General features: G+C 38.8%; 2 long non-coding RNA genes across 4 annotated transcripts; one reads left to right on the plus strand and one right to left on the minus strand.

Moving 5' to 3' along the window:
• Positions 1–26,716: 26,716 nt before the first annotated feature.
• On the minus strand, positions 26,717–35,256 carry LOC144291772 (uncharacterized). Of its 2 annotated transcripts, none has more exons than XR_013359241.1 (3): positions 35,095–35,256; positions 27,588–27,673; positions 26,717–27,158 (listed from the first exon to the last, which is right to left on the minus strand). It is a non-coding gene; the product is annotated as an uncharacterized LOC144291772 (long non-coding RNA). The 2 variants fall into 2 exon arrangements; XR_013359242.1 differs by having other exon boundaries at positions 35,091–35,256.
• A 4,401-nt stretch (positions 35,257–39,657) lies between these two features.
• LOC144291771 (uncharacterized) lies at positions 39,658–60,386 on the plus strand. Of its 2 annotated transcripts, XR_013359240.1 has the most exons (5): positions 39,658–39,761; positions 40,181–40,308; positions 43,732–43,841; positions 54,877–54,983; positions 60,175–60,386. It is a non-coding gene; the product is annotated as an uncharacterized LOC144291771 (long non-coding RNA). The 2 variants fall into 2 exon arrangements; XR_013359239.1 differs by lacking the exon at positions 54,877–54,983.
• Positions 60,387–72,089: the final 11,703 nt, after the last annotated feature.

The raw sequence follows: 72,089 nt of genomic DNA on the forward strand, positions 1-72,089 counted from the left end.
CTCCACTCTGAAGCTTTCTCTCAACCTACTGGCTTGGTTGGATGCCTCTCTTTGGACCTCCCTGGGGATGCTGCTATTAGGGAGCTTACTATTCCTTAGTCTTTTTGTGGAACTCTAAGACTCTTAAAGGCATCTTTATATGTCTAGGCCCTAGTAGTCTAGAAGCTAATAAGGTAGACGCTCAGTAAATGATTGTTTAATGAATGAATTAATAAATGAATGAGGGAAAACTCCCAAATATGTATCCCAGTTATTTCTATGTGTTCCTGAAGCAGAGCCAACCAGGTACCAAATGTCTGAATGTTTTATCAGACTTTCAAACTCAATGTATCCAGTATTAAATTTATCTTCTCCAAAAAACTGACTTAATTCTGGGTCTTTGTGAAAAACACCATCATCAATCTCACTGGATAGGAAAAAAAAATCAGAGTCTTCATAGACTTCTTCTCCCCCCACCCCATCCACTTACTTGAATCAGGTACTAAGACTCACCTACCTATCCTTCTATGTATATTTCAAAATCATACATTCTTGTATTCTCAGTGCTATTGCTTTAGCCTAAAAATACATCATCTCACACCTCAATAGTTTTAATAACCTCCTAACAGGTCACTCAGCAGCCATTATCTTCCCTTCCAATTCATTTTCTGTACTTCCTTGGCAATGCTCATTTTAGAACTCAAATCTGATTCATTTATTTAATAAATATTTATTGAATACCTACTAAATTCTAGATGCTATTTGAGCCATTAAGGTTATAGTATGAAAAAAATAACCAGACACACCCTTTACCTTCATGGATTTACACCCTACTGAGATATGATTATACTGCTTCTCTAATTATGACCTTTCACCAGTTCCCAATAGTCTTTGTAGTAAAATAAAGGAATCTTAGAGTTCTGTTGCCATCCAGCTTGGTATTTTCAACCTGTGCGTGCATTTGAGTTGCCTGAGTTCTTGTTAGAATCTTGTTAGGAGATTCTAATTCTGTAAGTCTGGGGTGTAGTCCCCAAAGCTGCATTTAAACAAAATGTTATTTTAATTTTGATGCTATTTAATTCCAATATCATTAACATACAGTGTTATATTACTGTCAGATGTATAATATAGTGATTCAGCAATTCTACACATTACTCACTGCTCATCATGGTAGGTGTACTCTTTAATCTTCACCTATTTAACCATCCCTTCATCCACCTCCCTTCTGATAACCACCAGTTTGTTCTCTGTATTTAAGAGTTTTGTTTTTTGTTTGTCTCCTTTCTTTCTTCATTTTTTTTTGTTTCTTAAATTCCACCTATGAGTGAAATCATGTGGTATTTCTCTTTCTCTGACTTACTTCACTTAGCCTTATACTCCCTAGATCTGTCCATGTTGTTGGAAATGGTAAGATGTGAGCATTTTTATGACTGAATGATATTCCACTGTGTTTGTGTACATATATATATATACACACACACGCACATATATATACACACACGCGCACACCCAATGGAATTCAGTCATAAAAATGTTCTTTATCCATTCATCTATCAAGGGACACTTGCATTGCCTCCATAACTTGGCTATTATAAATAATGCTGCAGTAAACATAGGGGTGCATATATCTTTCTGGATTAGTTCTTTCATATTCTTTGGGTAAATACCCAGGAGTGGAATTATTACCACAGATTACCACTATTACTATGGATCATATGGTAATTCTATTTTCAATTTTTAAGGCACCTTCATACTATTTTCCACAAGGGCTTCTCTGGATTGCATTCCCACCAATCTCCTAAGAGATTCTGATTCTGTAGGTCTAGGGTGGAATCCCCAAAACTGCATTCTTAGACTCCCAAGTGATTTGAATATAGGAAGTTCATGGGCTACACTTTGAGAAACACTTATTATTTGTCTACCCATCTAGCCCCACCTTCTGTCATTTCTCCCTATTCATTTTATAGCAGTATAAACTATTTTTTGGGGTGCCTTGGTGGTTCAGTCAGTTAAGTCTCTGCCTTTTTTGCTCAGGTCATGATTCCAGGATCCAGCCCTGCATCTTGGGCTCCCTGCTCAGTGGGTCGCCTGCTTCTCCTGCTTCTCTCTCTCCCTTTGCTCCTGCCCCCTACTCATGCTCTCTCATTCTGCCTCTCTCTTTCTCAAATAAGTAAATAAAATCTTTAAAAAATGGTTCATTTTAGGTACCACCTGATATTTCATACCTCCTTTCACTTGGCTATGCTGGTTATATTATTCAATCTAATTAACACCAGCTGCTGTGATAACAACAAAATCATGCCGACTTAATAGAATAATTTATTTCTCTTTTACTCAAAGTCCAATGTAGCTATTTCTGAAGAGATACCTTTTCTAGGTGGCCCTCTTTTAAGTGGATACTCAGACTCCTTCAAGTGTATCTAGGCTCCTCCTGAGATGCTGTCAATATGTGGCCTCCAAGGTATCTATATAAAGGGAAAAGAATATGGGAAAGGAAGATAAACTGAATACTTAACCACCACAGAGGGGAGGGATGCTCATAATTTCTGCTGATATTCCATTGGCTAGATACAGTCAGATGGACCCACTTAAATGCAAGAGGGGCTTTGGGAAATGCAGTTCTACATTCCTAGCTAAACTCTACTTACAAACTTTTGGTCATTAGTAAAAGGCTCCTGCTACCCTCTATACACCTGGTCACTAAATATCCATATGTCTCTATATTCCCACATACAACACACATTTGCTTTCTTCCCTACAAGGGCTTATCAGAAATCCTGTCTAATCACTGTATCCAGCTCACAGCCCACGATTTCTGAGTGGTGTATAGTCCTTCCTGTCAGGTTCGGATGAGACCTCTTTTGCCCCAGAAACCTGTGAACTGAAAGGATAAGTTGTCTTTCTTGCTCCTACCCCACACATCTAATATGCAGTGGTGGAACAGGCACAGGCTAACAGCACCGACTCTCATTTGGGAAAAGGAAGCATATAAGGCATAGCACAGCTAAGTACCCTTAGCACTTCTGGAATCACAAGTATTTTTGAAGGCCCTCCTATTCTAATGGTCGGGGATTTTCTTGTTTAGGTCCTGGTATCATTCTTTGGGGGCAGCTGTCTTATTCATTGTTCTCCTTGCTCCCGGATCTGCCCCATGTTTTTCTTTCTTTTGCATGTCTTCCTTGGCCACACCTGAAGGAGGTGTTGGGGGCATAGCCTCCTTGGGGACTGTATAGCTTTTACACCCTTCTTCCTGCTCTAAATTAGAGGACCCCAAATTTATTGTACCACCGGAATAGTCTAAGACTTTTGTTTAGCAGTGATACTTGTTTCTTTAAAAATTGGGCATCGTTGATTTCTTTGCTTCTAGTCAATTCGAGGTGCCTATAAGCATGCTCAAGGATTACTAGATATAACAGTTGATACAGATTTATTTCATTTTTTTCCTCTTCTCCATGCCCCTATTTCAGCTGACAATGACACCTTAAATTATACATGGGACAGATATAACCTTAATATAATCTTTATAGTAGTCATTTTAATCAAAAGAGGTTTTAAATATTTGTGATTCTGAACTGTTTTTATTTTTTAAATTCCCATTCCTTAGTGTTTGGTGTCTTGAAGCCTCAGCTTTTCAACCATGCAAAGCCTTACATATTTACTCTCTATCCTCTCTCATTTCTGCTTGCAAGTCAGCCAGTTCTTTCCAAACCAGCATGTTATTACTAACACTGCTTTTTAGCTTCTTTTCTTAGAGCTGTAGGCTGAGTGGGCCTGTCTGCCTCCATACTCACCATATGAAAAATTTTGACAGGTGTTTTGCTTCTATATAACATGAACTGCCATCTTTCTAACCTCTGATAACAGTTTTCTTGCCACTTGAGAGCCAAGCCAATGTCACATTGCTCTTTTTCATTCTTCAATAAATATACAACCCCAATTGCTTCAGCACCCACCAGCCGGTAGGTACCAATGGCATCCCATTAATGGTATTATCTCTAATGTCACTAGATTATGTTCAGAGTCTTGCATAAAGACCCTGAAAGATCTTACTTAAATATATGGGAATCATAATGGGTTTCCAGACAGGTTGCCTTGAATTAGACTGATTCTTCTCTTCTGCAAATATTTTCTGGGCACTGCATATAGGTTTAACTTCTGTTATTTCCTGCTAGGTACCTCCTGGGCATTTCCATGTTCATTGGGCATCTGCCATCTCCTGCTGAGCAACTCAGTTTCTCCTAGTGTTCTTCTAACTTGTCTTCCCATAATTAACTAAATTTCCTAGTGCCAAAGAAGAGCTCTACTTTGTACTGATTTGTCTCCTATATTTGATAGACTCTTTGTTCCCATTCCTAATGCCCATGTACCATATTTCAAAATTTCCTTATGTACTTTTGCTCCTCCATCTTATTTCGATAAAACTCCCTATTCATAGAACTCAGACCATGCTATCAAGCCCGTCCTTGGTCCAGATAGTACCTGTTACATACTGGCTTTCTCATCTCTATCTCTAGGCATGGTCACAAAACCTTCTCCTTCCAGCTCCTCTTCTCCTGGATAAATCAACTTGTTCAACTGATCCCTGAGGATCCTCGGGGTCATACCCTTAGTCATTTTTAAATCTATGATTAGAGTCTCCTATGACCCCTCCTACAGATATATTATGTCAGAGAAGTGTTTAAATGTTCTCTTTTCCTAGATTGTACTTCTTACTTTGTTTAGCCAGAGAACTCCTGGTTAGTCATTAAAACCTCATTATTTAAGTTCAAGGATGACCTTAGTGAACTATCCCGACCATCTCTACTCATTACCAGAGAGTCTTACTCCTTGCTCTGTGCTAACACAGTTTATAGCTTATTAAACCAATGGGTAAATATTAGCTTGCCTGTCTGTTTCCTCTGTTATAGTGAGATCCTTAAGTATGTTCTGTGTCTGCCATGTAGAATGTATTTGGTCAATGTTAGTTGAATTTAATTTCCCTAAATTCCATTTCTTAAGCACATGTTATGTTCACAGGTGGTAAGGCCCTTTTTGATCTGTTCTCCTTCTGTCATATACATGTGGATTAACCGGCTGTCTCCAGCCAGCTTGTGTGGAGGGTTGGAAAGTGAATGAGGCCCTATGTGATTCTGAGAATAAAGTAGTACATAAAGATGTGCCCCTCACACTGCTTTTTACCCAAGTAGTTGGCCACCCTTGATGTGTCAGGTATTTATCTGCTCCTGGTATTTCAGAAGTACTGAGATGATGAACTTACAGAGCTGCATGTAGCAAGGAACATTTTGTCTTACAACATTGCTCGAGTTGTGACATAGAACTCCTTGACCTAATTCATGAGAAAACATGATACAATTTTGATCTGAAACCTGCTATAGAAAGTAAAGGTCCTTTGAAACATATCTCGAACAATGCAGATAACCAACTTAATTTTTCTCCTTCACTACTTGTTATTTATGAAGCAGGGGCTAAGAGAAGAGAGATGTTTTCAGATGAAAGGTGAAATATTCTATTGTGGAGTATGTTTTATGAGGAGAAGAAAGAGATATATAATTTCTGACTCTGGGTTTGCATAGACTCTAGATATCTTTTCAGTTACCATCTCGGCACATTATTTAAGGCTCTGTTCTCGGGATCTTGAAGACCTGTTTTATTTTTTGATATAAAGTCATATCATTTCCAGGGTAAATGCTCCCCTAACAATCACCAAGCCAAGAGCCGTTTTTTATCCTTCCATCTTCAAGGTTAAGGGGTTCCATTTACTCAGAATGTATTTAATGAATGTATCTTATCACAAAATATGCTTTTAATGATATTTGGCTTATAAAATTCTATTTTCCACTGATTTCTTTAACATTGGTGCCCTTCTATGCTGTGGTTTGGACTCTGGAGTAAGAACCTTGAGTAGAATGGGAGATTTAAAAACACATCTAAGGCCCTGCATGGGAGAAACATTTTCAGGGAACTCTCTCAATAAACTTGGTTCTAGCCCAGAATGGTCAGGGCCTCTGACTCCAAGCTCTGTCCCCAAACCCCACCATTTCATGGATGAGGTGGTTGCTATAGGAATGGGGCATATGCAAGGCTGTTCAGGCATTTGAGAAGTTCCATGGTTGAGGACAGTCCCTTTCTTGCTGCCTCTCTCTCTAAATGAGGTGAGTCCTGAACTCACCTCATTTGGGCTAGATGACTCGTTGCTGAGGAGGGAGTTGTCCTATACATTGGAGGATGTTTAGCAGCATTCCTGACCTCTACCTACAAGATGACACCAAGCACCACTTTTTTCTCAGTTGTGACAACCAAAAATATCTTCAAACATTTCCACATGTCCAAAATATTTTCCAAAAATACACCCAGTTGAAAATCAATGCTATACGCCAACATGGAGACAAAAATCGCATAGCTCTGAGCCTGTATTTCATTCAGAACATTCTAGAATATGACCTTGGTATCTTGACCTGTTCTCCTAGATCTCAGTCTTGGTCTCTCTGGACAATATACCTTAAACCCAAATGATGACCCTCATGCAACATGAAGCTATTGCTTTCTGATTCCATCACTTGGACTCCTATTTATAGGATTTTTTTCCCCCTGTAGATGGAGGCCTATTTGTGAACTATGCATAGAGCAGGAAGGTATGGGGGCATTTGAGAAGAATTAATATGAGAATTTTCAGCAGGCCTGATTTTGGATTATCTTTCTGACATGTAATAGTTGTGTTACTTTGAACAACTTACTTAATCTCTGTAGTCCTGTTTTCTCATTGGTAAATCATAATTTTTAAAAAATAACCCTTACCACATCCCAATAAGACCTTTTGAGGAGAGTTAATGTATGTACAGTGATTTCCATATCACAGATTCTCAATGAATAAGCAGCAATGATGAGTATGGTCACATCATTGAGTCAGTAGATTTGGCGTAGTACATAAGACTGATATGAACACAGACAGACCTGAGACATGAACCAGAGAAGAGAGGATTATAGCTGTATTGCTGCTCCAGTTTATCATAAATTTGTTTTAGGGCCAGCTTCTTATCAGCAATATGTACAAGGGGAAGAATCCAAAGAAATGCAGGCCTAGGCCATGCTTTCTGGGAGCATCAGAAATCAAGTGTTCATGCTGGAGCCAACAGGACAGGTATTATGTACCTGAGGTCTCAAAAAAAGTGGGATTTGAGCTATATCTTTGAGCTTTTTGGTTAAGCATGAAAGAGTAGAGAAAGACAGTCAAGGTTCTGAGAAAGAAGGTCTTAGGTATCTTTCGGGAAGGCCGAAGAAGCAAGCCATTCTACTTGCCTGCACAGGAGGAAAAGCAGCACAGGAAGTCTAGGTTCTACTGCTGTGAGGGCGGGGCTCATAGTGAACTATATAGTTCAAGGTGCACTTTAAGGGAGTCTGCGTGGGGGCATGAGACTCAGTGATGGTCAGTTAGAGAGAGACAGTGAGGGACCGACAGGACCCAGAAGGTGTCAAGCCCAATAGAGGCATGATGACAGAGAGGTGTCTACCCATATACAATCTCTGTTTAAATTACAGAGGTTTAAAAATGCAGTTTTATCTGATGACTAAATATTAATACGGTACTAGCAGTTTGAATTGCTAAAACATTGCTGAATTTTTCGACTACTTGCCCTTTTCTCATTTCATCTTAGCCAATATTTTCTTCTATGATATTCATTTACTTTTTAATCTCAATGCAGGCTTATTGAGAATATACCATCTTCAGACCTTTTCATTTTATAGTGTAGAAAATGCAACCCCATTTCTTTCATAATATATTTTTAAAGAGCAATAATGAATCTCTTGGAATTTTTAACTAGCTATTTAATGGTAGACTTACCTTGAGCTCTAAACTCTTCTAGACAATCAATAATTGTTCTATAAAAATGCAGGAATATTCGTTATTGCTGATACTAACTCTCATTCTCCCAGCTGCATGATCCAATTTGTTTAAAGCATTACTCGTCTTACACATGAGGCTGGGAATAAATAGGACAAGAAAGTGCTAAATTAATGATCACCTCATTTCAAGACAGGCAGACTCTTCTATTTTCCTGAATGTGTTTTTAAGATTGAATAAAAATCACTGATTCCTGTGTGACTGGTAGGAGCTGAGACACGAAGAGAGATTTTGGAAGCTCACAGGAGAGCTTGCCTTGCAGAGCTAGCAGATGCTGTGTGTGTGTGTGTGAGAGAGAGAGAGAGAGAGACAGAGACAGAGACAGAGAGACAGACAGGCAGGCAGCCACCAATGGAAGAAGAGGAGGGGCTAGGGGCTAGAGGTCAAATTTGGATCAGAAACAAGCCTTGCCATTGACAAAAAGGAAGAGGTCCTTCCTCAGTCTGATAAAATCAAGGTAGTGTTTTGGTTACTGGAATCAACCTCAGGATGTCAGATTTTCAAGAAGCTATTCAAGAGGTATTTTGAGTATTTATTATGTGCCAGGTACTATTCTAAGTGCTAAGGATATGACAATCAACAAAACAGACAAGGTTCTGTCCTCTTAAAGCTTACGTTCAAATGGAGAACAGGTTTTGTACACCAATAAACACATATATGAGGTTATTCTAGAGGTTGATAAGTGCCATGAAGAAAACAAAATAGGGTAATGTGATAGAGTGGACAGGCCTTGGGTTCTCAGGGTGATGAATGAAGGAAAATCTCCTTATGTTTCTGGCAGGGAAAGGGGAAAAAAAAGGCATTTTGGAATATATCCAGAATTTTCCGTTCTCCTTAACAAAAGTATGCTCTCAAAGAAAATTTCTTTATCAGAGTCTAATGGAAATGGTTTTACCAGAGCCTAACTAACATGGGAGAAGGCAAATATGCATCACCAGCCTCCTCCAGCCTTTCTGTCTTACCTCTCAGGGAAAAGCTGAGAAGCACTAGTGAAGGTCACGTCGCAGGGCCACAGGCCTACTAAAAGACTGAGATCTGTCATGGGATTATAGAATGCTCCCCTTCTCCCCACACCTTACCCCCACATCACCAGCACTCCTGTATTGTAATAGGGGAAAACAATTGGAAGAATGCAAAGCTCAGACTCTATTTAAGAAAGTCTCTCTAGAGAAACCCAAAGAGGAAACAGAGACAAGGATACTGCAGAAAATTTTAGCCTTTTATTCCTACAGCTACAGCAAACTTAAGTACAGCCCCACTCTTAGCCAAATAAATGGAAAATCTCACACTGAAGGCCTGTTCACCACAGTTCCATTTACTTAGTAATCATGCCTGGTTTTCAACAAAAAGTTCCAAGGCATGTGTGATATTGTGATATAATAAGAAATATATATTTGGTTTTTATTCCTAGTTCTTAGCACAGAGCTCCTAAAAGCTTTTTAATCCCTGGAGTGATGAGTGCTTTTTACATGAGATTACTGGTGACTGGGGCCTCTAGATAATTTCAGGATGGGGGCTGATCATCAGAAAAATCAAGGCATGATTACAGATTTGGAATTTTTAGCCCCACCCTCCAGCTTCTGGGAAGGGGAAAGGGGCTGGAGATTGTGTTAATCACCAATGGCTAGTGATTAATTGATTTAATTTAAATGATTTAATTAATCATGACTATGTAGTAGGATCTTTATAATTGTTCTAAACAACAGGATACAGAGAGCTTCTGAGTTGATGGACACATTGAAGTGCTGCAGGGTGACAAGCCCAGAGGGGGTATGAAAATCTGTGTGCCCCTTCCCCCATACCTTGACCTATGCATCTCCTCCATTTGGCTGTTCCTTTATAATAAACCAGTACTTGTAAATACTTTCTTGACTTCTGTGAACCATTCTAGCAGCTAATGCTATCTGAGGAGGGAGTTGTGGGAGCCCCTCATTTATAGCTGGTCAACCAGAAGTATGGGAGGCTTAGGACTTGTGAGTGGCATCTGGAGTTGGTGAGGAAGGGGAGGCAGCTGGGTGGCAGTTCTGTGATACTGGGCTCTTAACTTGCAGGGTATGCACTAATTCCAGGTAGTTATAATTGAACTGCACTATAGGACACCCAGTTGGTGTTTGGAGAGTTAGAAAATTGGTTGATGTAGGGGAAGAAGGACCCACACATTTGGTATCAGATGTGTTGTGAGAGAAAATGGCTCATAGCATGATAGAAGGTAATGGGGCTCCAGTAGATGAAGGTCCCTGAGCTGAAGTCTACAAGATGAAAGAGCCATTCACAATCAGAGGAAGACTAAACCAGGCACCAACGAGCAAAGGCAAGGCACCAAGGTGGGATTGAGCTTTGCTCAAAAGGAAATAGAAAGGGTGGCTGGTGGGAATGAGCAAAGTGGAATTGGTATGAAACGAGGACATGACGGTGGCCATGTCCCGTATGATCTTGTAGATTGTGGTTAGAAGTTTGGATTTTACTCAACTTTAACCTAAGTATCACCTACTCTTCCCTTCCTATAAATGCACCAACATGGCTTCTCAGGAAAGACATGGCATAGGCCCTGACCCAGCAGGACCAGACTCTGTCCTCTTTCCCTCTCCTATCCCACAATAGGCAGGCTCCTTTAGAACAAATATATTCTCCCTGTGGGAAGGGCTGCCCAGTAAAACCCTGCTGAATCCCATTATAGGCAGCCCTTGGCAGCAAACTTCTACTGGCCTTACTTACCTGGAAGCCTGCTGTACCATCAGCCTCCTATGTCCCTGTCTGTGGCCTGATGAACAAGCACTTGCCCGTTCTGTCCTGGATGTACATTTGGCTCCCAGGTGTAGGAGTCTCTCACCATGGTCTTCCTCCTGCCACCTAAAGAAAACCCCAGCATGGCCCCTTAATCCTCATTATTTTGTTTTGATCCATTTCTTAATAAGGTAGATCCAGATCTACAATGGAGGCTCTGGTCCTGTTCTGAGCTTTGTCCTTTACCCATAACTACCTTCTGTGGCCCACTGGGACAGGAGGAAGAATCATTTCTTCAGTCCTGCACCACCTGGACTGACTTTCAACCACCTATATGTGTTCCCCTATCAGTGTTGAAGGCCCTCCTAGCTTGTCCTTCCACCTCCAAACCCTGGCTCCCCTGTAGTCAGGTAAAACTTACCTCTGGAGCTTACCTTCAGGTGTGGCTGTGACTGATGGCAGAGAGACAAATAGATAAACAGATCAAATAAAATAATCATCAGGCTGCTGTCACTTCTGGATTCTTTATTTTATTGATTGATTTCCATAGAATAGGGCTGTTCTTTAATATAGTGCATTTATCTGAATATCCCAGCTGACAGAGATAATCCTGGGCCCCATAAACCAAGAGGAGGCACATTTATGCTCATAAGTATAGCAGATATTTAGCCATTTGTCCTGGTTTACATTTGTTCTTTATGAGCTATTTTTTTCCTTTTGTGGTAAGTTAAAGATCACTCTCAGATATTTATCAGGATCTCCCCCATCCTCTTTAGCTGTTATTATTAGTAATAGTGGGGTCATAGCCACCACCATTCACTGAGCTTCTTTTACATGCCAGGATTAAAACATGACACCCTTCATACTCACTTCAACATACTATACACACACACGTGCATGTGCATACACACACTCCTTATGGCAAGGCTGTAATGCAGAGACTTTCATTCCCATTTTCAGAGTAGGGAACTGATATTTCTAGATGTTAGGCAGTTTGCTCAAAATTGCCTCAGGAAAATAGCAGATTTCAAATCTTGGCCTTTTAGAGTAAAAAATTGATGTTCTCTTATGTGTTCTCAGCCTAAAGCTCCTGAGACTATCCCCAGAGGTTTACACAGTGGTGGGAATTTTCAGAGTTTTATAGTACCTACGGTTTCAACATTTAGGTCAAAAATACTTTTGGGTTTTTGTGTTTACATCATAGAAAAATGAATAATTTTGCTGCAAATAGACATATGGTGGGTTTAACTAGCTGGATAAGAATGTATCATGTCATATTCCTGCTCTATGCCACCTATCATGTTGTATTATATTTTCTATATTGGAGTCTGAATCTTCTGCTAGTCTGGGAACTTTTCTAGGACATTCCTCATGACTCACCCATCCCTAGTGAGTAAGATGGTTGGTGCAGAGTCAGCTTTCTGTTAAATGAAAGACTCATCTACCATCTTATTCAGTGGCACTTCCTCTGCTGCACATCAGCCCTGGATCCACCCCCTGCTCAGTCCCCACCCTCCCAGGACTCATTCTTTCATCTTCATAGAGAATTTTAGACCACTGTTGTTATAAGCCAGCTGGCATCATTTGATTTCTTTAAAGTTTTATGCTAATAATATTGATTTTTATTTTTTAATGAGTAATCACATGCATAGTATAGGGTTCAAAAGTTTCCAAAGGGTGTATGGTTATCAAATAAATCTACTGCTGTTTCTCACCTATCTTCATGTTTCTCATGTGTCCTTGTAGAGTATATGTATGCATCTATAAGCATGCAGAGGCACCGAGGTGGCTCAGTTGTTTAAGTATCTGTCTTCCACCTAGGTCATGATCCTAGGGTCCTGGGATCAAGTCCTGCATGGGGCTCCATGCTCTGTGGGGAGTCTGTTTCTCCCTCTCCCGCTCCCTCTGCTTGCTCTCTTTCTCTCTATGCCAAATAAATACATGCAATCTTTTTTAAAAAAAAAATGACAGGCATACAGTTTAAGTGACCCCTTCAGACAATTGCATGTGCGGTATGCTATCATTTATGTTAAAAATCTTTCATTTAGACTATTTCTAATGCCAAAGTACCTGATACATTTACTAAAAATAACTTGGTATTATTTGATACAATGCCATAAAACTAATCATATAATCTCTACTTTGGCTGGACCAAATACAAACTCTTAAGCAATGGAATTGGTAAATGACTTTCTGGTGATCGCAATGGACCATTGCAGATTCCAAATGTGCCTTCATGGAGTAAACCCAAACTAGACTACTCAGTGATGTTGCCCAGAAAAAGAAATTCAAGTGGTCTCAGGCAGCCCCTGATCTCTGGTTACTAGTTTTGGCTTTCCTAATGTCTTTGCTATCTGAAGAGCTACTGAACCAAATTGCAAGACACAGAAAAGCAGTGGCAGAGTGGTCAATTCCTTTAAGCAAGTGTCAGCCTTGCTGCAAAGTTTAACTTTCATAAATGGGAAAATAATAAAGAAAAACAGGAAGAGAGAAGTTTTATTTAGGATGTTCAATTGAAAGCTTATTTACTTATTTATTTAAAAGAAATTCATGTTTCTAATGTTTTACCTTGGCCTGAAATTATGCCATAAAGTATGAAAGTGTTTCTGAGGTCATTTGTTCTTATATGATTATTGGTGTAAAACATTTTGTTTTTGTAATTCTGGGGACCAGGTTCATTAGGAGAATAAAATAAAAGGAAACTCAGACTAAAGAAAAAAAGATAAAAGATTCTTTTTTTTTTTCCTTTTTGTCAGGCTTTCTGACTTCATAAAGAATTTCTCTAAACACTCTCCTCAAACTGTCTCTAAGTATGAGCCTGCTTTTGGTGATAGAGCAAAGCCATGCTAGCCTCTGATCCCTTTTCTGGCAGGAACTATCTTCTAAAAACAAAATCTTCAATTTGTTGTTCCATATCTAGCCACTATTGAATAATGGCATAAAATTAAACATTGGTGGGATATGTTATTCAAACAGCATGTTTACTGAAAGGAAGTGGGAAATAAACATAAAAGATAGAAGTATTTCAACTATGTAGTGCCCAAATCTGTCCCTGCCCATAGTTTCCATTCAATAACTAATGCATAGTTTAATTACTTTTATTTATTTATTTTTTGGTGAATAGGGATAATACGTGATTCCACTTCTATAATTTTTTGGATCTCTGAGTTCACCAATAAACATAAAACAGTGTAAGTGCTAGACCCTTGGTTATTGAGGAGTTTAGAAGTACATTGAAATATCAATTTGTAATTCTTTAATTCTATAGATTATATAGTTATAATAATCATGATAATGCTATTATTATTTACTGCCCACGTGTGTGTGTGTGTATATATATATATATATATATATATTCATTATATTGTATACTATTATAGTACTTCTGTAACTCTATAAACTTGTAGAGGAAAATAAGGGGATTAAATAAGGTAGTGAAATGCATGAAGCAGAACTAAGCATGCTCTTAAAGTTCACACATGAGAGAGAACCACAGGGACCATAGTAAATAGGGAAGACTCTTAAAGAGGTGATATAGCCAGAACAGGTCCATGGACCCATATGGGGGTTCCTCAGGACCAGCCAAAAGGATCCTTGGTTTCACACAGGATAGATATCAAATGTGAGCCCAGAAGAAGTGAGAACAGAGTTTACTAAAGATATAAACAGAGGGAAGATACGTAGAGAGCATCCAGGAGACTTGGAGAGGAAAAGAAGAATGAGTTTCATCATTGCTTGTGGGCTGGGTTTTTTTTCTTTTTCTTTTTCTTTTTCTTTTTCTTTTTCTTTTTCTTTCTTGCCTTTTTTTTTTTTTTTTTTTTTTGAGGATCATGGTCTGGTGTACATGTCTTCTCAGGCATCCAGGAACTGGTTAGAACAAGGACAAAGGTACAGGTGTCCTCCATAAGTCACTAATTCTTTGGAGCCAGGGTCCCTTGGCATAAAGATGTCTAGCACCGGTGGTCTGGAATTTACACATGATGGCTTTGTTTGGTCATTCTTGCCTGGTCCTTCCTTAGATGTTATCTCTTGTGCTGGAAGGCTCTAAAGAAATCCATAATTCCTTGTCCCTTACAAGGAGGACATAGGTGATGAGGCATATGTAAGATGGGGGTGCAGTTTCTCACAAGAATAGAAGCAGGAAAAGGAGCAAAAAGTAGATTTTTATGGAGTCCCTTCACCTTTCCTATCTCAGAGGTAGGACTTGAGCTTAATTTCTGCTGGACAGAGACTGGCACCCTGCGCTCTAGCAGACCAGTTTGTATCTGATCAACTGTCCTACCAATACCGCTAGAAAAGTTGGGTTTAGAAATTGTTGTTTAAAAGCATAGAAAGCTTTTAAAGCAGCAGACTTGAGGGTCCTGGAGAAAAGGAAAGTTCAGAGATGCACAGGTAACAATTAGCACTGCCTTATGCCCCAGGATTTTTGAAAATGCTAAAGTAGTAGCTGAAGGTAGTTTTGATATTCTTACGGGGTTGAAGGAACAATGGAATTAAGCATCCATCAAGGGAGAAAAACCCTCGAAGCCCTTGAGACTTTTAGCTGGAAACCCCAGAGGGCTACATTCTAGAAGTAAGAACAAACTAGATATAGACTGTCACACCAACTGAAACTCCATTTAAATCACCTCAATCTCAGATTAGGTGATCTGCTCCTCTCTAATTGTCTGCCACAAGCAAAAGCAAAAACCTCTCTGGAGGAATATAACATAGTCAGAGCTTCAAGGTAATGATGGGAATAGGAACAAAAACCAGGCATGCAAAAATACAAGAATTAACCAAAAAAAAAAAAAAATCAAAAGGATAAAAGTCATATATATCCAGTTAGCAAATTCAAGTAACTGTTATTACTGTGTTTAAGAAATTAACAAAATGGAGAATTCTGGCAGAGAAGTAAACATTATAAAATAGGATCAAGTGGAGATTATAAAGTTGAAAAATATAGCAACTGAATTTAAGAACTTATTATATGGGCTTAACAGCAGATGAGGCACAATTTAAGAGTAAAAAAAAGAGACAAACATAAGAAAAAATAATACACAAAAGAGCGTATAAGATATATGGCAAGTAGTGAAAATGTCTAAAATTCATGCCATTGGAGTCCAAAAGGAGAGATAGGATAGGTGAGAAACAGTATCGGAAGAGCCATCGCTAAGATTTTTCAAAACATACAAAACTTCAAGCCAAAAGATCTAAGAATTTCTCCAAATACCAAGTAGGATAAATATAAGATACACATGTTTAAGCATATCATTGTAAGACCATTGAAAACTAAAACACAAAAGGCCTTAAAAGCAGTCAATAGAAAAAAAAATATTACCTTTAAAGAAATAAGAATGTCATATAGTAACAATGGGAGCCAAAAGACTATGATTGACAGCTTTAACATGCTGGAGGGGGGGTGGAAATCACTGCTTACTTAGAAATCTATACCCAGTGAAAATATTCTCAAGGAAAAAAAAGGCAAAGAAAAGATAATTTCAGACTAGCCAAAGCAGAATTTATTACCAGTAGAACCACACTGAAAGAAATAATAAAGGCACTTCTCCAAGTAGAAGGAAAATGATCCCAGGTAGAAGCATGAAAATACAGAAAGAAATAACAATAGAAAGAATAAATATGTGGGTAAATCTAAATGAATATACCCTGTGTAAAACAAATATAATAAAATATCATTGAATTTAAAGAATGTTCAAAACATGGCAGCAGTAGATCAAAAAGAGGATGGAGTTAAAATATCCTAAAGTCTTTGAATTTTCTGAGATGAATTAATTTATATTAGACTTTAGTAAGTTAATGATGAATCTTGTAATCTCTAGGGTAACCACTTAGAAAATAGTGAATACAGGAGAAACTTATTATACATTGAGTTCACCTAGAAGTAGTTCCTGTGACAAGGGTTTAAATAAATGAAAATGGTTTATTGGGAGATGATCCCCAATGAAAGTAGGGTAGACAAGGAGCCAGACAGGGATGGGAAAGGGAGCAGTAAATCACAGATTATCAGGAAACTTACCTGTGGGAGGAGCTGGAGCTTTCTTTATATTGGAAAACACTGGGAACCAGGATGAAATAAGAATCTTAGAGTTATCTCATCCAAGGGGCGATCCCATAATTACTTTTCCCAGGTTTGGTATTTCCTTGGCACTTCTGGCCTTCTTAGTGTGTAGGCAGAGACGACTCTCATGGCCAGAGACACCCTTCGAGTGTAGAATCACAAGCGTAGGCAGTTGGCAGTTGGGCTACAGTGCCAGGAAGTGAACTCCAGAGGATGTGGATGAAGTACTAGCAGATGCTACAATACTCAGAAAAGGGTATACATGTCTGTACCAATGACACATGGAAGAACATAAATAGTAGCATTATTGTAATGGCCTCAAACTAGAAACAACCCAAATTTCCCAACAGTAGAATAAATAAATGTTAATATATTCATACAATGCCATATTATACAGCAATGAAAGCAAACTGCAGCAATAAAAGCAAGAACATGGCTGGGTCTCACACATATAATGGTGAGAAAAGAAACCAGATGCTGCAGAATGCATACTGAAGATTCCATTTATATAAAATTTAAAAATCTGCAAAAATAATCTTTGGCATTAGAGTAATAGATGACTTTAGGGACGAAAGAATTTTTAAATGGGTGGGGGATAAAAGAGGGACTTTCTAGGACGTTGATGATGTTCTGTTTCTTGATCTCAGGGTGAGGGTTACACAACCTTGATCTCTTTGTGCTAATTCACAAACTGTACATATTTATGATATGTATACTTTTCTATGTGCACATGAAACTCCAACTTAAAGAGTTTATTAAAATGAAAAAGAAATTAGCTGGGCGAAGAAGCAAGGGCAATGCAACTGCCCATACCTGTGACTCTATACTTGAAGGGTCTCTTTGGCCACAAGAGAAATGGAGAGAAACAGTCAATCACAGGAAGATAAGAATAAGCAAGATGAGTGGGTGATCGTGAAGAGGTTTATCTATGGGAACTGGAAAATCTGTGTTAGATACCACTGGGAATATCAGGCTCACTTAGTGAGTTAAGACAAATTGAGAGAGAGTAAGGAATTTGTCCTTGGCATCACAGGCTATATAAATTCATTGTTGCATGTGACACTCCAGGCTCTGTTCCAATCCCTCTCACTCTTCACAAATAACCCCATACTTGAGAGAGTAGAGGTCACTTCTACTTTGCTAAGTTGGTAAAATGCATAACACAGGTAGAAACTTAAAGGATAGGGATGAAATTAAAACTAGCAATGCTGTAGAACCTAAGTTTACTTAAAACAGAACGTGGACAATATTGTACATCTCCTCTGATGGTTGTGAAAATATTCTTTTGGAAATTTCAACCTTTTCTTTTGAAGGCACCAAATTAGACACCAGGAACACAGTGGTGGTTCAGCTATGTAAACCTGTCGGACCCATATCATGAGTGATGGAATTTACTCTCTGTGGCCGCTATAAGAGAGAGTGAGTAGAGAGACCAGTTTAAAGTAACTTAGTCTAATTTAGGGAGGAAAGTGTTTTGAATACATATATGAACAGATTTAATGATATCGTATGATTGGTGGCTAAGGCAGTGTCTATTTAAGGAAGTGCCCTGATGGTGACAGACGGAACTTTCTTAAGAAGGGAGTATGTTCTGGTCCATCTGCCACTTTGTCTTTTTTTCCCTTTAACACAAAAGACAAGTGAAAGTTAAAATGGAAACTTCTGGAAGGGGCAAGAGATGAGTATTCTAATTATTAAAGATTCCTTTCAAGCTTTCAGATAGCACATGGAGTTGAAACTGCCTCTCTTCAAATCCCATTAAGAGCAGAACAGCTATGCCTGAGATTGTCAAGATGGGGTTTCATGCCAAGCCTTTTCTGTCAGCTCCAACCTGAGGAGAGGAGAAAGTGAAGTTCTTTTCTGCTTAGAATGCAATCCATCTTGGGAAATTAACTTCCTTATTGTTAAGGTGATAGAATGGATGCCCCTGTAGCAATGAACATTTGCCTGTGAGGCTTTGTCAACTGAAGGTCTAAAGGTAGCCTTTTTTTCTTTAGATGAAAGAGGGGGCAGATGATACAATCATGTAAACATTCTAGACTTGGAAAAATGAGAGATTTCTCCAGGTTCCAAAGGATATGGAGAGGGTAGTACAGTGGACAAATTATTTTTTCACAAGAGTAGAAATCTATATGAATTTAATGGTGATTGCTTGTTTATTGACTATTCGTGTTGCAACAGCAGCTATTCGCCTCCTTGTGAACAAAACAGTCCTTTCAAATTGTGATCATTTCAGTTAAGACTGTCAGCAAAAGAGACTAGACTTTAACTGTCACAGCTTGCTCCATGTTTTAGAGTATTGCTTTAAAATCTAAGGCCAGGTCTGCATAGTGTTTGTTTTTGCAAGAGCTAGTGTCTACAGGTGGTCACAGTCAGAAACTGGATGGGAGAGGGCCATGGACCCCCCATTGCTGGACATCCTGGGTTCCCTTGCCCTCCTGGCTGGATTCCACATTCAACCCTCAAGACTTCTGACGATTTCTGTGCTGACATGCAGAGCAGACAAGCTCTGTCAGAGAGCACAATACAAACACATGTGCAGCACTGGGAAGCTGCCTGCTAAGTGTGACAAAGGAGCCCTCAGCACAGCAATGGCATATGGAAAGTAAGCATGAAATTATCCCATGCTTGGGCTTAAGAATTGTGCAGGCTTTTTCTATTGAGCTCAAAGTGCTGGGTAGTTACAAGCTCCATTTTGCTCCAGCTGTGAAAAAGCTGGCTAAGTTGTCTTTGTCTGATAGAACATTACTAATGTTGAACAAAGTTTTCCATCTTCCTTCTCACTCTTCTATGTTGCTTTGGCCCTGAAGTGGTAGCTTGCTTTCTGGATTCACAGGCAAAATGAGTGTATAGTTTATGTGTATGTGCATACACACACACGCACGCACATACTTAACATACACACATACATACACACATACAAATAAATGAACAAACTAAAAAATCTTCCTGTTGAAAACTTCTCTTCGTTGATGAATTGCTTAGCTCTCCTTAAGAGACAGAGAGGCCTGCCATGTAAGCCCTTGTTCCAGGAAGAAACCCTAATTCAAGGAAATGTACTTTCATCTTCAGAGAACTTTGAGAAACTTCTGTGCTTTAAAGAAATTCTGCTGAGAACCCTCTGCCCAGATGCCAATCCCCACTGGATGTGAGAATCCACAGCCACATTCTACCTTCAGGGACCGTGGAGGGCACGCACATTGAGTAACTGCTCTGGGAAGTTGAAGGAAATAAGGGTGAATGGGGAGACTAAGTAGAGGTGGAGTGGGTGGAGGAGGGAAAGTGATATGAACAAGAGTCTACTGTTCTTTAATCCTAATTTGCAAGTTACCAGTAGGATCAAAATGCAACATTCCTGTCATCTATTTAATATTTAAATCAAGAATTGGGCCTAGTTGGCAGACATGGCAGTTGATAGTTCCATCTAAATAGATAATGGGTGGGACAGTTTTCACCTGGTATGCTTTGACAGCAGCAACTAACATACAGATATAAAGAAGTGAGTCAACTCATGTTTCCTCCTTCTGGCAGGTTGTCTTCCAAGTGTTCAAAGTGATGGGAGTCAGGACCTCGTGAAGAACAGCTTGTCCTATGGAAGCTTTTTTACTTAAATCACTCATTAACTCTGGAGGGTGAAAAGCACAGTGTCATGGAAAACTTTGGACTGACATTTCAGGGGTAGGACTTGAAGGCAGTTTAAACACGGTGTGTGGGTACCTGTTCCCTGGATGATGCTCAGAGCCATTGATGACTGTGGGAGGTTCCTCTTTTGTGGCTTCACTTTTGAAATAGACAAGACATGATAGAGGGAAATGAGTTCTTCTTTCTCAGCCTCATTCGAGCACTTTTTGTATTGTAGTTATAGAACTCAGATAAGCCGATAAAAGCTAGATCAGCACTTCCAGATTTTTGGTTTGCATAGTTTTATAATTCAACTACAAATACTTATGGGAAGAAATGAAACACACAATACCTAGTGTGTTTCTAGTAGAAGAAGATAGTTTTCCTTTTGAATGATTTCTTTAAAGAAAAAAAGAGAGTCGTGTTGGTCCCTAGTGTCCTCTGGGCCTTTCCAAGGATAGCGTCAATGATGATGAAATGATGAGCCTTTCTCTTTCTAAAAGTTTTAGGAAGAACATTCTTTCTTAAATCTAAAATGTTAGTATAAATAACTTCAAGTTTCACTCTTTGAAGACATTATTTTTTCTTTCCCAATTTGTGGCCCAGATGAGATGAAAACCCAAAAAAACATTCAACACATTGAAATTTAAAAATTGTGCTCAGATTTCTCTTATCCAGTCATTTATATCTCCAGTTACCTAACACTGATTTAGCATTTTACTTTGCTAGACATGGAGGACCAGCACAGGTAAGGCAAATCCTTACCCTTAAGGAAAACAGATAATCATAACACACAGTGATTCAAACAATACTAAAAGTAGTAACTGAGTAACATGGTGTTATGGAGAACATTCTTAGATTAGAGTGGTAGGTAAATTGGTCTCTGAGAAAAACTTTTGTGGAAAGGATCCCTGAGTTAAATTTTAAAGACTAGAACTTAGCCACATAGAGTGATGTCAGGCATTCCAGGTAGGGAGAACAATCCAATCAAAGGCAGGGAGGGGAAAAAAAAAAAAAAAGGCAGGGAGGAATTGTACACAGGCTAGTAGTGCTAGGGAGGCAGGCATAGGAGAGGAGTGAGTCTGAAGGTCCTGGAGGACCTTGTTAGCTAGACTAGAGGCCAGGCTACTATTGGGAAGCTATTACCAACAGCCATGTTAAAATTGATAACATTTGAGCTAGGGTAGCGTTAGATTGTAAGAAAAAGAAAAGACAAGTAAGAAAAATAGGAATTTAAAACCTATTCAAGAGATAAACCCAGCAGAATTTGACAGGGGATGAAGAGATGAGAAAAGTCCAGAATGCACACCCCCCCCCCACCCCCGCAACCAGGTTTCCAGCCTGTCTATCTGTCTATCTGGCTGGATGTTGGTTTGTGTGTAGGTGATAAGATGACAATGTATGCAGTTTGACAGAGGCTGGAGTTGAGGTGCTGACGGTATCCAAGTCAGCACGTCCCATGGAGAGTTGAATTGAGTCTGAGGCTTAGGAGAGAAGGTCTGGTCTGGAGATAAACTATTGGAAATCATCAACATCTAAATGACGTTAAAACCACGAGTGTAAACAGATTGGATTATCCAAGGGAGAGACAAGAGTGAGAACAGTGTACTGAATACAGAACCATGAGGAAGACCTTCTTTTAAGGATAAGATGGAAGGAAACAATCCATGGAGATGAGACAGAAAGCATGCTCAAAGAAGTATTAAAGAAGCAAAGTAAGCACATTGTCATGGAAGCTAAGAGTAGATCACAAACAATGAAGGAGCTACAGAGAGGTTTAAGATAAAATGTAAAACACATCTAGTGGATTTAATCCGTTTACTATTCAAAGTCTCAACATCCCCTTTTCCTGACACCAGCTTATCTTTACCCAAAACATTACTAAGAGAGAAACAGAAACAGCAAGCAGATGTGTTAACTCTTGTTTTGTCTGCTTCATGCTCTGTGGCTCGCCCCAAAGACCAAGTTCCCTGCAAGGCTGCAGCTGTAGCAGGTACATAAGCCCATATCTTTGCATGGTTCCCTACCACACTAGCGTTTGCTCTGCCCTAAGCAGGCGGTCTAGCAATTCCAGGTATCCAGAGGCAAAATACACCATACCTAAAGGTTCCAAGTAAGTTTATTTCATGGATACGTAAAGATTATTCACACTCAGCTCTAATGATTCAAGGTCATTGCTATCATACACACAGAGATGCTGTGGCATGCAATGAGATCTAAGTCTACGTCAGACTGTTCCATATGCCCCTGTCATTTTTAAATAGTTAAGCTTGCTTTCTTGTTTTAAGTTGTAGTTTTAAGCTGTCTTGATCTGACTCTAATAGCTTCTAACCTGCTTCTGACTTAAGGCCTCACATATGTGATGGGCATGAAAGACATGACAGAAATATCCTTTTGAAATGGCCACTGCCTCAGTCCTGGAAGATCTAGCTACCTTATTTTTGGAATGACCTGCCAGGATAAGGATAAGGAAGACCTGAAAAAAGGCATGTAGTTTCCTAAGTGAGAGACGATGTGCTCATATACGCACTGTTTGGGTTCTCATCCTATATTCATTCATTTGGGGCATGTACTATTAATTGTTTGCCACGTGCTTATCCTGAGTTGCCACTTCTCCACATGGTTTCCGTCGCAGAGATGGCAACGCATCCTGCACTGGTCACTGTGCTCCAATTCAGTCTCAGAATCCTGTCCACACAGAACTCCTTGTAGCCCCTGGGAATTGCTAAAAGCTCTTTGCTGGTTGTGGCCTACTGTATTCTAGTGCTGAGTCAGGAGCTACAGATATTATGAAAAAATCAAGCACATTTATTTCCCAGGTTGTTATAATTAAATTGAAGGGACAAAATCTTTCTGAGTAATTGAAAGGCTATATTCAACTCTGCTCACTGCGGGGGAAGGAGAACCAGAGTCACTATATTTGATTCTTTAATATTCAAGTATTGGCTAGAGGGTTGGAGTAGATGTCATTGAAGGGCTTTTGAAACTTTGGGAGCTACTGCTGTATCAGGGACCTGGGAGTACCACAGCACTGGCTATCAATATTAATATGTAAAAGAATCATGTGAATAACTCATTTAAAGTACAGATTTCCTGGATCCTACCTGAAGATGCTCCTTCTATAAGTATAGACTTAAGCCCAGGAATTGAGATTTTCTTAAAAAACCTGTTGATTCTGGGGTGCCTGGGTGGCCCAGTCAGTTAAGCTTCTGCCTCAGGCCAGGTCATGATCCCTGGGGTCTGCGATTTGAGCCACAGGTTAGGGTCTGCACTCAGTGGGGAGTCTGCTTCTCCCTCTTCCCCTCCCCCTTGCTCGTGGTCTCTCTCTCTCTCTCTTTCTCAAATAAATAAATAAATAAAATTTGAAAAAATAAAAAAAAAACTAACCAAACCCTGTTGATTCTGCTATAGATAGTGTAAGGGCCCCACTTTGAGAAACATGCTATTAGAGTAGTGGTCTCCAAAGTAGGGTTCGTACACTCCTGCTATAGGCGAGAATCGTTTATGGTCTGAGAACAAAATTTTAGAACTTATGTTTATAAAGAAAGTTCTTAAACTTTGCTGCTGATTGGCATTGGCATTTTCATTGAACCTGTCTGACAATCAGCTGATCAGGTCCTGGATAAAATGTGCAGAATGAGCTGAGTAGGAGTGAAGTTAAGTTTTGCTTATTGTGATATAGTAAGATTTATAATGCCTTGGCAAGTGGATTTAAGGGTCAGTGATCTTGCTTGATTAACATACCCCTTTCAATATGGGTGAATGCCTTAAAACAGATTTCTACAAAGAACCTGTGAGTTGATAATAATGCTAAAAAGCATCCACAAGGTAGCAAAAGAAAAGGGCCATGCTGGCAATTGTTCTGCTCTTTCAAAGCTCCTGTTTAGCGACATCAAGAGTAAGAGACAGTGACAATCTAACTGGATATGACTACCAAGAAGACTGTTTGAATATGGGTTTACAGACACTATCGTTAATAATAAGCTTCTTCCCAAATGCCCATCATGTCTTGAGGGATTAATTTATGCCATCCGGACCAGGAGAGCAGAAAAGCGATTAGGGAAAACATCAGAAGAATTAGAAGCCTATGGTGCAGAGGGTAGGTTCCAGATACTACAGCCAGACTCCTGGTTTGAAGTCACGTTCTGGTGCTTACCAGCTGTATGACCATGGATGACTTCGTTTCCCCATTTGTAAAATGGAGAATAATAATAATACTACCTTGGGGGGCTATTATGAGGCTTAAATAAGTTAATGGGTGTAATGTGCTTAGCCAAATGCCTGCATATGGTGCAAGTAATACAAATATTAGTTTAAACATAGTTTATCCTATTTTGTTTCTCTTTTATAGATTTCTATTTTTTATATATGGGTGGACTTTATTAAATTTGTAAATAAACACACTGATACTGGTGGTACGTGCTCAAGCATTGTGGCAAGTAAGGGTGAGCAAGTAAAAGATCCATAGTTGACTTTCCAGGAGATACTGGCACTCCTAAAATTTTCCCAGACCTCTGGGAGTATCAGTAGTTATGCACATCAGCCTTCGCTGGGCCTGGGGGCAGAGCCTGTGCTCCTGGATGGCGGGGCCTGGGTATAACGGCAAAGACATATCACTCTTTGACAATCTTTTCTCCATATCTCTTCTGTACATTAAACATTCTGACCTAATTGTCGCTTTATTCTAAGGTATGTCACTTTCATATCTTATTTTTCTGGTCCTCATGTCTGTCACACCAAGATATGACATGACAAAGTATTTGGAAATGTGCTACTTTGGAATAACAAACTACTGAGGAGCTGTCCTGCTCCCCTGCTCCTTGTGTTCTTTCCCTCTGGCACCTGACCTTCTGCCCAAGGGCCTCTTCTCAAGGGCCTCTGCTCATGAGCATCAATGCTCCTCAGAGCCAGACGTATCCAGGCCATGCAGACGAATATATTTATAAACACAGTTCTTCCCTTTTCCACGCAGTACAGCTAGGTGAGACTGATTTTTTTTTTCAAAAGCAGCATTACTGAGAAGGACATGAAAAGGAATAAACACAGCACCAAATGATTGAAATGAGAATGTCCAGTATTTCTTTCCAGACATCGTTTAATAAATATTCCTCCATATTTTTTCTCAATCTGCTTGAGAAAACTCCCACCAAGATGGCTTCAGATTGGATCATCTATGCGTCCCCAGAGTCTGTTTTCCAGTTGTCAAGTCAGTCCAGATTTTTTAAACTTTCACTTAGTTTCTTCCATATTCTGACTCTACCTTAAGGGTTCATGCACAGGATTGCCCTGAAAGACCTTAATTATCTCCTCCAGGGGCAGCCTGGGTGGCTCAGTGGTTTAGCACCGCCTTCAGCCCAGGATGTGATCCTGGGGACCCAGCACCAAGTCCCACGTCAGGCTCCCTGCATGGAGCCTGCTTCTCCCTCTGCCTGTGTCTCTGCCTCTCTCTCTCTCTCTCTCTGTCTCTCATCTGTCTCTCATGAATAAATAAATAAAATCTTAAAAAAAAATTATCTCCTCCAATTTTCTCTGTCCCTATCTCCCAGGAGACTCTTCTCTACCATTTTCTGAACACATCTAGCTCATTTGCTCATGGCCTCTCCCTAGAGTCGTCTCCCAGTGCTCTCAGCTGGGACAAATCCTATTTGGCTCCCTAGGACCCTCAAATGTTTCCTTTCTTGAAGACTCTTCTAGACCAGAGAAAGAGGCAACCTTTGGTGCATCTCAAAGAATACCCCAGAACTGGCTGTCTACTCTGTAGACCTGCATCATATGTCTTCACGCAGCGCTACTTGATTTGGAGTGAAGTTTTCAGGGGACCTTTTTAAGGTGTCTTTCTTTCTGGCACTGGTCTGCAATATCCAGATCCATTCTGAACATGACCATGTCTCATACATCATGGAACCCCTGATCTCAGGTTTGAAAAAGAGTTTTTCTCCTATCTATACCCAGTGTGTGAGTCCTCTCTGAGCATCACAGTACATATATCCTTATATTAGAACATCACCCAATGGTGGTGACTTCACTATCTCTCTAGCCATCTCATTCCCCAAAGCAGAGAATATCTTTCATTTATTTTAGAATTGACGTCATAGAGCCCAGCCTGAATTTCAAGACAACACAGCAAAAAGTAAAAAAAAAAAAAAAAAAAAAAAAAGTTGAACTAGTGATGAATTTAGCATGTGATCAGACTGTTTGGGTGCTCTGGAAACATACATTGAATAGAGCTAGATTATGGAGGTTTAACATTTGTTTAATATGCATGTTTGGCTAATTTCTCCTCATGTGAATGTTGAAAGGTAATGTCCTTTGAAATAGATGGACTTGTTCTGGAAAATGTTAGCATTCTAAAATGGTTAAAGGCTGGAGGGCAGAGAACTTCTGTCCTTTGAAAAGTAGCCTTCTTTTCTAGGCACTGGAAGACTTAATAAGACTAAGCTATTATAATTTATTGGTGCAGTATTGACAATAGGCTTGTTGCTGTGTAAAATACACACATACATTAGCTTTGCTTTTGGGACATACACTATAGATGTGGAATGCCCATTGACAAAGTTGATTAGATTATTTTAAGCATACAGATAGTCCTGTTTTACAGTGTTTCATTGCTTTGATATTATTTTCATCTTTATAGCTTGTCTCCATCTCAAGGGAGCACTGTTACTCAGGTGGCTCTTCAAAGGCCTTTATCAGCCACTTCTCCAGCTTCTACTTGCTTGAGATCCGGGTGTGAAGCTCCTCTGTTGGTCTGATCTATCAGCACTGATTCCTTTATTGATTTCTTTTTTGTGCAGTGGTTGATGATATTGAGAACACAGTCAAGGTCTTAAACATCCTTAGACATGAATATGCATCTTATTAAATACCTTAAGTGAGCTAAAAATGAAAGAAAAAGGTAGAACAATCACATTACATTTTGTTGTTGTCTTTCACGCGTCAAACAATAACAACTAAAGGCAGGAGAAATTGTCGAGTCCCTTTGTGGTAGGCAGCAATGCTCCCCTCCCCGGGAAATGCCTATGTCCTAACCCTCCAAACCTTTGACAATGTTAATTTACATTAAAGATGTAATTAAAAGTGCAGACCTTTAGATGGGGAGATTATCTCAGCTTATCTAGATGGGCTCAACCTAATTACACAAGTGTTTATTGGAGAACCTTTCCCAGCTGTGGTCAGAGGGCAGGCAGCGTTACTATGCAACAAGAGTCAGAGATTCAGCTTGCTGGCTTTGAATTCGGAGAAAGATGACCACAGGTCAAGGAATTTGGATGGCCCCTGGAAGTTAGAAAAGGCAAGGAAACATACTTTCCACTAGAACTTCCAGAATGGAATGCAGCCTTGTCGACACCTTGGTTACAGTCCAGTGAGACCCACGTTGTACTCCTGACATACTGTAAAATAATGAGTTTGTGTTTAAGCTGCTGTGTGGTAATTTGTTACAGCAACAACAAAAAAAATGAATATACTGTTTTTTAGAGAATACAGTGAAAATAAATATGTTTATGAAAATGTTTTTCATATTTATTGAGAATATGGTGGTTCTATAAGAGACTTGCAGCAAAGTCAAATACAGTCTATCCATGTAAAGCTAAGTGTGTCTCTAGGAAGTGTTACTGTCTAAATGCCCTGTTTGCTATTTATTTTGGAATAATTAGAGTGGAAGTAACTGACACTTCTACAAAGTCTGGGAACTGCTTGGCAATCCAGCAATCACCTTCGCTCGTGAGCCGGGAGCCTCTTCTCTCCATGCCTACTCCGATTCATTCGTGACAGCACAGACACCTTCCTCTCTAAGAAGACATCTTGTCACTCTCCAGACATTCCCAATACTCTCTCCACTTACCTTCACAACCACAGGAGCATCTCTCATACTGTTAGGCTGCATTACCTGTCTATATATATTTTTTAAAGATTTTATTCATTTATTCATGAGAGACACAAAGAGAGAGAGAGGCAGAGACACAGGCAGATGGAGAAGCAGGCTCCATGCAGGGAGCCCGACGTGGGACTCGATTCCGGGTCTCCAGGATCATGCCCTGGGCTGAAGGCGGTGCTAAACCATGGAGCCACCCGGGCTGCCCACCTGTCTATATTTTTATGAGCTTTTTATAGACCAACAGTATACCTTTCATCCTTAACCCCGATGACTACTCTTGCAGCTGCCTGGCACATAGGAAGCACTTAAGAAGCACTTGTTGAATGAAAGGATGTGCCGTATTCTTATTGTCTGTGAAAGCCCTGCAGCCTAGATTAGGAGTCAAGAATTTGGCTCAGGTATTTGGAAGGTACAGTGATTCTTTTTTAACACTTTTGAGGGAATCAGAGATTCCTAATTCTTCTGATATCCCCACAGTATATTTCCCCTAGTTTGAACAATGCAAGGAATTATAGGGGAAAAAAGAGCAAAGTTTGGTGTATGAATTTTTAACCTGGAGCACAAGGACCTCCTAGAAATTCCATGAATGAGCTTCATGGGGGCCTTGCAGACCACCTGAAATGTAATAGTATATATATATATACACACATATATGTATATATGTGTGTATATATATACACATTATATGTATATATATAATGTATTATATATACATTATATATATATTTCTGTTTTGGAAGCTTTTGTCACATTTGCACCTAAAGGAAAAAATTATTTCTGTTCTTGCTTAATAGGCAGTTTGAGGAGGCAACTTCCCTGGAATGGTGGTCCCGGCTGATATTTCTTCCATACGGGCAGTGGGGAATGTGATTCTAACACTCTTCTAGTAAACAAGTGGAACATCAGGATCAGGGTGGCTTAAACACAGTCATTTATATGGGATTTTACATTCTTTTAGAACTGATAGGGCACTCTGAAGTGTCACTTAGTTTTACCACCTGCCCTGAAGAAAAATTTCAAATAAGCCATTTTATCCCACTTGCAAGTATGCTTCCCCTGCCCCTGAGAAGGTGGTTGTCTAATCCTACCCAGTGCAATCCACACCAAAAGGGTCTCTTGGTGAAAACCAGAGATCAGTTGCTTGGGGAAAAATCTAAGTCTTGCCTCTTCCATTAAGAGTGAAGAAGTAGAGATGAAATGTAACCATGGGTTTAGATCCTTTGGTTAAACGGTGTGCAGTCTTCCTGAGCCAGGCACCCAATGTGTTCTCTAAACAGCCAGCATACCTGTACGTGAAAGCCTTTCTGCAAATAAACTACAAAGTTACAGGCTTGGGCACAGCATTTGAATAAGAGCAGTTAGAGAAAAAATAGCCTTTCCTCAAGGTCACCATCTTTGTCTCTGTGAACTCATTTTGGGGGCCTGAAGAAACTATCTTGGTAATTGGGGCATTTTTCCTTAGAGAAGGATGAGTTTCTGACTGCTGTATCCAAAATTCATCTAACACTGTCAAAACTATGAGACCACAGCAGGGAGAAGCTGGCCTTCCTGCCATTCTGCCTCAGTTAGTCGTTGTCTGCATTGAGTGCTGCAGTAGTGATTTGGGGGTGTATCTGAAAACTCAATATAGCAATTGGAATCCATTGCATTTGTTCATTTATTAAAACGTCAGTTATTTAGAACATCTAATTGTGAGGCAAGCACATGCTAGGCCCTGAAATTCTCTTAAATAGATTTGGCTAGAAGGATCTCAGTTATTTTAATAGAACAAATCAAATATTGGCTCTCAGCTTTGTCCTTTTTGCTGAATATTAGTTAATCCATCTACATCCATTAGATTCATATTACTCTTCTCCCACATGCAGAGCTTTGAGAGAGGTGTTGGCGGAGATACACAGATGGAGATGAGGGGGTTGCCCATCCTTAAGAAATTTACTGTCTACTGTTTACTGTAAGCTTTACTGTAAGCCCTCTTTTAGAAATAGCAAGTTATACACTCTAAATAAAAGTGTTTTTCCTCCCCCCTCCCTCCCCCTTCCTTCTGGAGGAGCAACTTTAGTATAAGAGTTTTGTTTCTAGAGTTTGCTAGGAATTTGCCTATAAGTGGTTGATGCTCTCTTGCACCAACTAAGGCTAACTTTCAGGTTCTCCAAAAGTCTTCAGACTTCATGGAATTAGCAAACAGAAAACAATCATAGGGGGTTATTATCCCTCTTCTTTTCTCTACATAGAAGATTATCTCAATTAGTCCATGAGACAGAACTTAATTTATTTCATTATTCCATGTATTTCTTTTTATTTATTTATTTATTTATTATTTATTTATTTATTTATTTATTTATTTATTTATTTATTTATTCTATTTTTAGAGAGAGAAAGAACACATGAAACAGGAAGGGAGGAGCAGAGGGAGAGGGGGAGAGAGAATCTTAAGCAGACTCTGTGTTCAGCACAGAGCCTGACACAGGGCTCGATCTCACAACCCTGAGATAATGACCTGATCTGAAATCAAGAGTCAGATGCTGAACTGACTGAGCTACCCAGGTGTCCCACTACTCCACGTATTTCTAAAGCCCTCTTTCCTTCTACCTCCCAGCATCATTTACCTTTTGATGTATGGATTAACACTGACTTTCTTGTGTTTCTTGGAGCTGGGACTTATCCCTTTTCTGGAATCACGGTGAAATCTACCAAACCTTGATGCTTCTTCCCTGTGACAATCCTATGCAAAATTTGCTTTTTCTTTTCTGCCATTGACTAATATTGGCTCTAACTTAACGTCAAACTATCGTTGACATGACTGATGACTACCTTCTCTCTGTCACTGTAGTTAACATAACATATATGTGATTAACCACACACGTAGAGTTAGCTGCCTTCCGGGTCTTACCTTCCCTAATTTTGTGTTACCTCTGTCCTTAAGTATACCCCTTTGAAACTAAACATAAATCAGAACACTTTTCAGTGGATATTTATCTAACTCCTGAAGATCATCTTTGAACTGGGCATTTGCTACTGAGCTAGAAAATAAGGGATTTTAAGAGTATGTAAATAATGTCCTTTGATGTTGAATTTGAGACAGTTTCCCTAGTTAAGAGAGGTCATATTTAAAATTCTTTGTAAACTCTAACTTTATTAATAAGCCCGGGAGATGTGTGCAGTTCTTTTCAATGATTTCTGTGCCATTTTTAAATGCTTATATGCTATGTATTTAGAAGAAAATATCTACCGATTGGTTTGAACAGAGGGAAAAGATTAGTTAGAGAGGCTAATAAAGGCTAATAAATCCCTGATATCTTTCAGTGGCAGAAGTTTGGTACTTCTAACTCCAGATAAGGAATAAGGTGGCCCTTTTTTGTGCCAGCAAAGCATCTAGTGTTTGCATTTATTATAAGATTTTATCACACTGCCTTATAATTATTAGTATTCTTGTTTGGTTAGCTATGCTTCTTGATGACAGAGAATATTTTTTACTTTGTGTCATTGCTTTCAATGTTGGAATATCTTTTGGCTGCAAAAGAGAGCAACCCAACTCAGACCATTTTAACCATAAAAAGAAATTTATTGGCTCAAAGATCGAAAAGATCGAGGCTCCAGTCAGGCCTGGGCTCAGGGAGCCACATGATTTTTATTAGCAATCTCTCTGCCTCTCCTACAGATGGCATATTAGCCACATTTTCTCTCCTACAAGGCTCCCCCATATTAACCAGAGAAGATGGCCTCACGCAGCTGTTGCATACTTGGAACATGTACCTTGTGATGGAAAAGTTAGTATCTTAAAATTTCTCTGATAGAATACTTTCACAGAGGGCTCTTAACAGTTCATCTTGGGTGCCATGCTTATTCCTTGGTGGCAGAGAGAATGGAGGACTTCATTGCCCATGCTTGAGACATGTGTGTACTCCTGAGGCAAATGGATGTGGTAAGCCCACTCAAACCACAGGAATTGGGAGATTGATGATTCCTAAAAGGATTAGATTTCGGGAAAACAGTCACCCTGCTAATTTAACATAAGTTTTTGTATCTAAAAGATAATCCAGTAAATGTTAAATGAAAAGATGAATACCTCTTCATCCATTTGGTTATTAAATCTTGTCTCCCTTTTAGAGTCTAGTGTGAATCCCTTTTCCCAGATACCCTAACAGTTCCTTGCAACCATGATCTGCTTTTACACCATTGGATTCATAGTTGACCTTGGGTGGGGTGAGGGGAGCATTCATTTTAGAACATTGTTTGACGCTTTTCTATATTAACTTGCTGTGATATCTGAACTCCAGCATTACAATTTAACTTTTGATATACTTATGAAACTATCACTAAATACTTACAGATTTTATTTAATCTAAATGTGAGACAAGATTCCATCAAAATCCTAGAGAAGAACACAGGCAACACCCTTTTTGAACTCGGCCATAGTAACTTCTTGCAAGATACATCCACGAAGGCAAAAGAAACAAAAGCAAAAATGAACTATTGGGACTTCATCAAGATAAGAAGCTTTTGCACAGCAAAGGATACAGTCAACAAAACTCAAAGACAACCTACAGAATGGTAGAAGATATTTGCAAATGACATATCAGATAAAGGGCTAGTTTCCAAGATCTATAAAGAACTTATTAAACTCAACACCAAAGAAACAAACAATCCAATCATGAAATGGGCAAAAGACATGAAGAGAAATCTCACAGAGGAAGACATAGACATGGCCAACACGCACATGAGAAAATGCTCTGCATCACTTGCCATCAGGGAAATACAAATCAAAACCACAATGAGATACCACCTCACACCAGTGAGAATGGGGAAAATTAACAAGGCAGGAAACAACAAATGTTGGAGAGGATGTGGAGAAAAGGGAACCCTCATACACTGTTGGTGGGAATGTGAACTGGTGCAGCCACTCTGGAAAACTGTGTGGAGGTTCCTCAAACAGTTAAAAATATACCTGCCCTACGACCCAGCAATTGCACTGCTGGGGATTTACCCCAAAGATACAGATGCAGTGAAACGCCGGGACACCTGCACCCCGATGTTTATAGCAGCAATGGCCACGATAGCCAAACTGTGGAAGGAGCCTCGGTGTCCAACGAAAGATGAATGGATAAAGAAGATGTGGTTTATGTATACAATGGAATATTACTCAGCTATTAGAAATAACAAATACCCACCATTTGCTTCAACGTGGATGGAACTGGAGGGTATTATGCTGAGTGAAGTAAGCCAGTCGGAGAAGGACAAACATTATATGTTCTCATTCATTTGGGGAATATAAATAATAGTGAAAGGGAATATAAGGGAAGGGGGAAGAAATGTGTGGGAAATATCAGAAAGGGAGACAGAACGTAAAGACTGCTAACTCTGGGAAACGAACTAGGGGTGTTGGAAGGGGAGGAGGGCGGGGGGTGGGAGTGAATGGGTGACGGGCACTGGGGGTTATTCTGTATGTTAGTAAATTGAACACCAATAAAAAATAAAAAAAAATTTTATAGAAAGAAATGCTATGACATGATAACTTTGCATACTATCCTTTAATCTCAACATTTAAGATTTGGAGGTGAATGCACTCGTTATGTGTAGGCTTTCTTTTCCATGGTGTTAGAAACACTGAGGACTCGTGATACAAATTAAGCTAATGGATCTCCTTCTTACTGGGTAATGAAGAAATTATCTTCTTTACCTTCTGTTTCTCCATATGTAAAATAAGGACAACAGAACCTTTTATTCCAGGCATTTGTGATAATAAATGATATTACATTTTATTTAATTGCCATCAGTATTTTGACTATGTTTTGTCAATAATGAAAAGTGGCTGGTATTCAGAATACCAAATAATGCCTCATTGTTATGGGAGTAGGAAGTGTAGGTCTAGAATGGGGCTAGGGAATCTAACAGGCACTCCAGAAAGCTGTAATATAAAACTAAGTGGGTCATAAAATTTAAGATTTCACCAAGATGTAGTAGATATATGACGTGTGTGTGTGTGTGTGATCTTTGATACTTATTCGCCTCATACTTCAAATAATTTCTATTATTTAGCAATTCACTCACTCATTTATCCATTTCATATTTATTTATTTGTTGCTGAGGACAAGTAAGACCAGATTCTTGGCTTCTAGCTCTCCAAGAGCGGCTTGAAGATTGCAAGCAATGGTTTTGAAACATTTGTGTGTATAAGATTCACATGGTGAGCTTGTTAAAATGCAAATTATAGGATCTCATTCCCAGAGAGTCTGACTCAGTAGGTCTGGCGTGAGATCCCCCTACACCTCCATTTGCTCATACCCCAGGTGGCCTTTGGAACACACTTTCAAAGCCAGTACCCTAATACATGTGAAAATTCTCTGAAGTGTAATCATTATTCTGAGGAAGTAATGAGGTTATTCTGTTTGATTTCACTACAGGAATGGATTAGCGGACTTAGAGGAGAAACTTGCCACCCACCATTTCCTAAGCCACTCCATGATGGGCTAGAAAAAAATGCCCAAATATGTCTCAGAGGAACCCAATGCCCTTGAAAACAGGGTCACAGATCAAAGTTATAAAACCGGGCTGATATTAACAGTTTTATTGCCAAGTGGAAGTAATAGTGAGGGAATCCCTGAATCATTTCTATTGAGTTTCTTAACATAGAATTCAGCCTTGTAAAACTTGTGGGTGAGTCAAACCTTTATCCCTCCAGTTGCTGGGAGATCAAAGGTCTAACAGGAGATTTTTCTGGCTTTAGATATCGATTCTGCCAAAACCTTTATTGGTCATCAGCTCCAGTTTAAGGGGCCATTAATAAATGTGTTTCTCTCTAGTTTTCTTACAGGTTACCCCCAACTTATGGTGATCTTACAAGCTATATTTTTGAATGGAATGGCTTAAAATTTATCCTGAATTTTAAATAGTCACTTCAGATGTACATAGCTTCATCAAAATACTTATCATACCAACCACTTTCCCAGCTCAGCAGGCCTTTCTCTGCAGTCTCTGTGTTGGGCTGCTTGGCTTCTGAGCCCTGAAAGACTGAAAGATTGCAGAATTTTCTTTCTTCCATCCATCTGGAGACAGACCAAGTCCTCGGAATTGTTCTAAGGTTTCTTTCGTTCTAGATACACTTGCTTAAAACAAAAAATTTAAATTAGGATTGCATTTTTCTTTTTGTACAGCAAGAGCATCAAGTTGCATTGCAGTTGTAGACATAATTGGATAATGAATATTTTTGAAAAGAGAATTCAAAACACAATAGAAGCATACGTCCCCCAGATAGCACTTTCCCTTAAAGAATCTGCATATCTATTGCTTATATTCACCAAACTCAGTAGTTAGTGGATCCTGCTAAGTGAATATTTAAATTTTTAACAATTTGTATGGTTTATTTAGCTTTCTATTGCATCCTCTTTTAGTATTCCAACAGGTAACATAAAAAGCACAGGAACTGTAAATTAGACACCAGTCCCAAATGAAATACGATTTATCACCTTTATAGATAGTAAAAACACAATATTTGTATATTCTCAGGCTTCAATGTCATATTAGCCACCAATTAAACAAACCAACGTTTTCACTGGGATGTTGCTTACAGAGGTACCATTTAATAGTTTCTATATTGCTGAAGACAACTGGATAATGGACATTGTGTGTGTGTGTGTGTGTGTATTTTAATTAAAAGATATACAATTATTGAATAGGTTTTCTTCTTAAAGAACCTGAACATAGGCACTTTGGAATGTATGAATTTGTTTTGAAGGGTCTGATATTCAGGGACAAATCTTGATTTCTAATAACCCTTTAAATCAGATCATGGCTTTTTCTCTCAGGGGTCAGCGAGGGTCTGGCCTCTCAGCTATCCTGGGTTTAAATAAACAATCATCCAAATAAGGATAGAGGCCATTTGTCCAGAGCTTGCTAAAGCAAGAAGTCACCCACCATCATTTTGTGTTTGGCAGAGACTCAAAGGCTGGTGGAATGATGGGATAGCTTTATGGTGCCTAAAGGAGATGGTTTTGTCTACGCTCTGATGGGAAGTTGTTCAGGAAGCCTGTGGTAGGCTAACTAGAGGGTGAGTGCAGTCATATGTGATTGGTTTGAGGAGTGTATTTGGTTTTCTCTGGTTGTTCTTATGTTGGAAGAGGGGACAAAACAATAAGGAAGCTGGCAGTCAGTGACAAACTCCTGGCCATTATAGGCCAATTGCTGCAGAGTCTGTGGTTTCACTTTCAGGGTGGTTGTTGCAAAGTTGTGGGCCAGAGACCTATTGTCATCTGTGGTCTGGCCATTGTCCATCCAATATATATTATATATATATATAGGCCATGTCCAATGTATATTCATTTCTTCATTCCCCCTTTTGATCATTCTCTCAGTTGTGAGGATGACTGTGTCACCAAGCTCTAGATTCAGATCTTCTCCTTTGAATATTGTGCTCTTATCTCCATAGACAACAGTATCATGAGGTTTGCTTGACTCTATCCACTATTGTCTACTAGCTTTTTGCTGTTATATCATGATGGAGATCATCTGTGGAGAGAGCACTTATGCAGAAGCTTTTAAGGCACTGGATAGAATACAGCTGTCCAGCATCATTATCACTATGATAAGAATAAGAAGAATTAATCCCTGTAAGATTCTTTGAAACTGGGAATCCCAACTGCTCAACCCAGGCCAAGAGTTCAAGTCTGATAGGCTGCAATATATATAGGCCATTCTATGTTACCTGTTTCATTGATCCAAATATAGGTAGAAGTATTACGAACAGTGCAGACACTACCATAGTTGGACAAGAAATCTAGAGCAGTCCAAATGCTCATCAATACCTGTGACATTGAGATTAGATTGCTTTCTGTTTCATTTAGGGCAGAGATGGTATTGTTAATGACTTCTTCCAGAGCCACTGATAAATTCATTACAGTCCTTTCTATTTGTATAATTCCCACCAATGAGAATATGACTTTGATTTTTGACATAAAGAATGAGTTTTGTGAACACCCAGGTAGAATGCCTGAATAATCAAGGATGGACTTCATTTTGGAGTTCTTGTCTGAGTCGAAATTTTGAGCCTTGGTGATTTATAGAATTGAGATCTCTGTGTATAAAAAGTATCGGCATACTCTTCCTAAAGTACATGAGGTTTTAGTATGAGGCAAACAAGATCGGATATCCTAGCCACAAAAGAAGTGGTATCTTCTAGTAATCCTGGCATCAGGAATGAAGAAGTGGTTTATGAGACAAGGTCGAAACTACAACCTTACTACAACCTTACTGGGACACCAAGGTGGCTCAGTGGTTGAGCATCTGCCTTCCGCTCAGGGTGTGATCCCAGAGTCCTGGGATGGAAACCCTCATCAGGCTCCCTGTCGGGAGCCTGCTCCTGTCTCTGCCTCTCTCTCTGTGTCTTTCATGAATAAATAAATAAAATCTTTAAAACAAAAAACAAGAACAAACTTTACCTTAACTGTGTTACCTAGATTCTTAGAGGTGGCAATTATTTGACCCATCAATATGAAGGTTGCTGAATTCAATTTTAGAATTACCTAGAGTCTGATCAATAGATTGTAATAATTGGTTATTTTTTTTTCTGGGAGAGAGGGACACTAGCATAGTCAGATTGATTTGTTTAAGGTCATTTGTCCATGCAGGTGAGGTGTAAATGCCATCAGATATAATTCCCTATGGTCTCATTTGATGAGACTAGAATTTGCCAGAGGTTTTTACCATGGGGGTCTGGCAATTGATGACATATCCAGCAGTCAGTAAGAATGAAGGCAGAGGCTGCTATTTGGGATAATGTAAGATGGCTTTAAAATGAGTATGTTCTGAACTAACAATTTTAAGAAGGAGGAAAGAAAAGAGCAAAAGGTCATTATAGGAATAACAACTAGATGTTTATAGAAAATGAGAAGAGAAATTATTATAAGCAAGCAAAGGCCAAAACGGGAATTAGGGGTCTTAGTCTGTACTGGGTGAAAGCTGTCTACTATATGAGGTTGTTAGCTTGTTTTGAAGATCTTTGGTGAGCTGACTACTACCAAAGACTGGCTGCTATTAGTGGATCTCTGAGAATCCTCAATTTGAAAGTGTGTATTGGAGTAGCCTTCCAGTTGGGTCAAATTTGAAATTGCTTCTTTAAGTTGTGAAATATGAGCCCAATGATAGATTACCTGGAGTTTCTCTACTGAATTTATTAACAGAACTTCATAAGGTTCTTTCCAATGTGTAAAGAGCAGTTTTTCTTTGAAGTCTTTTCCAGTAGATAAAAACTTCTGGCTCACAATCATGAAGATGGGTATAAGAAGATGTGGAAAGGCAGCCTTAAACTTTCAGTGATAGGACTGGATAGAATATATGAGTCCCTTACAATATTTCGCCGTAATTGCCCACAGTAGGGCAAGCCTAGTATCAGAGGTGAAATCCTAAAATGCCTGGACTAGTTAACACTTTATAGGATGATAACTGATGTGTCCTCAAGGGAATGGACTATATAGCTATAAGCATTTGTGGATTTCCTTTGGCCAGAGGATTTTAAGGGTTTCTGAGAGTTTTGGTGATTTTAATTTAAATATTACAGTGATTCTTTCAACTTCTCCAGAAGATTGTAGTGATAAGGGCAATATAGTTTTTGAATAAGAGGGTAATACCTTACAGAGTTCATCGATAATGGTTCCCATAAAATGTATTCCTTAGTCACTTGGCATAAAAGTTGGTCTATTCTGGATCAGAAACACAAAATCAAACAGCTTTCTTTTTGCAACTGTAAGGAATGTAGCTTTTTGCAAGGAAATTCTCCAGCTCATCCTGAAAGTAGATCTACAATAACTAAAATATATTCAAATCTCATGGAGAGTAGAAGTTGAGTAAAAACCATCTGAAGATGTTCAAAAGACCCCTAGAACTCTTGATTCTTGGTTATGTTCCACCTTAATAGTTTTTCCAGGATTATGTTGTTGACAGTTCACACATGACCTGAAAATAACTTCAACTCTCTTTTTAAAGTTTTCTCATAAATCCTGATTTAAGATAGTAACCAATTTGTCTACACCAGGATGAGTAATTTTGTGGAGAAATTTAGCAAATATCCATCCATTTGAAATCATTTGATGCCATCATGTGGTTTCCTTGAGAGCACCCGAGATTGAGTGAAAGGTGAAACTAGATTTTTCCCATTCTTTCTTTTTTGAGGTTAAGGGCTAAATATTAATATTTTATGAATTCTTTGAATCTTTTCAGACATTTATGCTTTGAGGATTTGCATAGACTCTTGCAACTTTGGTTAAGGCAACTTGTTTGATATAATGAGTTTAAGACATTTTCTTTACCTTCCATATGATCCCTATTTTTGATGGAGGTTCCAGCAGCAGAATTATTCTTTGTTTCCAAAATGTCCCCAAATGATTCCAAGAGCATACCTGCTATTGTATATTTGTTTACTCTCGAATCTTTGGCTATCTGGGCTGATTTTATCTCAGTAGGGGTACTATATTCTAAAATAGAACTTAAGTTAGTGATGTCAGATCCTACTTCATAATATCTGGTTTCAGTTTTCCATCAACAAATAATATTAGGTCAGGATTCTCAATGGAGTTTGTAACTAATCTGAGTAAGGTACAGAAAAGTTCTCTGAGGTAAGGCAATCATGAGGTTCCCCTTCTGGTGGTGGCAAGTAAGTGTCAGAATTCAGGGTGTGGCTGCAGTGAATAGTAATGTGAAGGAGAGAATAACAGTGTCCTAAGAGATTAATTGGCTGGCTGAAAAATGTGTTCTCCCAGTACTAATATGGTTGTGTTGCATGAGGCACCATGAGGTTCCATTGCCCTAAGACAAGGGTGATAAGCCTTTGCAACAGGGTCAAGGATGGGGATATTGCAGGTGATGGGTTTTTGATGGTTCACCTGAAAGTTAAATTAAAATCCCAAGAGCTTATCTAGAACACTCATGTACAAATAGACAGAGGGATCTTTTGTAGTTAAGGATGTCTAGGGAAGGAAGCAGAGGAAGAGCCTTCACCAAGTTACAGAAGGTCTGTTTACGTTTGGGCTTCCAGAGGAGAGGATCTCTTACTCAGGACACTGTCACCTCATATGGAAATGTCACAATCTCAGAAAAATTCAGCACTCCTTACCTGTAATATCCTGTTAAACCTGGAAATCTTCTCAGCTGTCATTTTGTAAGGTATCTAGGATAAGTTAAGATACTCTTAAATATATCATGGGAGTGTTTCTCCCTCCTGGGATGGATCATGCCCTAAATGATGGACTGTGTTTTGACAAAAATTGTATGTGCCTTTCTTGCTAAGGCTGCAAACAAGAAAACAGAATCCTCTTTACAGGATTCCTTGTTGACTGAACAAGGATTAACAAAGGTCATCTACATATTGTATTGATACTGAATCACAAAGGGACTTTAGATAATTTAAGTCTGATTGAGGAACTGGGAGATAGGAGAGGCTTTCAGTGACTAGCTGTGCATGCCTGTCCAGGAATATTGTTTTTATTCCTGGGTGAAGGCAAATAGATGGTTACTGTCTTGGCCTAGAAGCACACTGAACAATGCAGAAATCTCTGTAGTAAAGCCATTGACTCTCCTTGTTAAATTTCGGGGGTGATATCAGAAGGCAGAAGGAATGTTTTTCAGTTAAGGGCTCAAGTTAAGGCATTGGACATAGAGAAATCTGTGGGTTATTTGAAATACCTAACACCTGTGTGGTATGATTATTCTAAAGAAGAAGCTGAGAAAAGGTGGCAGAGTTTCATGTAGAAAGAGTAACCTTCATATCTACCAGGAATTGATAAAGTTGACCATCTATGTTTTTAATTAATTTACCTTCAGTGTTTAAAGATGAGACAAGGTCCTGGATACTTTTTCCTTCCTTAGACCATGTTCACTGATGTGAATTTTCTGCTTTTTATTTACATCTTGGTTTCTATTTTGCAAGACTGGACAATCTTTTTTCCAGAGTCCTTTCTGTTTCTGATATCTATAACTGTCCTTGTCAATAGGTGATTAGTAAGGAAGTGGGTCATCTAGCTGTCTAGTCTGCAGGGCCATTAATTTATTTGGGGTATTATCTGGTTTTTGTTCTTAAGGTCTTTCAAAATGTTCTGTCGGGAAAAGGGGCTATTTCACATCCTAATTTCTGTTCTTTAATTAGGTCTCTAACATCAGATTTAATCTCAATGACAAAATGAATTAAAACAGCTGCTCTTACCTCAAAACCTATGTTAGATCCCAAGTGTTGTTTGATGGTGTTTTCTGGTGTATCTTGAAAAAATCATATTTCATCTTTTATCTGGTTACATGATTTATATTATGGTCCAACCAATTTTTTTTTTGGAAAGTTTTAGGTGTGAGTTTTAGGAAACTTTGACTTACATTCTGACTTTATTTTGTTTTCTTTTGATTCTTAAGCTTATGGGAAGAGAGTTTCAGTAGGTCCCTCTCTGAGTCAGTTCAATAGGCTTTTGCTATTCAAGGCTTAGTCTCTGAGGGTCTGTCTAATAAATGTACAATTCAATATACATCAGGCAACCCTGAGTCTCATGTATTCCCTAAAATTCTAAGTTCTCTTCTGTATAGTTTCTGGACTTCTCTGAGTATAGAGAAATCCTTAATTATAACTCTTAGTTTGGCTTGGGTACAAAGTTTAAGTTCTGTAGTTGGCCTGTATACCTAGCTCATAGGAAGATGGATCTTTAGAGGCAGAGACACAGGCAGGGGGAGGAGCAGGCCCCATGCACCGGGAGCCCGATGTGGGATTCAATCCCGGGTCTCCAGGATCGCGCCCTGGGCCAAAGGCAGGTGCCAAACCGCTGCGCCACCCAGGGATCCCAGGAAAATGGATCTTCAGAGGCAGTCAGCATTTTGGAATCTTAGGAGAAACACTGGGAAAAAGTAGGAAGTCTGGGCAAGGGGAAGAAGAGAGGCGTTCATAGAGGTAGGGGAGAGAGAATGGAGGCCAGGAGGGAAGTGGAGAGCTGGATGTAGGGAGGCAAGTAGAGGGAGGAACTACTAGGAAATGAGTCTAGTTTTTGTTGCTTAAGTCTGTCAAATTGCTCCTTAGCTTGGCCAAAGATATTTTAGTGAAGCTACGTTTGATCAGAATTTGGAGGCCTCTGTCTACCAATAAAAAAAACCGCTGCCATTTGAGACTATGTTCTCTTTCTTTCCTAAAATGCTTCTCATATGAACAATTTTGTCCATTTGAAGTGTTTCCTAGAGCTGCCCCCGAAGGCCCAAATCATCCTTGGAAAAGTTATGCCATCTAGAAAAATAGACATAAGAATTCAGATTACAATGAGAGTTTTTCTTAGAGGAGAACCTTGAGACTTAGACACCCCCAAGAGGAGTGGCAACTTGTGCACCCACCCTGATATTTGTCCTTCTCCAAATGCAAACCCAACAATCCATAAACCCAGGAAGAACACAATCTCTCAAAGCCTGGCTCTTAGGACACAGAAAAGTTTTATTGGCAACCCGGAACAAAGTTTGTTCAAACTGAAACTAGTCTGTGAGAGCCTCAGTAGTCTAGGAAGCAGCTCGATCAACAGTCTTATAGAGCTGGTGCCTGTGTTTTACCCTGTTGATTCTCCTTCTTATGAAAAGCAATGTTTTGAGACAGCATGACACAAAATAAAAGCACAAAAAGGAACAAAAGTGATGAAAAGGAATGTCCTGATTCTATCAAGTGTACCAAACAAATGGAAACCAATAACAAAACCCAGATACCAAAATGAGAATAAATAACTGAGGAACAATTTTTAAGGCACAATGCTAGGTCCCCTGCCCTATTTACACAAAGGGCTAAATATTGCACATTCTCTAGCCAATGGGTATTTGTAGAATATGTACATTTTATTCTGGGTCATCAATTTTTCCTGTTCTACTGGATTTTTCCCATCAGCGAGTAAACATGTACTACATATTTTTAAAAAGTCCTCCTTGACTGCATAGTACACATCACACACACAGCATTATTCCATTCTGGTTATCTCTGTAGAAAGATTAATCATAAATTATAGTCTATATCCAGCAACCTCTTCCCTTCCTTAACTTCAATCCCCTTTTTCCTATTATCTCTTGAACCCACTGTGACCAGGCGTGGCACCACTCCAGCAAACATGCTTTTGTCAGGGTCACTAATGACCTCCATGTTGCCTGATCCAGTCTTAAATCCTCAGCTTGCTCCATCTATCAGCAGGATTCGACCCAGCTGATAACTTCTTCCTTCTTGAAACACTTTCTCTGATAAAACTTTCATTGGTCTTTTTTAGTTCTCCTATCTCCTTGTCCTTCTTACTCTTCCTTGCTTGTTTCCTTGTTTCTCATCTCCCATGACATCAAAATAAATATGGCCTCAAGGCTCAGTCTTTTCAGTTCTGCTTTTTAGCTACACTGATTCCCTAAATGATCTCATCTACTCTTAATGGCTTAAAATAACATTATAGACTGTGGATCCTCATATTTGTATTTATAGTCTGAAGTTCGATACGGAAACACAGTAGGATGCTGTCCTTTACATTTAGTAAGCACCTAAAATGAAATATGAATAAAAATTCACTGGTGTTTTTTTTTTCCTTGATGCTATTGCTTCCACAGTCTTCTCCACTTTAGCTAAAATCAATCCCATCTGCTAGTCATCCAGACCAAAACCTCCGCATCTTCCTTCACTCCTTTCCTGCTCCTCCCATTCCACATCTGATTTCTAAGTAAGTAAGCATTTCTCACCATTTGTCCTACTAGATATTTGTTTATCTGTTTATGTACATCTCCTACCACTAGAAAATAAGCTTCATGAAGGCAATGGCTTTGTTTTGTTTACCGCTGTATCTCTATGCTCAGAACAATCCTTGGTACAGGGTAGGTATTTGACAATCTTTGTTGAATGCATGAATGGATAAAACCATTATCCAAATAAAAATATTATTAAATGTCCATTACATGACTCCACTACTATGTTAACTACCCTGGGAGATTGAAAAGGAAATAGAAGGCAGTCTAAGTTGAGAAACAAAATTGTCCAAAAATGAATTAAGAAAATAATCTAGTGAATGAGTGCTGGCGTGACTACAGATATTATGGAAATTCAGAGGAAGGACCGATCTTCAAGCTTAGGTAAGGAGGACTTTTTACAGAGAGTGGAGAAAGTGGCCAAATAGGTATCCTGAAGTTAAGGAGAGAAGCCCAACAGAGGAAAAAGATATCAGTTATGCTCCATCCCTACTTCATATTGTGAAAGCCATTAAGGCCCAAAATTGAATGGGCAGGGATTCAGCCTAGACATGGAACCACATTACTTTATAGTCAAAAGTTCTGGCTTTATAGTTCTCAGGATAAATTGTAATGGCTTCTTCCCTAATGAGTCATTCTTTGTTCATGCATCTTTTCATTTTTTCCTCATTCTCTCATTTATTGAACATTTATTTTTATTCGACATTGTGCTAGAGCTGAGGGTGATACAAAAATATATCAAAGATATGATCTTTGAAAGATTCTACAAGCCAGTTGGAGAGAAAAAACACACACAAAGCAGCCAGCAGAAGCACAAGGCAGCATGTAACGACATGCCTAACGACTGGCAGAGTGAAGGTTGATCTGTTTTTGGTATGTTTTACAATTCACCACTTGGCAAAGATAACATGCCTGTGTCACAGTACTTCTGTGCCTCACACAAGCATTCATATAAGGAAGTAGTGTGCATACTATAGACTGATACTCATTTACTATCACTATCTGGAAGCAGGGCAAGGGTAGGCAACTCTACAGAATTGATCTGTGCTTCCAGTGAGAAAGCCATAAAGCTTGAGAATCCTTAATATGAAGATCTTTAGCAAGGGCAATAAACTTAACTTCCTCAGACTTCCAACACAAGTGAGAACATGGCAAATTCAGGAGCCAGTGAGAATCCACCCTTTTCTTGAATCACTTTTGGGGAAATGCACTCTTTATAGGACATTCATAAAATCAAACTCCGTAGATTCCACTGTTTAAACTAAGTCTGGTAAGGAAAAGTGCTATGGGAGCAGCACTTCCTAGTTATTTTCTCCCTTCTAGCATACAAATGAGTGTAGTTATGAATGTGTCCTCCTGGCCCAGCTCAGACCTCCCTGTGCAGGGCACCTACTTCCAAAATGCATATATTTACAAGAATTACACCTCAGGAAATGATCATTACCAGGGAAAACAATCTGTTAGAACCTCTCTTCTTCCCTTTACCAACCAACTTACAGTGACTAGTGGTTTTTGTTGTTTTGTGTATGTGTGTGTGTGTTTTTTTTTTTTTTTTTCATTTTCAAGAATTGATGAAATGCAAGGCTTGTGGGCAGGGTGGGAGGAGCACTTAGATTTCAGAAGGGAGAAATTGACAAACTTTTTAGAGCTTGAGAAAGTTCAAAGTGGGAAAGGAGTAGGGGCATTTTGACACGTACTCTTTTAAAGTATTGATTTTTTTTTCTCAATTGATCTGAAAGCATGACAAATGTTTACTCTGACACCCAATACAGTATTAAAAAACCCAAATGTCAGGGTGAAAATCTGGTGGGCTACAACCTTAGTGGAAGAAGGATAAAATATCTTATATGACCCAGAGTTGCCTTATTTTTCTCTATCCAACATTTTTGTCTTTCTAATTTTTGTTTGTTCCTCTCAGTTGCACTCATCTAGGAAAGAGGAGGGAAAAGCCATCTCTACCACTAATGTTGCCAACAAAACTTTGCTACTCTCAAATGAAAGGGATTTTTTCCTTTTAATTAAAGTAGGAATGAGTAAACTTGTTAATATTATACCATACTTACTCTCTCAGTAATAGATGTTCAATCAGTAGGCATCTACTTAGAGGTGATGAATCAGCAATCTATGGATACAAAAGGCAGCTATGCCATGCTCAGTACTTTTCCTTGCAGACCTCCTCACAAAGGTTCTTTGAGCCTCAGAACATATTGATTTCATTAGATGTTCTAATTTAGCAATTCTCTGGTTTGAAGACCATAATTACAACACAATACATAACCTATGTATATAGACTCTTTACAGGGAGAAAAAACTTTTGCTCTCAACTTATAAACAGCAAATTTACACATTTTTTTTCTGCAAATGTCAGTTGTAAATCTCCCTTATGTACTCACAAGGCTCTCTTACAGTGACTCTTTTATTAATAAACTGAATAATTTCATACAATGTTAATGAGTTAGTGCTTATCTCTTGCTCTGTTTTATGCTTAAAATGTACTGGAGAACTGGACAATTTATCTAAGCATGTGGGTGACTAAGGTACATGACAGTTTTAATAATTAGGTTGCATCTATCTCTATTTTCACTGATGAAAAAATGTTACACTTGATTTTCTCATTTTCATAGCTGTATCAGAGTTCAGAGAAAACAAATCAAACAGTAATATGATAATAGAGCTGAATTATAGAGCATTTTCACTATAAGTGGATTTTTACTGCATTCTATGTTTCCTGTGTTTTTGCAACAATTACTAAGACATGAGGAATAAATTAGGTTGTTCTTTGTTATCTTTTAGAATACTTTTAGAATACTAATTTTATTTAAGGTGCGTCTCCTTGTTTGTAAATGCTCTTTTCCTTGCTACTCTATGTCCATTTTTTTTTTTCCTTGAGAATCAATTGCATACCTACCATGCACTGGGTACTATGTAAGGAACTTCACTTTGTTCTATCTACTTAGCTAGATTTATTGGGGTGCAGGGGTGCTAGTGGACGTGTGTATATGTGTGTGTGCTGCCCTCTACTGGACCTGATTTCTAAATAAGTATTTAGGAGGGTTTTTTGTTTTTTGTTTCTTTGAGGGAAAAGAGAAAGGAGAAAGAAAATTTAGGAAGGACTGTATTTATTCTTTATGTTACTAATAAATGCTTTGGGAGTGGGGACTGCATTTTACATAGGTTTAGGAATCCCACAGCCTAGCACCGTATCTTATGCATAGTAGATGCTCAATAAATATTTGTTAAATAAATAAGTTAATTGTCTCAACCTTGGAAGCTATGATAGATTCAGGGGGATAAAAGACATAGATCTTATTAGAGACAGGGTGAGTCTACATATAAGCCCACATTTGAGTGATCAACTTTCTTTGGAAATTTCAATATTAATCATTTGGTATTATGTAGCTAGGGATCTAGGAGCAGAAAGAAGAGTAGCCACTAAGATATTGGCTAAAAATTTTACCAGGTAGACAAGAACTTGAGACATGAATATGTGTCTGTGAATAAAGCAAACATAGTAAGTAGAGAGATTACCCTTTCATTAAGTATCAGCCACATAGCAAATTTCACCTATCTGAAACCCAGCCAAAAAAAAACAAGAGGGAAATATACAAAACAAAACAAAACAAAAACACCAAGAGGGAAAGTCTTTTACAGGTATGCTCTAGAACAATGTAAGAGAGATGGCTATTTGCCTAATGCAGTTCATTTGCATCATCCAAATGATAGAATTTTAGCTGGAAATGACTGTAATCAGGGGCTGAATTTCCAACCCTCCTGGCATCTAGATATGGCCTTGGTTATACCAGTCACATCCTGATTCCCAGTGGTGAATGGCACTTCTATTCAGGATTTTCTAAAAAGATTTATTTATTTATTTATTTATTTATTTATTTATTTATTTATCTATCTATCTATCTATCTATCTATCTATCTATCTATCTATCTATCTATCAAGGTTAGGAAAAGAAGGAGAGGGAGAAAGAATCTCAAGCAGACTCCATGCTGAGCACAGAGACCCATGTGGGGCTCAATCCCATGACCCTGAAATCATGGCCTGAGCTGAAATTAAGAGTTGGAGGCTTAACTGATGATATATTCAAAACTTTTAGAAGCTGTTGTACCCCTTCTACCTTCTCTTTCCCTTTCCACTGACTGGAGCTGACAACACATGGCACAACATGCAATGAGTCTGGGAACCTACCTGCTGCAGTCGTGAATTAGATGGGATAGTCCTGAAAAATAAAGGTTTTAAAAATTTTTTATTTATTTATGAGAGAGAGAGAGAGAGAGAGAGGCAGAGACACAGGCAGAGGGAGAAGCAGGCTCCATGCGGCGAGCCCGATGTGGGACCCGATCCCGGGTCTCCAGGATCAGGCCCTGGGCTGAAGGTGGCGCTAAACTGCTGAGCTACCCGGGCTGCCCTAAACAGTTTTTATATTGAGCTTCCAGGATTTGTCTGCTGGTATTTGTCACAGCAGCTAGCATTATTTACCCCACTAATACAGAAATATATTCAGTATATTCTTCTAGAAGATGTTAATATGCTGTACTATGCTAATACTATACTGCATTATATTATACTATAATACTAATACTGTACTGTACTATAATACTAATGCTATACTATATCTTATATTAAAGTAGAAACACATTTTTAAGGAAGATGTCCAAATGAAATTATTAAAATTAAAACAATAACACCAGCAATAACAACTATGTTTAGTTTTCCAGAGGACACATGTCCTAGGGGTTTCCGAAAGCCAGAATAGCCCTGTAGCCTGCACTGATCCTTAATTGGGTATGTGGCTCAAGCAGGGATGGTCACAAATAGAAAGGGCACAGGCTAAGGACACATGGAATATATGATATTGGATACACCAGTGTCTTGTATAACAGAGAGGCGGCACTATAAGTGCCCATGGGATCCAAGCATGAGGGGGAATGGGAAAACGAATGCTATTTTTCTGCCAGTTCATTATGGAAAAGCCATCTCTACTATCACTGTATAGCTGACTCTCCACAAAATCAGCATCTTCATCCTCGATGGACAACATAGCAGTAGTTTAGGATATCTTTATTTAATAAATTAGCTAATTAAGTTAATTCATTATTTTCCTTCGTTTGTAGTGAATGAAGAGATTTGACTCTCTGTTTTCATAAGCCTGATACTGTGAGAAAACCTGATGCTGTGCTTTGCTGGATGCAGTTGAGATATCTTGACCCCTGCTGTATGCAGAAAGCATCTAATAATGAGCTAGAGTATAACGGAATTCTGACACATGCACTTCAGGCCCTGTTGTTATCATCCTATTTTCATAAATGATCTTTGCTTTTTTTTTTAATGGAAAAAGTGTACAAAATAACTCACTTGCTGGGTTAGAAGGTGCTCAAAGATATTATCCTTCTCTTCCTTTTCTTGTTCACATTTTTATTGTACATTTGCCCAGAGGCTCTTGAACAAGACCATGTTTATTAATCCAATAAAGGAGTACATGTAATGATGATCGTTTACTCCTGACCTATAAGAAATAGATATTTATTTTATTGGTGTAATGAAGTTTTATAGTTTCAGGATTTCTTTGCTCTTTAATTTCTCTTAGAGTCCAGGGTTTGCAGTTTCAAAAATGTAAAATGAACATGTGGATGCAAATCTAGGTGCCCAGAATGAATCTTTTGCCTTCATGTAGCTTTTTGAAATTCTCTTCCCATTTAAGTTTTCATTTTCTGGCCCATTGCAGTGTTTCTTGTTAAAATTTTGCCTTATCGAGCACTGTGTGAAATAAACTGGCCAATTGTTGGATCAGAGGGATCTTTTAATCATTTGGAGATTGGGATTATCCTGGTTATAATAAGATTTGACCTGCAAACACAGACAGAAATGTGTTCTTGTTAGCTTTGTTGTAGTTCTGCCTGGAGGCAAGGTTATAAACTAGATAACCTCCTGAGGTTCACCATGACTCCATAATTCTACGATACTAATCTCCTTGAGTGAATCCAACATTTTTATTCCTCCTTTGAAGATACTACTAGCCTGTGCTTTGAAAATATGTCTCTCTTTGTTCTGGAGGCACCAGAATATGTTGTCAAAGAACAAAGTGGAAACTTTCAGGAAATTTGTGAGCATGAGGTCCACTTCATTTTTCTGAAAGAAAGTGAAAAGATGCAACATATCTATAGTTTCCAAACTTTATTTCAGTTCTATTTAATTCAGTAAACAAGTACTAACTATCTATTTATTTGGCAGGCATTGTAACTCAAAAATGAGGAAAAATGGCTTATTTCACATGTTTGTTGTAAAGATGAAATGAAATCACAGATGTGCACAGAACTTGGCATATAGAAATCCCTCAATAGATAGTAGTTATTTTTGTCTATATTAGGAAATACCTCAACAACTTTGGAGCACGTTGAACTGTAATGTCTAGTTGATGCCACATTCTCTTTGTCTGTAGAATATTGTTCTAAACAGTATTGCATGAAAGGCAATGTTGAGTCTCTAGCAGATCTGGATTTGAATCCTATGTACATCCCCACTCTATTACTCATGTAATTTTCTTATTTCAGTCTGTCAGCTTTTTGAGTAAATAAACTAGTTCATGGCGAGCTGCTGTTCACAGGTAACCATGGTATGATCATGAAGTTCTCCATGTCTTAGACTGAGTCCTCCTCAAAATGGAGCCTGAGTCAGAGCCTTTGGGTATGGGTAGATGATTTGGGAAGTGAGTCTAGGGAATGCACTCGGGACTGGGAAAATGAAAAAGGGAAGGAGGAAAACTAATATCAGTGGCTGAGTGGGCCATTGCTACAGGTGACATAGTCAGTCTTGTCAGGACCTTCTGGAGAGCCTTATGAAATGTGTTTCAAATTTGTCTAAGAAGGGAAGCATGCTATCAGGAGTCTCCAGAGAAACAGAACCAATAGGTTATAAAAGAGATTTAGCATGAGGGATTGGCTCATATGATTATGGAGATTGAGAAGTCCCACAGTCTGCTATCTATAAGCTAGAGACTCAGGAAAGCTAGTGGTATAATTTGGTAAGTATCTGAAGGCCTGACAACAGGGCAATGATAATGGAATTCCAAGTCTGAGGGTATGAGAAAATATGAGATGCCCCAGCTCAACACTGAAACAGGAAAAAAAGAGATGACTCTCCTTCCTCTGCATTTTGTTCTGTGCAGTCCTCAAGGGATTGGATGATGCCTACCCATGCTGGGGAGGGTAATCTACTTTACTGAGTCCATGGATTTAAATGCTAATCTCATCCAAAAACACCCTCACAGACACACCCATAAATATGTTTAATCCAGACACTTCTTGGCCAGTCAAATTGATATATATGTGGTTGACATCACCACTAATGGCTCACAGGCTGTGGTGGGCAGGAAGGGAGGGGTGTGGGGCTTGGGCTTAGGCTTGGGGTGTGCAGCACTGTCAGGTTGCATTCTAGTGAAGCTGATGGTTCAGAAAACTAGATGTTACAGTGGCTCAGGCATGGGATAGGGTCACCAGAGAGTGCATTGGCACACAGGGGGGTCTGAGAGGCTGGAGGATGTCCATGAGAGCTGAATAAGGTGGTCACACCATGTGCTGAGTTGGGAAGAGACGCACATCAGTAAAGTATAAAATGTACTTAAAAGGCAATAAACTGAATTTCATGTGAGAATTCAAGGATCTGTTGGTCATAGCAGGCATGTTTCACTTGTTCCTGCTGCACATCCTTTGAACCTTGTTCTCATATTACATCAGCTGTCAGGGTTTGGGGAAATAAAAAGAACCCAGAAGGTTCCCAACCTTGAAATGTAATAAAAACTACTGGAGTAGATCATGTTTGCTGTCTCTTCTCACTTTTTAATATTGTGTAAACCATTCTCCTAAAGCAGAACTCCAAGAACAGAGCTTCTTGGGTTTAGGTTGGTCAGCAAATCTTTAACTAGAGGAGGAAAATGAAATATAGATGTCTTGAATTGTAGGTCTCTTCAGAAAAGAGCCCTCTTTACAAATTTTTTTGAACCAAAAGATTGTTTAATCTTTACTGACTGATGGAAAATGATTTTAAAAGGAGAGAGAGATGCTTTCCATTCTCCTACCTCCATAGCTATTAGAATTCACATTTATAGCCACTTTTTGTCTTCTCCAGAAGATAACCTTTATTCACCTATAAGAATAGTCAATGTAATATTAGCCTTCACAGGTTTTCTGGTAAGCTGCTATAAAGGACTTCTGTATTTCTATAAAGTCTGTAAGTGTGTGCTGCCAGAAGCTGTAGGCATTGGAAGCAACATTCACAATGAGGGAAAATTTGAGACTGTTACCCAACTGCCTTTCAGCTTTGCTTTGACCATTGTATCAAGAGAATAAAGATTCACTCTAATATGATAGGCTCACCATTAAAAAAAATCTTTGCAAACATATAATTACATATGTCTGAGAAAGCAGCATATATTACCTAAATAATGAAAAAGTCATGATCTTATACTACTTAGTGAAAAATTTTAAGGTGATAGGCTGTCATTATTTCATGAGAATAAGAGCTAAAGATTGGTTGAAAATAGCATGTAAAAACTTTTGTCTCTTTTTTTAATGCTGTGCCACCGTTGAAATTTTTTTGTTGTTATGATATAATCTGTGCAAAAGGAACAGAAATTATGATTTTAGGATTTCTAATTCTTTGGTTGCTTTGTGTCTTACATATAACGTATTTAGAATTATATTTTGAATTATATTTTATTTTAAATTCCATTTAACATACAGTGTTAAATTAGTTTCAAGTATACTATGTAATGATTCAACAATTCCATACATCACCCAGTGCTCATCACAACAAGTGTACTCCTTAATTCCCATACAGTTACATTTTTATTATAATGTCATAGGTATGTGTATGTTAAAGATAACATGCTTTACTTTCAATAAGATGCATTTATACTTAAAATACTTTTATTTTATACTTAAAATAAATGTAATATATGCATTTATAAAAATATACATTTTTATATTCTATTTAAGTAAAAATGTCTATTAGTATGATTTCAGTACAGTAATGAATAAGTATTTTTAAAAAATGATTATAAATTCAAGATTTTAATTTCATTAAATGTCTATAGTTTAAAAGAATTGACCATGATATGATTGCTTAATATTTTGGAGATTCTCTTCTAAAAATATATAAAAATCATCAATCATATCATAGGTCTTCTTTAACAAACTGGACAGATTGACCTATCAAAAAAGATGGGTTTAAATCAACTTTTAATTAGGAAGAAAAATTAAAATTCCTTAGTTGCATTAACAACAAACTGGTAGTCCATGATCAACTTTAGCAATTAGGGTGGTTCATTTTCCTCTATTCCTGGACATCTTTTGTCTTCCTCCTAATTACTAGAAATGCCTGTGTGAAACTTAGAAATTCAATCAGAAGATGAAATACTGAAATAAGTCCTTCTCATTCTTTTCTATTGACTTGAGATAGAGACACAGTTTTCTGATTCTCACAATAATGAGTTGGAATCCTTATTTTAAGAAGCTCAAGTAGAATATTTTTGGATAAAATGCTGAGTGAATTAACACCATTTCCAGAGTTAATTAGCAATGCCTATGTCTGCACAGAATTATTAGTTCGTTTCTTTTAACTGAAATAATTGGTCACTTCTAACAACAAATTTGAGAGATTTTAACATCAAAATAAAAAAAAAAGACAAACATTGTTTACATGCATTATGTAACCACAGGGACTGAATTTTCCACTGTATTGACTAAATAACCTAATTAAGAGCTAGGTTTAGTGTTCTGTTCACATAGGGTGACCTTCCAAGGATAGCTTGCGCATGGAGAGTAGAGGGCCAGTGTCCCAAGACATTCATTTTGTGTGAGGACAGGCCTTGTTCTGGTGGAAAGGTAGCTGCTTCCCTTTAATGTTGGTAATTGTGTCTAAGCATGTATTCTCCTTTTATTTCAAAAACATTGCTGCTCATAATGTATCTGTATTTACCCAGGAAATGACATTTCTAAGAATAAGAATGATACTACCTTGGGAGCTAAGGAATGGTCAAAAGGCCTTTCATCTTTTATAATTTTGGAGTCTAGCCTGAGTAAACTGTTGGCCTCATTTCAAGGACTGTGTCTTTACCACTCCATCATGTGGGAATGGTGAATGAAATATTTAGGAAGTGTTTTTGGAAGCTTCCACATATTTGGATATTTTTTATCTCCTCTTTCTGACAAAACATCTGAACAAATGAATGCAGATGCTCTCCTAAATTGGGCAAATTTGAAAGCTGAGCCACATACTTTCAAAGTGAACTGGAAGATTAAAAGAAGTACAGTATTTATGGTTCCCTCTGGCTCTACTTGCAGAGGTTTCATCTCCCTTCAGACCCATGTGTACATGTCAGGAATTGGCTATCAGTTCATTGTTATCAACTCTCTTGGAAGGATTCATTAATTTTATAACACAACATCTCTTTGCAATGAATAGTTCTGCAAACTAGGAGCTTCATTTTATTCATCTTGAACCTGCTTGGCATGCTGCAGGATTCTTTGGGAATAGAGTTTTGTAGAATGAGATTATTCCCATTTTAAATAACCCATGCAGGGTCATCAGTAAAGCAAATAATAAACCACTCTCAAGAAAACCTATAAAGGACTCCCCTTCCCATCCAAGCTGGCACATAATCCTCCCAAAGATCATGGTACATTATCATGGCTATTAACCAGTCAAACCATGGAAGGAGAATGGAAAAAGATGCCTGAGCTCTTAGATCTGGCAAACCTGGGTTCAAATTCTAAACCTTGGAATTCTTCATCTCTCTGAATTTTAGTTTCCATGTCAGTATGTTGGGGACAATGGTGTCTTTAGCATAGAACTGACATAATAATCACATGAGATAATATTGTAAAGGGTGACTGTACATGCCTAATTATTGGTCATTATTTTAGTTAATAGCTTTATGAGTTAGAATATTTAGCATTCCAGGTAATGAAAATCCAATTCAGATGGCTTAATAAGATGATTTATAGGTCACATGACAGGAGGTCTGGAGGTAAAGCAAGTCTAAGGTTGATGAATTGAGTGGCATGGTGATGCAGTAGAAATCCAGGTCCTTCCAACTTCCCACTCAACAATTGTGAGTATTCTCTTGGGCTAACCCTCTTCACAAGATGGTTTCTTTAATTTTAAGCACATCTTCATCAAGAAATATCCCGAATCAGAAAATGGGGCTTTTTAATACTTTATCCCTTGTCATTGTTATAAAACCTTTCCCAGGGCCTATTCTTCAAAAGTACCTTGGCTAGAATTACACTTCATTCCCATACTCTCTGCTCCCCAGTCCCTGGGAAAAGAAGTGGGATTACCATGATCAGCATTAATGAATTGTGATTTGTCAGTGGGCCTGGGGCTGGACCCCACTTACTTTAGGGGCACCTGAACATGCTTACCTGATTGAAGTCTAGGTACTATTAACAAGATTTGAGGTGAGAAAGAGCTACTGGAGAGGCCCCCCACCTGTATCTGCTACACAAGTATTATCTGAAACTCCATCATAGACTTACATGGTACCAAATGCCGAGAGAACACAAAAGTTGCTCTCTGTAAGGTATATGAATTGAGTTGGAGGAGACAAAAGATTTGAAGCAGACTCTAACAAAGACTTACATGGCATAGAGCACTGCTTCTCAAACTTGAATGAACATATGAATCACTTGGGGATCTTAGTAAAATGTAGAATTTGATATAGTAGGTCTAAGGTGGGGCCCAAATTCTGCATTTCTAACAAGTGTCCAGGTGAGGCTGATGCTACACTTTGTGTAGAAAAGGCATAGATAAGTTTGATGTCAGATATGTAGGAAGAATAGAATCTGAAAGATTCTAGAGTGCTTCCCAGAGGTGGCAGGACACCGTGTAGCCCCTACAGCTTATACAGTTTTGCTAGATGGAGAAAACAAGGTATTACATGTTTTGAATGTTTTATAAACACATTGTTAACGTGATAATACCAGGGAAAATAATGTGGCGATTAAGATACCAAAAGAGAGTATAAAGTTTCTGGACTAAACAGCAGGCATATTGTGCAGGGAAGCCATGGCTCATAGGATTACCTGCCCTTCTTTAAATCTTAATGCCCGAAAAAGAAATAGACATAATGACAGTGCACCTGTATCCCAGAGCAAAGCAGTGAGCTAAAATAATTCAGCCAGAATTTGGACATATTTTCACAAACAGGAGTGAGCCTTTTCTTAAACACACACACACACACACACACACACACACACACAACCTCTTTAGGGTTTTTCTTTGTTTTATCCTTTGCTTCTCAAAGAAGACAAAACAATACCACTATCTTAACTTTTGCACCTTTTCCTTCTTAATGCTATTTGTTTTGTGAATAAGTTAGATGAGTCGCTTCTTAAATCATGAAGGGAAATGAAAGAAAACAGTGGATATGTTCTTAAAATCAACTTTCTCTTTGAAAAGTATGTATATATGTAGGTAAAAAGGCAATTAGGATAGTTGGAGCTGACCAGTCAATATGGCCATGGAGGTAACTTTGTCCCCAAGTTATAATGATGCCGGTTTTTTCCTTTGGGGTATAACTGGAGATTCCTTGAGAATTCAAGAACAATAAAGCCATAAGAGATCAAAAGGGAGAAAATACAGTTATGGAACATCATTGATTACACAACAAATTTGCAGACTTTCTTAAGAAGCTTTCCTTTCCTCATCCTGTGAAGTCCCGGAGGCTGGTGTTTAGTAGTATCAGGGAGGTTGCTTCATCTTCATCTGGATTAAAATGAGTAGGAATGGGAAGTAGAAAAAAATAGAAGAGATCCTAGCTCCAAATTCTGGATTCTTCTGCATTTGGTGGATCATACTCTGAATCATTGTATTTTACTATGATGCAGTGTTGATCAAATGAAAAAAAAAAGATAGGATTAGGTCATCAAAATACATTAAGCCTGGAGATCAAGATGCTAGTTCTGGCATTATAATGAATTCATTGTCTGGTTCTCACTTTCTTGATTTGTGAAATGGGGAAGTTAAACTTGACAGTGCTCCCTAAACCTGCTGAGCATCAGAATGATAAGAGGAGTTCGATGCACAAACTCCTTAGGCTGTCTTGAAACCTGCTGAAGGAGAGCTCTTGGGGGTGGGGCCCAGCAACTGTGGACTTTGGAAAGGATCTTGGCTGATGCTCATGTAGCCCTCTCTCCCCAAGTATGAAGACCCCACTTTTGGAACCCAATTTGCTAGAAAATCTTTTCCAATCCATTCATCTCCAAATCCTCTGATTTTAATGCAATAGCGAGAGTGCTGATTTCAGAATAGAGAATGATGGCAAGGGAAATTATTTGGATAACCACAATAATAGTATTTTTAAATTCTCGGTTTACCGTGAAATGGTTTTCACAGTGGTTGGGCTCTGAGGATTCTACTTCAATCTTGCCTTTACCTCACCTTTGCCTTTGGGAATAGCCACCCATCAGTACAAAGCTGATTCTAGAGGCTGGGCAGTGGAGGGGGTGGGGGCGAGGGCAGGGGCAGGGGGTGAGAAACCACTTTCTTTGCATTCACAGATCCTGGTCTGTATTCATTCAAGCACAATTAAAAACAGTAGGGTTTCCCAGTTAACATTTGATAAAGTTCACAAAACATTGTTATTTTGCTTATTGTTTTTGAGAAGCCTGTGGGGGAGGAAACATATTTTGACAAAAGTATCATCTTAAATCTCCAAATGTGAAACTGTGTAAGGGTTTATGCATCAATGTCCTTCTAAAAGACTTTGTGGTCAACTCTGCGGGCCACTTGGGAGCAGGAGCTCTCTCTGCATCTCTTCTTCATTAGCTGCAGTGCATGTATTTCTTAAAAGGACAGGAGTCTTTGCTTTTCCTAAAAGAATGATGCATTATTGCTGGAGCTTTGTGTTTCGGCAGCGCTTTTACCTTATTGACTGTTAAAAACATACTCTGGGAAAGTCTCACTCTGTGGTGTTAATCTTAAAAATAAAACCGTCTTTTACCAGTAAAAATGAGTTTATGTGGGAATAACAGAAAATTGCAATTCGAGACATGCAAGCTATGGCAAAAGCACAGGCAAGACCAATAACAAAAGTGAGGAATGATATTTTATGGATAGGGGTGAGGAAGTAGGGACAGTTTGTTTTAAATGGAAGTCCATTAGAAGAAAGGAGGAGTTCTGGGTGATGACAGTTTTCCATTGGCTTAGTTGTGGGGCTGGTTAATTTCCTATAGGAGGTGCAACCTCCATCTTGCCCTGTTCAGGCTTCTGATTGATAATACTTCCCTGCTGACTGTTCTGTTGTGGTCTATAAATGATAATTCTTCCTGTAGTAGATGTTGAGTGGTAAAGCTCCCCATTGTAGCCTTCTCTTCTGTCCTCCCGGCTTTACTTTGTGGGGTTTCCTTGAATTAATTTTCATGGTGGAAATACATCCAAATCTCATCAGGTGAATGGGCCTTCTTTGTCCTACTGCCTTTAAACCAGGCCAATCCTCAGTCCACATAGTTGGTATCCAGATGTGAAGAACTTTGCCATCCTGGCTGGCTTGATGGCAGCTTGATGGCATCCTGGCTGGCTTGTGTATTTGTGACAGTTATCCTGCAGCTCACCCCCATGTCCCACTTTTCCCTCCAGATGGTTCCTGGCCATCTGCCTATGTCTTCTACTCTTAGTCCTGAGGACGAAGTTAGATTCTGAGTGTTGTTTTTGTCCATCTTTTATAAACTCAGATTGTACTTCTTGTCTTCGGATTGCTATTTCAGGTAAACATCTGCTGAATTCCAGCCCCTAAAATTACATCCCTGTTGAGTCTGTCCATCCTCCTCCCTTCTTCTCTTGCTCCGTCATCTTCCTAGCATTCCCACTCTATGCCTGTGCACAGAAATGAGGTTGTTGTATAGGACAAATGTGTATTTGTCTTATTAAAGACTGCAGTACGGTAGCTAATAGTAATAACTCATGGCTTCTCAAACTTCGATGTACAGATTAATCACCTGGGAATCTTATTAAAATGCAGATTCTAATTCAGTATATCTGAGGCTTTTCTAACAAGCTGCTAGGTGACGAAATGCTGCTGGTCTGCAGACGGTATTTTTTGTAGGAAGGGTATAACTAACCCCAGAGGCAGTATGATATAGAACAGTGTATTCAACCTCTCCTCTGTTGACTGTTTGGACCAGACACTTCTTTGTTGTAGGGCTGTTCTGTACATTATAGGTGTTTAGCAATATACCTGGATTCTCTCTACTGGATGCCAAGTAGTTCTCCCTTCCTAGTTGTAACAGTCAAAACTATCTTCAGGTACTGTTAAATATCCCTTGGGGTAAAAATCACCCCTGGGTCAGAGATTCACTGATATAGAGGTTATTACTAAGGACTCTAGACCAGACTGTTTGCATTCAAATTCTGGCTTACCACAATGTCCTTCAACAGATGGATGATGGATAAAGAAGATGTGGTCTATATATACAATGGAATATTACTCAGCCATCAGAAAGGATGAATACCTACCATGTACTTCAATGTGGATGGGATTGGAGAGTTATGCTGGGTTAAATAAGTCAGTCGGAGAAAGACAATCCTCATATGGTTTCACTCATATGTGGAATATAAGAAACAGTGAAAGGGATTATAAGGGAAAGGAGGGAAACTGAGTGGGGAAAAATATGAGAGGAAGACAGACCATGAGAGACAACTAACTCTAGGAAACAAAGGGTTGTGGAGGAGGAGGGTGGGAGGATGGGATGACTGGGTGACAGACACTAAGGAGGGCACTTGATGGGATGAGCACTGGGTGTTATACTATACGTTAGCAAATTGAATTTAAATAAAACAAAAAAAATCAAACAAAAAAACAAATTCTGGCTTACCAATTTACTAGATGAGCTTCAATGGGCAATTTAGCTAATATTTTTTGTGTCTCAGTTTTCCACTCTATAAAATGGGGCTAATAATAGTGTCTACATTAAATATTCATATAATTACTATGGGGATTAAAAGATTAAATATCTATGAAGTGCTTAGAACTCTATGCATGTGTATGTCTAGAAATCAATAAATGTCAGCAAATATTATTCACATTTTGCTCTGCACTGGAATTTTCATTAAGGGATGCTATTTTACTATGAACATATTTTGTTCAATCAAAAAAAAATAAAAAAATTTACATATTCTTGAGTTAAGACAATGTGGTTTGTTTACTTAACTAGATTAATACTGGGAAAACAGCTTATTAAACATACATTGTGGTATTTTATGTTGATTTAATGTATAATTGTGATCTCATATTTGGCACCTAGGAATATCACTTGAACACTATCTAACAAGAAGGAGTGTATATAGAGTGCCTCTGTATCGGACTCCTAACAGAGCAGCAGCTTACCTAATCACCATGGAATCCAAGGAAATCTGAGACTTGTATAATGGTCCTGCAGTTGTTCAAACATCTCTTAAAACTTGTTGCCCACACCCCTCCTGGCTGCAATAAATATAATAATATTTTCCAGGCTGACAGGAGTATGACTTGATTCAGTTTACTCATGTTGCTATATTCAACCCTAATTAAAGCCACTGGTGTGCTTGGTGGACTTTTTATTATAATTTTTTTGAATCTTTCATTATCAACACCAAGATAATAGTTTACTTTGCAGAATACTCTCAATCAAGATATTTGAAAGATTTTTTTCTTAATCAAATGCTACTCCCTGACCTTGCACAGAACTTTAGGAATAAAATTTCGTAGACTTTATCGGTTTCTATGAAGCACCTAAATTTACAGAACAAGAAAGTGCAGTGTGTCAGAGGAAAAATTCACTTAGGGCATTTCTACCTGGTGGTCATTTTATTTTATTTTATTTGTTGTTTTTTTTTAATTTTTATTTATTTATGATAGAGAGAGAGAGAGAGAGAGAGAGAGAAGCAGAGACACAGGCAGAGGGAGAAGCAGGCTCCATGCACCGGGAGCCCGACATGGGATTCAATCCCGGGTCTCCAGGATCGCGCCCTGGGCCAAAGGCAGGCGCTAAACCACTGTGCCACCCAGGGATCCCATAGCTGGTCATTTTAGTGGGAATAAGAGCCACCGGTATTTGATTTTATGTAGATTGAAAACAATTGGATGAAGAGGAAAAAAGTTAAAACTGTTGACTGAATTTTTCACTTGGTATCATTGCATTGGTTCTCTAAGCAAAAATGAAGTGAGATTCATAGCAGTTTTATCCAAATAGCAGTTCTATCCAATCACAGTCATGTTTGACCAACAGCTGAGTACTTACTGTGTGGTACTCTCTGTATTAGTACATGATGTGCATTATCTGACTTGGTCCACATTCTAAAACAATGTGTTGGGGTCCTCTTTTTTCCCCCTCTTCATTCTATAGGTAAGTAAAAAGAGGTCTAGAGAGATTAAGTATCTTGCCCAAGGTCACAGGGCTAGTAAGTAATGGCTTTAAGACTGAAATATTTAGACTTAAGAACTCTCTCCCATGATGCTACCTCCATCAAGCTTTATTGCACTGATTTTGCTGTAAGACTTCAATATTCACACCCAGGATGACAATAACTACTCTGTGAATGTGTTAAATGGAAATTCCCTGGTACTTTTGAAATATCATTTAATTCACATAAAAAACAAATAAATATATTCTGGTTGGATATCGTTGGCTCATTGCCCAATCTCATTATCTGTGGATATTTTGAAGACATCTCTAACAATATCTTGACTTCTTGGGAGTACTTCTCTTACTTTCATAGGATATTGTGTTTGCTATCTGTTTTCATTTTCACAGCAAGGGAAGACCAATTTGCTGCTCTACCAACTATCCTCTTTTACTTATGAAGATAACTGTAAATTCAGAGCGGATGAAAAGTGTGAGATTGATAGTACTGCTCTAGGAAGCCACAGAAAGGAAGTGCAAACCTTCCCCTCACTTCCTGCCAATAATCTTTGACCAAAACCTGGAGGGTGCATTTTTAGAAAGGAGAGACTAATTCGTGGTCTGAGGTAGTCACTCTAAAATTTCCTTGAAAGCCTCAATTAGGAAGCAAAAGTATACACTAAAGTATAGAGGAGCTTAAGCCTCTAGAATCATAATGATTAAAAGAGAAAACACCTTTGGAAAAGAGACTTTGTATTTATTAATTACCTTTCACCTGTTCAGAAGGATGATTTCCTTTTTATCTTCAAGCCTTAGGGTAAGGTCATTAAGTTTCTTAATGGCCCAGAGGAGGTGACCAGAATGAGAGCCATTCTCAAAACAACATGATTTTGGAACTGTTTTGTAAGAAGTGCGATGTTTCATTTGAAGAAGAGAATAATGAGGAGCCTATCATAATTATCCTAAAATATTTAAAGAGATGCTATGTTTGTAGTAACGATGACATTAGTAACAATACCGACTAATAATATTAGTAATAATAATGATATTGATACCTCTAGGTGTTAGTCACATTGTATATAATTCCCACAGCAACCCAAAGCATGAAGAATTATTATCACCCCCATTTTACAAAGAAGGAAATAGATCACAGTGAGGTTCATGGCATAGTCACGACTTCATCTAGTTCTATCTTCTTTTGGTGCCCTTTCTCTCAACTCCAATACATAGTTTTCTTTGTGAGTGGATATTCTTATGCCACATTTGGCCCTTAAGAACAGATGTATTGCTAATGGATAAAATTTTCTGGATGGCATATTTATATGGCTTAGTATAACTAAATGTAAAGTAAGTAAATTTAAAATCATCTATTTTTCCATGCTAAAGAGTCTGGAATTTATTCTTTGGGTAGTAGGGAGCCACAGAAGGGTTTTCAGCAGGAATGTACTGAAATTGGAGAAGGCAAAGAAAATAAGATTATCTTGTGAGAAGATTATTATAAGAGTCTAGGCAAAAGATTATGGAGTTGGACTTTGGGCACATGATGAAGGGATAGAGAATAGGAGGCAGATCCCAGAGATGGACAGGAGGGACTGGTGATTGGCTGGATGTAGTGGGTGAGGTGGAAGGAAGAATCAGAGAAGCTTCTGAGGCAACCAAATGTCTAGAGACACTATTAACCAAGATAGGTTGAGTAGATTATAAAAGAGAGATTGAATCGGTGTCGCGTGGAAAGTAATATATCTTTAGACTTGCTGGGTTTGCAGAGCCTGTGCCACATCAAGGCAGAGATACACCATGGGCAGTTAGAAATGAGTCTAAAGTTCCAAAGGAAGCTCAGAGCTGGAGACTGAGGTTGGGCCCATCTGGTGGTACCCGTGGGAGTGGATGGACACTCCCAGGGAGAATATGAAGAACGAGAAACCTAGAGAGCCCAGGACTATGAACAGAGTAGTCATGTCTGTTCTGGCCATTTAGCAGGTGTTTGCTGGTGGAGGAACACCACAAAGAGAAAACTAGATAATAAAGCCTCAAATCACAAGAGAACATGTTGTTTTTTTGAGATTGTCTGCTAAATAAAGCAATTTGTGTGCAGCTGAAAATTTCCAGTTTTCTCTTACAACAGGCTCCCAATAGGATAGGAGCAGGGGAAACCGGTTCCAAGGCCTCTGATTTAAGCTGGTATTCTTAAGACCTCTCTCCTACCTCCTCCCCTGCCCCTCCACCCCAGTGATCTGGGAATTAGCCTCTTTTCAAAATTATGTTCAGAAGAATTTCTGTGTTAATGACATACCATCCTTGAAGTGTGATAAAATATGTTGGGAAGACATCCGTTCAGTGTGGGTTTTTTATTTTATTTTTTATTTTTTTTGTATAAGAATCTAAAACCATTTCTTTTCCTTTTTATCTTTTTAAATACTTTTCTTCCACTACAGGTGGAGTGGTAAGAAGGCCATCTCACATGTTTTCTCCTCTTCTATTTCTTGACAAGCTGTGACCTTGTACAAGACACCTCAGTTATCTAGGGCTCAACTTCCCTTATCTTTTAAATTCAGGAATTGGACTATATTTTCTCTGAGGTATCTTTCAGCTCAAAAGTTTTGGGATTCTATAATTCAAGCCCTGCACATAAATGCCATTTAAATGTCATTGGTTAGATCACCAAAAGGCTAATAATTGTATAATCAGGGATAGATCAAATACCATTGAAATAAGGTTCCTTAAAGATTGAAAAAGTTCTCTTTATAGGAATGAAATAAGAAGCTTTTTTTTTTTCATGAGGTCAAAATCTTCATTTTGGTATGAGCTCTAATTAAATTAAATCCTGAGAAATTTAGACTGGAAATATGGAAGACCTCCTTTCTCCCTGACTGACTCTAAAGGTTTCAAGATAATAGAATTTTTTTTTTTAATGCACAGACTTTTAGGAAAGATGAATATCGTTTTAGCTCAGGCTGCTATAACAGAACACCATAGTCTAGGTGGATTTACCCATAGATATCTATTATCCAGGTAGAACTGGACACTAGGGGGCGCCTGGGTGGTTCAGTGGTTGAGCATCTGCCTTGGGCTCCGTCAGGATCCCCAAGTCCTGGGCCTCCCTGGCTCCCTATGGGGAGCCTGCTTCTCCCTCTGCCTTTGCCTCTGCCTCTCTGTGTGTCTCTCATGACTAAATAAATAAAATCTTAAAAAAAAAAAGAACCAGACACTAGAGGATAAACTGCTTTTGGTCTCTGGGCATCCTTATTTTAGTGAGAGGACACTACTAACTAAAGAAGGGGTTATCTTTCTTTCCTTGAGGGCTTTAGAAATTGGACCAAAGTTCTATAATGTTGTGGTATTAAATTAAGGTGTGCCTGTGTGTTATGGCACTTTCATTTTCTATTTATTTCAGTGGGCTTGGAAACAGACCCTCAGATGGGTCCTGTCTCCTGTCCCGTCTCTGTCCCCACTTCCCACCCCCTATTCTAGGTGAGCCATCTCGTTCCAGAACAGTGACAAGCCATCACCAAAATTGAGAACTCAGTGTGACAAAAGGGCTGTTTTCACAGTTCTCTGGCAAGGTAATATATAAGTTCACCACATCAGGCACATCATCTTAATCACTGGGGTCAAAAGGACCTCTAGATGTGACAAGTAGCTGGCTCTGTAGTTAACTTCCACCTTCTGATTGGCAAGGAGAAGACTGCAAATCACCAACGCATAGATGATCACTTCACTATTTTATTCCTTTAGATTTGTTTCCATCAGTTCAAATAAGGATTTCAGCCTGAGTCTTTTGTATCAAAAGGATACATGGAAAAGAGGCCAGTGCTCACTCTTAAGATGAAGGTGAGACTTAGCAATGGCGCCAGAGTTTCTAAGGGCATTGATGAATGCGTTTCTGTAGTCCATGTCTATTGAACACCTGTTGTGGATGCCTCTAGGCACTGAGGGGTACAAGGGTAAATGGGAAGGGAGAGTTTGGCTCCCATCAAGCCTATATTCCTATGCAGAAACAAATATGGAAATAGAAAAATATCAAATAGTGACAAACACTACACAACGAACGAGGTAGGTGGGTGCGATGGAGAATGACTAGAGGTTACTTTACTTAGATGCCCAGAAAAGCCTCCTGGAAGAAATGACATTAATTCTGAGATCTGAATGACAAGAGAGGAGCAGCCCATGCAGGTCCAGGAGTGAGCATTCCAGGCACAGCACGGAGTTGGCTCAAAGGCCCCAAGGCAGCACTGAAATTGGCATTAAAGGCTGTGGCTTAGTGATGACAGAGAAGTAAGAGATGGCTTCTAAGGGAAAAGTAGGAGCCAGACATAAGAAATTCAGAATTCATCCTAACAGTATTGGGAAATTATTGGAAGTTTTTAAGCCAGGAAAAGATTTTATCAATGTACTGTTTAAAGATCACCCTGGCTGCTCTGTAGAAAATGAAATGCATAAGGACAAGACTGTAAGAAAGCAGGCGAGTTAGGAAGTGGTTACTGTCACCCACCCTGAAAGACTCTGATGGTTTAGCTCACTATTTTGGTAGTGGAGATGAGGAGAAGTGGATGCATGTAGAGTTTATTTTGAGGATAGAAATAACATAATTAGTTATTTCCATGTGGATAAAGAGAAAGAAAGAATGAAGAGTAATTCTTAGGGCTTGGGTTGAACAGCTTAACAGATGGTTGTATATACTAAGACTGGAACAGAAGCAGGTTTTGGGGGAAAAACCAATGCTCAGTTTGAAGTATACCGGTGATGTCAAAAAAGATATAAAGCAAGTACTTGGATGTACAGTTGGAGCACCAAGGATGCTCAGTTTTAGTATGGCAGGAAGAGTTATTGTTCACTCTATATGCATGTGCGTTTCTATATTTTTGACTACTTTGCATTTCGGTGAGGGTCATGTAACTACTCTGGTCAACCGGCTATGTCACCTTGGGCTGAAGCACTGAAGAGGGAATTTTAAGTTCTCTGTGATCTCTACTTCTGCCGGAGTAACCAGCAGTGTTCCAGATGGAAGAGTGCTTTTCAGTCTGGGTCCCTGATGAATGTTGAAGCAGAATCACTATTCTCTCTGCTAATCTGTATTGGTCACAAGGGGTGACCTTCTTGTGTTAAGGCACTGGGTTTGGGGGTTCATTTGTTATTCTAGCACAGCTGAGCCTGTACTGACTAGGACAGCCAGATAAATGCATTTAGGCATTTTCAGTAAAAATAATATATATATATTTTTAATATTTTATTTATTTATTCATGAGCGAGAGAGAGAGAGAGAGAGAGAGAGAGAGAGAGAGGCAGAGACACAGGCCGAGGGAGAAGCAGGTTCCATGCAGGGAGCCCGATGTGGGACTCAATCCCAAGTCTCCAGGATCACCTTCTTCAGCCCTGGGCTGAAGGTGGCGCTAAACCACTGAGCCACCCGAGCTGCCCAGTTAAAAAAAAAAAAAAAAATATATATATTATATATATATAAAAACATATATATATTTCATGTAAGGAGAAAGTACAGATGAAGAGGAAAAGGGAGTCCAATCTAAAACTCTAATGTACTCTAACGCAATGAGCTTGAACAAGAGCAGAGAAGCCAGAGTTGTGTGGTATCTCAAGAGCTAAGAGAAGATGAAGTGTAAAAATAGGAGTCTGAATCCTGAGCATGTGAGCATAAGGAATGATTTTGCAGTATGCATAGACATTGCAATGGGAGTTGTGTCTTCTCTACTTTGTTGGTTGTAGGAGAGAGCCTGGGCTGTGATTGCTTGGAATGCAATCCAAGTGGGGCACAGCATACTGTAAAAGGCTACCTTGGTACACTATTTCAAGCCAGCAGGTCACAAGATTGGAGGATTTTTTTTTTCTTGGCTCTGGATTTGGGCAGATGCAGATAGATCCAACATGGACAGCTTTTCCTGACTCATCCCACACTAGGTGATGCTAGAAGCTCCTTCCTGAGGTTTCCACCAGGTCCACAGGAGGTCTCTGAGGCTTGTTATATTACAATTTAGGTGTCTTGTTTTTTCAGATAATCATTTCCTCTAGGACTCCCCCTAGCACTCATGAAGGTATCTGTCAAGAAGCAGATTCTCAGTCAGTGTTTGTTCAATGCATGGACAGTCTTTCCTGGCACCTGGCAAGGTCATCTCCTACAAACATGAGGTGATAAGTAAGGGTGCTGGTTGTCACAAACGTAAGGCAGTATTTTTGTTAATGTCCTATGACCAAAGGAAACCTAACTTTCTTGTTCAGATTCTTCACATACCTAGTCCATCAACAAGTATTTACCAAGTGCCTGGTGGGTACCAAAAATTATGCATTAAAGGGAAGATAGAAAGTATCTATCTTAGCTTCTACTCTCAAAGAAGTAACAGTGCAGTTGAGAGGATGAGGCTAATGGCTATGAACCCAACAGAGAATAGTAAGAGATGATATAGAGTTAATTGAAAAAGTGAATGCCACAGGCAATGAGCATTATAGGAGTTTGATAAGGGGAAGAAATAAATGAATGTGAAATGAAATTAGATCTAGGAAAATATCATAGAGAAGGTGGGACTTTGAGGGCAGGTCAGATCCGCAAGGCTGGGGAGGGACACAGAGAGAGGTGCTGAATCAGAGATGATGACTGTGAAGGGGCAAGTGAGGAGACCCCTGAAACCAGAGAAAGGGTGTTTATCAGGCAGGCAGTGGCCACAACCATGGTTGGAAAGATAGAGTGGGGTCAGATTAGGCAGGATTTCAAAATCAGCAAACTGGTAATTCATTTATTAACATATTCATTCACTTGTGAAACGTTTTTTAAGTCCCTACCATGTATCAGCCACTATTGTAAGTATGGTGTGCGTGCGTGCGTGTGTGTGTGTGTGTGTGTTTCCATGGGTAGTCTCTGACCTCATGGAGATGACATTTGTTGATGAGAGGATGATAAAAACATTGAAACAACTATTTAGCTATATTTCAGATTGTGATAAACACTATGAAGCACAGTCGGGCAGATTAAGGAGATACAGAGAGATAGAACATGCCGTTTTCTATAGGGGAGGGTCAGGGAAGGCTTTTCTGAGGAGCTGATATTTATGAAGAGACCAACTGAGAAGATGAAAAGAATAGTAGATTCCTGGGAATCACAGTGATGTGGCAAAAGGTATTTCAGGAAGATAACATATCATACAGAGAAAGGTGGAAAGTCAATGCAGAAGCAGCAAGAAAAATCGCATAATTCAGAATCTATGAAGAACATGCTAGAAAGCTTTAGTTAAGAAATTTTCTCTTATATAAATTTTGTTTTCTACATTGTATTGGGGACTTTTTGTAATCTAAATAAGTGGATATTATAGCTTAAATGATTAAGAAATGAGAAAAACCTCTTCTATTTGTTCTACACCACGTCTCACACTCACAAACACAGTAGCTTGCGATCTATTAACAATCTGGTCATTTTCCAGTGTTTTCTATCCTTCCTAATTACAGAGGGACCTGCTGCCCATTAGATATACTGGTGTCCTTGAAAAACAGCAAAATAGAAGATATAGGCTCTCATGCCCATCTTGTCAAACTTAGGCCTGTGAGTATTGCATGGCTTTGTGCCCAGTAGAAGAGGATTAGGGTTGCCAAATCTTTGGATAATAACAAGCTCCAATCTACATAACACCTGGTCTTTACAAACCAAGTCATTATGAATGTGATCCAAGTTGTCACTCCAGGGGTTTTATTATTTTCAAATTAGTCGGAGTTGTTTCTTATATATATTGAAGTTGCCTGCCCCAGTTCTCTTGTTTAGTGTGGATTGTGTGACTGCCTCCCCTGATTCTGCTATGGCTTGGTGATGTTAGGGAGCAGTGGGGAAGAAGATGCCATCATAAAGAGGCCATCATACTCTTGATTTCTTGGTCAATAAATATTGTTGGCGGATAAACAGTAGAACAAAGAACTCAGATAATACTGGGTCTGGAAGGGGCATACTATGATAGTGCTCAGAAGCAAAGGTCCCAGAGCTGGGCAAATGAGGGGGCTCGTTGCCACTCATCCTATCTACAATACAAATACACACGACAATAAAACAGACCTAAGATCCAGCAACTGATATAAAGAATTTAGGATTTTGGATCCTGAGGTAAAACTGCATGTCAGACTTGGGGAGATCTGGGAAGGCAGAAGTAGAAATGAGGAGATGAACAAAGTCTTCCAAATATCCATGTTCTCTCCCTTTCCATTAAGAACCCCATCATCTCTTACCTGCACAACTATTCCAGTCTTGCTGTTTGTTGTCTCTGTACAGCATGCTGATGATCTTTTAAAAGTCTAAATTAGATCATATTGCTCCACAGAGTTAAAACCAGCCATTGGCTTGCAAGGACCTGCAAGTTCTGGTCTTCGCTTCCCTCCTGCCCCACATCATATCACTGCCCTCCCCCCCGCCCCCCAGGCTCACTAGTCTCTATCTGCTTTGGGCCCTCATAGGTTCTTTATGTACCAAAGTCTTCTAGCCACAGGTCTTTGGTCATGTTCTCCCCTTCTCCTTTTCTTGGCTGATGTCTACTTATATGAGATTCAATGCATCTTAGCAGTTAAACATGTACATGTGACAGATTGCATGGCCAAATTCTACCTTTTCTACTTACCAGCTGTGTGATGAAGAAGTTGCTTATACTCCCGCTGCCTCTCTTGTAAACTGGAGTTGATAATAATGCCTGCCTCATGGGCTAGTTGTGAGGTTTAAATGATACATGTAAAGGACTTAACCCAATGCCTAATAGCTAGAAAAATTTCAATAAATAATATTACTTCTTACTATCTTTTGGGTCTCAGCCTAAACATCATTTCCTCTGAGAGAACTCAACTGAGTCTGATACTTCTTTTTCAATTCCTTTCTACTGTATTTCTTTTTCATAAAACTTGTCACTCTCATTTTATATGCTTATAATTGTTTGTGTGTCTATTTATTGTCTGATTCCCCCCATTAGATTATAAACTCCATGAGGGCAAGGACCCAGCCTACTAGATCACTGTATAATGAATGTTGTGCTGCAGACATTCAACAAATATCTTGCTAAATGAACGACTAAAGCTAATGGTTCAGGACTAAGTTTGTGAATGCTGAGTGTCTGCTGGGAAAGCATTGGCACCTCAGAAGGACTGGGCTGGGCCAGAAGCCAGTGGAGTTCCACTACACTACTTTTCAATACATTATCTTTACATTGTATTTTAAGATGTTGACACATCAAAATCAAATTACTGGACCAAGCTCAAAACTTACATTTGTATGCCAGGATTAAATGCTCTTTTTTGGCTGAAAAAATGTTCAGATTTGCCATGGCATCTCACCCAACCTGGAATTGGCCTGAATGAATTGTGTACATTTTGACAATCATGGATACTCCCCCTCACCCCACTCTGGTGTTGCCTACCAAAGTGACTGAACTTTTGACTCAATTCATTGCTTCAATGGTTGGGTGAGTGTAGATCCAAGGACTTCTGGCTAGTTGGCCCAAGATGTTGGTTCAGGCTTGCATTTCTTGCTCCTATTTTACTTTGGGCTTCTTTATCTATATGCCTTCTTTATCTCTTAGTTATTTAATGCCAATGCCTCTCTCTTTTATTTACACAGCACTTTCCCATCCTAAGCTTGTTAGGCTGTATGGAGAATATCATGTTCAGAAAGAATAATGACAAATACACACACAACAACAAAAATGAACATTTAAACCCCAGCAGTATTTGGATAGTACAGGGTTACTTTCCTCTGTGGCTCCCTCTTGGTTCTCACTAGTGACTTGGTCCCAAGAGACCTTCTCCTCCCACCCCCTTTCCTCTTCCATTGTTCTATTGCTTTGTTCCTTATTCACTGGAAGCTGGAGGTGATTGGAGCTTTTGGAATCTCTGTGTGTGGGGTTGTGGGTATTAATAATCTCTAGCTTATTTTTCTACATTAAAACACTGATCTATTCCTTACATATAATAATGTCACCTATTTTTCATGGCCACTTCTTCCAAATCTTGTCTTTGGTCAATTATATTGTAAAATTCCCTCTCAGCCCCCATCAGTCTTCACTGACAATGTTTCTTTTCCTGCCTATGTTATTCTCTTAATGTTTATAACCTGATCTAGATTTAAAGGGCAGTGCTTTTAGTAAGGACTAAAGTTGACTACCTTGGCAAGAAACTCATATTATTAGTAATATATGTATATAAGACATAAATTGGGAGTTTGGGTTAGAAATGCCAGCCTTTTCTTTTTACTAGATTTGTATGCAATTGAATGTTAGAGAATGTTCGGGCACCTTGTATTATTTGACTATACTGAAATAACCTGTTGTTGGCATAGCACCTTAATAAAAAGTATTTAGTAGTTGAAAGGAGTCAGTAAGCTAGCAAAATCTAGCGATGTTTAAAGCTCATAGCTGTTTGTATTTTAGAAATCATTTAGATTTCATTCTTGAATTACTTGGTTTTGATTTTAAGAAGCCCAATGTCTAAGACATAGTTGCCTTGTAGCTATTATCTCTTATATCTAGATTCAAAACACAGGGGACCACAGGCAAGCACTAATGACAGAGGAGGAAAGTCATATCTTAGGAATCAAAGTATTCTTATGAGTACTGCAAGTGATCACTGACTTAGAGCAGGCAGGTCTAGTGAGAATCAGCTAACATTAAATTAGAATGCATGTTGAAACCAAATTGCCAGCCTAAAGAAAAATATACATATCACTACTTCCGAAGAGGGAGGGGGATACATAGCTATAAAGATGTCCATAAATGACATATTCAGAAGTCATCCTTGATGGCCTCTTTCCAGAAGGATTGCAAACACAGATCTTTCCACCATATGGCTGTGCGTACATGGGATGTGGTCTGAAA

This window comes from Canis aureus, chromosome 20 (genome assembly GCF_053574225.1).
Source record: "Canis aureus isolate CA01 chromosome 20, VMU_Caureus_v.1.0, whole genome shotgun sequence".
Classification (NCBI taxonomy): Eukaryota; Metazoa; Chordata; class Mammalia; order Carnivora; family Canidae; genus Canis; species Canis aureus.